Source organism: Lepidochelys kempii, chromosome 19 (genome assembly GCF_965140265.1).
Source record: "Lepidochelys kempii isolate rLepKem1 chromosome 19, rLepKem1.hap2, whole genome shotgun sequence".
NCBI lineage: Eukaryota > Metazoa > Chordata > Testudines > Cheloniidae > Lepidochelys > Lepidochelys kempii.
Window position 1 is genome coordinate 3377007 of NC_133274.1, and position 72089 is coordinate 3449095.

General features: G+C 45.0%; 1 protein-coding gene across 1 annotated transcript; it reads left to right on the forward strand.

Annotated features, from left to right (window-relative positions):
- Positions 1-3339: 3339 nt before the first annotated feature.
- CLSPN (claspin) lies at positions 3340-30870 on the forward strand. Its single transcript, XM_073317508.1, has 25 exons — positions 3340-3542; positions 5385-5520; positions 7249-7718; positions 8159-8323; positions 8710-8799; positions 9055-9127; positions 12067-12175; positions 13699-14264; positions 15405-15596; positions 16857-17035; positions 18250-18452; positions 18915-18979; positions 19663-19868; positions 20441-20601; positions 21876-22102; positions 22377-22494; positions 23894-23978; positions 24323-24423; positions 24984-25148; positions 25269-25390; positions 27299-27435; positions 27973-28081; positions 28755-28837; positions 29023-29184; positions 29523-30870. The coding sequence occupies exons 1-25, from the start codon at positions 3531-3533 to the stop codon at positions 29637-29639; spliced, it is 4053 nt and encodes a 1350-aa protein (XP_073173609.1). The 5' UTR covers positions 3340-3530; the 3' UTR covers positions 29640-30870.
- The last annotated feature ends 41219 nt before the right edge of the window (positions 30871-72089 follow it).

Below are 72089 nucleotides of genomic sequence, written 5' to 3' on the forward strand. Positions count from 1 at the left end.
GAGAGATGGATCAATAATAATCATGGGATGTCACTCAGAATTTGGCTGGCAAGTGATTGCTTGGGAATTGGGTGGTGTCGTTAATAGTTTGGTCATTAAACACTTGGGATGCATTTTGTGTTGTATTCTACATTAATTTACATTGTAAGGCTTCAATCCTGCAAACATTTATGCCCATGAGTATCTTTACTCACATAAGTAGACTCGTTAAACTCAGTGGACTACTCACATGTGTAAAAGTTACATAGGTGTGTATATGTTTTGGAGGTTTGATGCATAAACAAATTGCAATCCCAGATTAAGATATAAGGGATATCAGGATTCATTGCTTCTAAGGTAAGCATCTAATAATTACAATAGTAATTAGTGCTGCTTCTTTTCAATGTGATCTGATAAAGTATAGCATATGTAAACTAGAGTGAAGAAACCTGGTGTTTTGGCTGTAAAGTGACATCCCCTGGATATATGTAGCAGTCTTAAATTTGACTCCATGCCAAGATAAGGTGATACCAAAAATTAAGTCTTAAACCTCTCATTCTTCTGCATCCAGGTAAGAATATACAATATGTTTATTCAGGAAAAACATCAATACAGGTAGGGAGAGAGAGGCTAAAATAAGTGGTTAGAAATTAATCTTAATAGTTTAACAAAATTTCTGAGACTAAAAGAATAAAGTACTAGATAGAAAACAGTATTTGAATAAAGCTTAACCCCTGTATTGATTATGACCACAAATCAGGACTTCTTTGATCCCTTTTAAGTCACTAGCATAGCTACTAGGCTGTTCACATGGCTTTCTGTTGGACTCCTCATTTTCCTGTTGAAGCAAGGGTTTGCTTATTTGCTTGGAAATCTTATTTTTGTAAGTGTACATTTCTCCATAGCGTTGCAGTGGTATTTTACCCTTAAAGGTGAAGACGTTCAATTTTGTATGACCATCCTGATCCAGACTGTTTTTTCCTCTACAGTGATACGGATGGAGTAGCTATTATTTATTTATTTTGTTGGAGAGATCTGTGACAACTTTATAGTGGGGGTGTATTCATAGAATTCCATCTGCCTAGATCCCAGCCAGTTATACCTGGCCTGGAGCACAAATACCAACTTTGGCCTCAATTCTACAAGCTGTAGGTAGGCAGAAATCAATGTGGGTTCATGTGGATACAGAGATACTGCCATACATAGATCATTGCTAGATTGTGGCCTTGCTGAGGATGTTTTTTACTTATCAGGATAAAGATACCTGGTGAGTTAGATTTTGTTGTTTGAAATTCAACACAGCTAGGCACTGTCTATCTGTTTAAAACATTATGTCCTTCAGGGCAAATTTATATATATATATATATATATATATATAAAATTTTATATATACTATCATTTCAGAAGCATGGCTCGTTTGGTAAACTACACTCTGGTGTAGGCTATGGCTGTTTGTTTTCTTTCCTTCTTCCTTCCTTGTTTAGTAATTCTCTCTCTGTTTGGTTTAAAAAAAACATACTTAGCTAACTTCCCTCTTACAGGGCTGTCAACTTTCTGAACAAGTGAAGGCAAGCATTCAACACTATTAGTAAAACTTCATAATAGTATATGCCAGCATCCTTTTACTACCAGGCCAAATATGGAATTTGTGTTGATAAACTTTGCATCCAGCGATCAAGCTTCTTGAAATGCAGAATTCTGTGGGGATCTTGGGCTATTTAATAACAGAAGCCAACTGGTAATGTTTCCTGGGTAGCAAGGAAGCAGTTGTGCTTCACTTATGTTGGAATTATACCTGGTTTACTCTCTGAGGGTGAAGATCACTCCTGTGCCATGGGGCACAACAGTCTGTGTATGCACCATATAAGTCCCAATTTGAGGTGAAATTGTTATACCACATTCTCTTCTATCACTATGAACCTCTAACTCATTTTAGGTTATTACTAAGTTACAGCATCTTTTGAGAACATTAATCAACACCTTTAGCAGCTGTTCTAATACAAGAATATTTTCATGATTAGATGGTTTCGGGGATTCTTAATTACACCTAGAGACTTTCACCACCTAAATAACTAGTTCCAGTGGAAATCAGGCTTATTTCTATAACAGTTTACATCCATATAGCATCTTGATGTTCACTGTTATTAGCTCTTCTTCCCCGCTAAGAGAACCTACTTTCCTTCATTTCTCTTGCCTATGTATTTATAGAACCTTTTTCTTATTGCCCTTTATGCCCCTTGCTAGGTACAACTCGTTTTGTGCCTCAGCCTAATTTTATCCCAGTATGCTTGTGCTGTTCTTTTGTACTGCTCCTTAGCAATTTGTCCATGTTTCCACTTTTTGTAGGATTCCTGTTTTTGATTTTTAGATCACTAAGGAATTCCTGATGGAGCCATATAGGCCTCTTACTATTCTTGCTCTTTTCTTCCCGGCGGAATAGTTTGCTGTGGTACCTCTACTATTCTCTCTTTTTGAGAAACTACCTGCACTCCTGAACTCCCTTTTCCATGAGATTTTCTGAGCTGTTAAAAGTTTGATCATTTTAAGTCCATTGTCCTTGCCCGCTTCTGCTGGGAATGCTGTTTTGCTAAGCACTGTACAAATATAGGCCTTGACCTTGCAACTCCAGTGGCTGATGGCTCTGCCCCAAAGAGCACCACTGCAAGCCTGGAGCCTCCCCGAGCACCCAGGAACTCAGAGGAGTAAAGCTAAACAATTTGATGTGCCAAGATAGCATGAAGTAACAATTGCTTTACATTCGTGGCAGGCGGCATGGGCAAGAAGGAATCTGCACCTGACTTCCTTAAGGGGCGCTGCCTTGCTTGGCTCCACGCCGTGGGTTTCTTTTATGACACGGGGCTGGGGAGGAAGGGAAGAGCGCCCCAGCACTAGAAATGCCATTACAATGGGGCCATTAACAGTGGAAGATGCCCCCTGGCCATGCCTACCCACCCTGGGGAAACTGAGGCAGTAGGCCCAAACCAGAGCACCAAGCCACGCCCCCTAGCACGCACTGGGCCACCACCTGTCTATCCCCTTTGGCCAGAGCCAGGCCACCCATGAGGGGGGTGCCCCGCCCCTTGAAGTACCAGAGAGGCGCGGCCCTGACTGGCGCCATAGCCCCGCGCTATGTATTCTGCGGCTAGAGCGGCGCAGGCTGGGTGGGACTGGGCACCTCTATCCCCGCAGAGCAGACGAGGCGATGGGGGAGGGGAATTGACAGCGCTGAGGCGCCAATGGCATACTGGCGGGGCGGGGACATCCTGGGCAGAGCGGATTGCGATTGGGCCAAAGAGCAGGAGGGCGGGCGAAGCTCGCTAGTCGTTCAATGGGACGCTGAGTGGGCGTGGTGACGGGGGGCAGAACGAGCTGTGATTGGTCCGAGGTGGGGTGGGGGAGCGGAGCCTGCTCAGGCAGAGCGCGAAGACTCGAAGGGGCCTCAATCGCTGGCTTGCCGTTGGCTTTAACGGCGGCGGCTGAAGCGAGCCGGGCGGGGACCTTGAGGGGTAGCCGCGCCGCGGGTCCCGCTCGCCACCGGACAGCAGGGGGCCATGGCGGCTGAGGTAAGCCCGTCCGGCCTGCATCGTCTGGCCGGCGCCGGGAGGGGATGCCGGGGTGCAGCGTCCTCCCACCCCACCCGCTCCCTCCCTCCCGGGGGACTGGGTCTCCCGCAGCTGGCGGGAACTACGACTCCCGCCATGCCCTGCGGCCACCGGGGAGGCGGTACCCCCCCCCGCACGGCGGCTTCAGGGGATACTACGGGTCCCAGCATGCACCGCGCCCATGTAAGGACTACACTACCCAGCGTGCCCTGCGGCACACGGAGCAAAGTGGCTTGCCCGAGCGCATGCTGGGAGTGTTTGGGGCCTGGCTCAGGGGTCGGAGCAGTTGCCCCCTTTCAGAGTCTGATTTGCCTTGTGTACCGCAAGTTTCACCTCACTTAAACTACTGGCTTACAAAATCAGGCCTAAAAATACAAACGTGTCCCAGCCACAGGGTCACTGAACAGTTGCTGACTTTCTCATTTAGCCAAACCATATAACTAGAAACTAAATCAATTGGAATATAAGTATTCTACTTACATATTTCAGCGTCTAGTTTACAGAGCCGTATGAACAAGTCATTGTCTGTATGAAATTTTAGTTTGTACTGACTTCGCTCGGGCTATTTATGTAGCCTGTTGTAAAAGTAGGCAAATACCTAGGTGAATTGATGTACCCACTGGGAGAGCTCTGCGTACCCCCAGAGGTATGCGCAACCCTGGTTGAGAATCACTGGCCTGGCTTTCCTCTCAGGGTGAGGGGTAAGGCATGCTGGGAGGCCTGGCCTGGCCAGGCCAGGTACGCGGTAAAGGTGTTGTTCACACTGGCCCATGCTGGGCATCTGATCTCCTAGTGGGATGGGAGTGCTGGTGTTGCCAGGACTGCGAGCCTGGTTAAATGACCATCATTCAGATTCCTGCACCCTTGCTCTACTGTTCTCTCTACCATCACTACCTGGGGTGGGCAATTGAATGCCTGAGTTATGTCAGTACAGATTCCTGTTAATTATGAGAGACGTGCCCACAGAACATAAGACCCACACACAGTACAAATGAAGACCCCAAACTATGAGATTTGGGGTGCACATATTGGTATGGCATCTGTTTTTAAATGTCATATACTGCATTTAGTCTGCAGCCCTGCTGTAAGGGCTTTCTCTATTACTATTTCTATGGCTATGCCTCCCTGGCTGCTCTTCCCTTGCCCCCCCGGCACTTTCTGTCAAGGACATGTTTTTTCCCATTTCCTTGGTACATTAAGAACTCTTACCTCATGCTCCATATTATCCCTCCATCATCATTTTGGTCAGATGCCAAAAGGATGTCCTTCTAAGAGATGCTTAGCTGGTCTGTCTTCTGTCATCTTAACTATGTGCTGTGCTGCTGAAGTTGCTGGGATTTCACTACATTTGTCCATTACACAGAATAATAATTAATAACCTATTGGGCTGTCACCTTCCTGGAATGATTTTAATTGCTCACACAATTTGGGATGGCTCTATTTTATGTCAAGTTACATAAAGTTAAAAGTGTTAATATGTCAGATGAAAGTTGCAAGTTTCTCATGGCTTTTAGTGTTGTCTCAGGCAGTGGTTACCAAGCAGTGTCTGGGTACGATGTTTGATTTTGCTTTGATACGTTCAATGAGTTCATCATTTAATCAACTTTATATAATAATAAAAGGTGCATACAACATAATCATGTTTCAGTTGAATGAACTGAATTCCTAAGAGGTTATAGGGATAACATTTCAATATATCTTGTGTAATCCAATTTGATGCATAGGGATGAAATTGAATTCAATGAGTCATCTCTGTTAAGCAGCTTATACTGTATTAACATTAATATTATTTTTGGTTTCTAGCTTAATTCAGAAGTAGAGGATCTGAAATCTGACTTGCAGAAAACCTTTGACAGTGATTCTGACAGTGGACAGGGCAGCTGTGAAACAAGCTCTCCAAGTCAATCCAACAAGGGAACTGCATCTCTTGGTGACATAGGTCTGTAATACTGTCAGGTCTCTCTTTTGAGTTTTAGTTTTAAAAATTGGGTATTGTACTTTGCATTTATAGGTGTTTCCTTTGCAGAAGGCTGAGAGAATGTGGTCTTGAACTATCTGCGCTTCAGAAGTCACACGTTTGGTTTGCTTACCCTTGATTATTTTTTCTATGTAACCTGCATAAGCTGCTTATTTTTCCTCTATGTATACAGACTTTAATTCTGAGATTTTTACATTTTAAAAAAACAACTTCAGAGCAATCACTAACAACATACATTGTACATTCATAAGTGTTTTTCTAAATATTATAGAAGAAAATATCTCATAATAGTCATTTGCAGTCTGACACCACTTGGCTTGCTAACATACCAATCCAAAACAACATACAGCACTTATGCATGATGTAGTGTAGGAAAATCACACCAATACCGTATTAATAATCAAAATACATGAACATATAAAAATATGTCTGGTCTGAATTCAAAGTGCCCTTTTGGTTGCTCAGGGTAAAGGTAGAGATGTGATGATGGTAGAAGGGCCGTAGTTGGGATTGAAGAGGGGAAATGCTGAGTGGGGTATTGAATATCTTAACTCTTTGTTTCCTTCTTTTTTTATCAGCAAAGCAGATTTAACAGCATTAACTCTAATGGCTTAGCGTGTGATGTTTCTCCTACATTTACACCAACCCAATCTGGCCAAATTTTTAAAGGCTGTTGTGGGTCTGTAGATGTTCCATTTGAAAAGTGTTGAATTTTTTGATGCTGCAAGAAGAATGCTCAGAGCTCGGTTGAGAAGTGTAACAGTATTTTTTTTATAAGGAAAGCTTTCTCTTTTTAAGATAACACTGTCCTAATGATAGTTTCCTATTAAAGTTAAAGCTCAGTGATGTTTCCTGTACCTGGTATGTTGGAAAAGTAAATGAGAGGATAAGAGGATTCTGAATGCACACTTGTTCCATGTCTAGCAGATGAACCAGTTCTTTCCTGATACCACACTCTCAAATTTTAAATATTTCAATAAGTATTATAAACTTACTACCTTTTGACCTGAGCTCATTAGTAGTTTTATGACATTCTGGACTGCAGGCTTTTTTAAATATAAAAAAGCTAAACAAATATTGCATTTCAATAATATTCATACAAAACGTAATTAAAGTGCAGCTAAGGTTTCTGCTGAACAACATTGCATTTTTCTCCCTGCACCATTCTGAAATATGGAACATCAGAACTCTGACCTCAAACAATAGAAAACCGGGAAATGCTCAGTTAAGGTCCCCCACATATCCTTGACAAGAAATTTAATGTTGCAAGAAAAAATAAAACACAAACTTACAAAACCTGTTAAGGTTTAAATATTTGCAAGATTGGGGTCATAATGTGTCTATTATAATTCACTTAGTATATTACTATTTGCTATATATGTTTGTTTTTATATATAAGAAATACTTTAGTCTCAAGGAAAGACACAAAGTCATTTTGAGATGGTTCTAAGCTTCTTTAAGGGTGGATAATTACATATATTATGCTACTGTGAGGGAAATGGGTTTTCAAAGCACAGATTAAATTTGATTTGCTATGCTGTACTAAACTTCCATTGGTATTCATGAGACTTCAGGGGATAATAAATGTCTCCGAGAAAAGTGTCTGGCATGGTGCACAAACTGATCATTTGGCAATTAACATATCTTTTTAAAAAACGTGTGCTATAGAGTGTAATGTATTTCCACCAGATTCAGATGAGGAGATCTTTGTGAGTAAAAAATCAAAAAGCAAGAACGTGCTTCAGGACAGTGAGAGTGAAGGGGAAGCAGAAAGCATTTTTCTTGAGAAGACTGACATTGTGGATGGCGATGTGGAAAACGGGGAGGAAAATAAGAACATTTTTGCCCCGAAGAACAAAAAATCTCATCGGATTTGCCAAGCTCTGCGGGACAGTGATGAAAGTGACACAGGTGACCCATTGCATCCTGAAAACCTTGAAATAGATGTGAAGTCCGAATTGACTAAGGATGAGTTGGGCTCACAAATGAGGAAACCTATAAAGATGTCAGTGAAATCTCGGAAAAAATACAAAAAACATAAAAGTGATTTTGAGAAAGAAACAGACAAAGTGATAGGCAAATCAAGAAGGAAGACAGAAAAAGAGAGAAAAATACAGGCTATTAGACAGCTGAAGAAGGAAAAGAAACACAAACAGGAGGTATAAAAATTTACTTGCAAACATTTCTGGTCTTTTCAGTTGTTAAATTCCAGCATTTGGTGGTGGTCCGAAGCTTCCAACACAATATGTGAGTCCACACCACAACAGTAAGTTGGACATCCACATATGGGGGCCCCAAGTTCTGGACAGGGTTTTTCTCTGAGCCATTGGTGGGTTTTATGTAATTCTTCCTTGTGTATGCTGATTGCATCAGTAGAGAACCTGCCTCCATAAATTAGCATATCTAATTTTGGAATGCTATAAAGTCAACATGATTGGCCTACAGAATTTGAAAGATTTTTGTTTTGGAGATGATGTAATGATGGGATGGTTGGTTTTTTTTGTTTTGTTTAATGACCCTAAAATCATGAAGATATGTTTCAAATATTTTGAAATAAACTTGTAAATTAATATAGTTCTTTCCTCCTTATGCTTACCAGAAGGATGGTGGTGAAAGATACCATTTTAATGATAGTGGGTGTCTTCTTGCTGACAAAGAACTCTTTGAGAATGATTTAGAGGAGGAAAATGATCCCCTTCTTGAAGATGAAGAGTCACTAGAATCAATAAGAGCTGCTGTGAAAGACAAAATGAAAAAACATAAGGTAACATACTTTAAGGTTATAATATTCTTGTAGAAGGTATTGTACCTGAGTATGTAACACAAACTTTTGGTGACACTGGGGTGCTTCCGCTTCTCCCCGCTATCACGTTGCTCGCTAGAGGTGAAGGGATATTAGCACCTTCTCTGAAGAGCATTGTTACAGAAAATTCCAAAAATAGTATTGCAACAGAGGCTGTAAAGGCACTTAACGAAGTTGCAGTAAAACAGGACAATAGTTGGCATCAGTTTATGAAAATGTTTGCTGATCCTATTTCAAGGTTGATGGCACAGAAAATAATTGTACAAAGTTATTTTGTTGCAGCTTCTTTGCCCTTGAAAGCTTCCATTTGTTTTGAAATTTAATAGACTTCTTTTTACCAATTATAGAGTAAAGGTCTGTTTTCTGAGAGTGAAGACTACAAATGTGTATTTGATGATGAGAATGAGGAACCTACATTAAAAGGACCCAAAAGAAAGGTGGAATATTTCATTATGCATATCTGTTCCTTTTTAAATCTCAGTAGTTCATTCTAACTTTATTTGAAGGCTTCTCTATGTTGCTCCTCGAAGTAGCTTCTTCTGTTTGATTTGGGTCTTGTTTTTTTAAACTCTTCTCCAACTGTTGTACTTTCTTCTGTTTTCTTGCTGTTTGAAAGAAGAAAACTAGTAATATAGATACACTTCTGCATTTCAGTCCTGTGGCTTCAAGGGTCTTTCTTTTCTCTGTTTAAGGAGCGGAAGGCAGCAAGATTAAGTAAAGAAGCCATTAAACGACTGCATAGTGAGACCCAGCGACTTGTTAGAGGTAAAACCTAAACTCTTTGGTGTAAGGGTGAACATAAGAACAGCCATACTGGGTCAGATCAAAGGCCCAGCTAGCCCAGTATCTTGTCTTCCGACAATGGCCAATGCCAGGTACCCCAGAGGGAATGACCAGAACAGGGAATCATCAAGTGATCCATGCCCTGTTGCCCATTCCCAGCTTCTGGCAAACAGAGGCTAGGAACACCATCCCTGACCATCCTGGCTAATAGCCATTGATGGACCTATCCTACATGAACTTACCGAATTCTGTTTTGAACCCTGTTATAGTCTTGGCCTTCACAACATCCTTTGTAAAGGAGCTCCACAGGTTGACTGTGCGTTGTGTGAAAACATACTTCCTTTTGTTTGTTTTAAACCTGCTGCCTATTCATTTCGTTTGGTGACCCCTAGCTCTTGTGTTATGAGAAGGAGTAAATAACACTTCCTGATTTACTTTCTCCCCATCAGTTATGATTTTATAGACCTCTATCATATCCCCCCTTGTCGTCTCTTTTCCAAGCTGAAAAGTCCCAGTCTCATTAATCTCTCCTCATATGGAAGCTCTTCCATATCCCTAATAATTTTTGTTGCCCTTTTTTTAAACTTTTCCTATTCCAATATATCTTTTTTGAGATGGGGTGACCACATCTGCGTGCAGTATTCAAGACGTGGTCATACTATGGATTTATATAGAGGCAATATGATATTTTCTGTCATCTTATCTATCCTTTTCTTAATGATTCCCAACATTCTGTTTGCTTTTTTGACTGCCGCTGCACATTGAGTGGATGTTTTCAGAGAACTATCCACAATGACTCCAAGATCTTTCGTGAGTGGGAACAGCTCATTTAGACCCCATCATTTTATATGTATAGTTGAGATTCTGTTTTGCAATGTGCATTACTTTGCATTATTCAACACTGAATTTCATCTGCCATTTTGTTGCCCAGTCACCCAGTTTTGTGAGATCCTTTTGTAGCTCTTCGCAGTATGCTTGGGACTTAACTATTTTGAGTAGTTTTGTATCATCTGCAAATTTTGCCACCTCACTGTTTATCCCTTTTTCCAGATCATTTATGAATATATTGAATAGGACTGGTCCCAGTACAGGCCCCTGGGGGATACCACTATTTACCTCTCTCCATTCTAAAAACTGACCATTTATTCCTACCCTTTGTTTCCTATCTTTTAACCAGTTACCAGTCCATGAGAGGACCTTCCCTCTTATCCCATGACAGCTTACTTTGCTTAAGAGCCTTTGAGAGATCTTGTCAAAGGCTTTCTGAAAATCTAAGTGCACTATATCCACTGGATTCCCCTTGTCCACTTGCTTGTTGACCCCCCTCAAAGAATTTTAGTAGATTGGTGAGGCATGATTTCCATTTACAAAAACCATGACTCTTCCCCAACAAATTATGTTTCTCTGTGTCTGACAATTTTGTTCTTTACTATAGTTTCAACCAGTTTGCTTGGTACTGAAGTTAGGCTTACAAGCCTGTAATTGCCGAGATCACCTCTGGAGCCCTTTTTAAAAATTGGTGTCACATTAGCTATCCTCCAGTCATTTGGTACAGAAGCTGATTTAAATGATAGGTTACAGATTACAGTTAGTAGTTCTGCAATTTCACATTTGAGTTCCTTCAGAACTCTTGGGTGAATACCATATAGTCCTGGTGACTTATTACTGTTCAGTTTATCAATTTTCTCCAAAACTTCCTCTGACACCTCAACCTGGGACAATTCCTCAGATGTGTCACCTAAAAGGAATGGCTCAGATTTGGGAATTTCCCTCACATCCTCAGCCATGAAGACCAATGCAAACAATTCATTTAGTTTCTCCACAATGGTTGTTTAGCAGGCTTCCTGCTTCTGATGTACTTAAAAAAAATTTTGCTATAACTTTTTGAGTCTTTGGTTAACTGTTCTTCAAATTCCTTTTTGACCTTCCTAATTATATTTTTACGCTTCATTCGCCAGAGTTTATGCTCCTTTCTGTTTTCCTCACTAGGATTTAACTTCCACTTTTTAAAGGATGCCTTTTTGTCTCACTTCTTTTCCTTTGTTGTTTAGCTATAGTGGCACTTTTTTGGTTTTCTTACTATGTTTTTTAATTTGGGGTATACCTTTAAGTTGAGCCTCTGTTATGGTGTCTTTAAAAACTTTCCGTGCAGCTTGCAGGGATTTCACTTTTGGCACGGTACCTTTTAATTTCTGTTTAACTAAATTCCTCATTTTTGTGTAGTCCCCCTTTCTGAAATTAAATGCTACAGTGTTGGGCTGCTGTGGTGTTTTCCCCGCCATGGGGATATTTACATTTAATTATATTATGGTCACTATTACCAAGTGGTCCAGCTATATTCACCTCTTGGAACAGATCCTGTGCTGCATTCAGGACTAAATTAAGAATTGCCTCTCCTCTTGTGGGGGTGTGTGAGAGCTATTAAGATATCTTTAGGAAAGCAGCAGAAACTCCTTAGAGGCCAGATTCTGTTGTTGCTTAACCTGAAGTATTCAGGATCTAAAGTGGATAGGCTGCACTATTCTGTCAAAAATCTTGTTCAAGGATGGTCTCTCGGTGCAAGCAAGATTCCTGATTGGAGCTTAAAACTTGCCTTTACGCAGCTGTGGAAAGTCACTTGGAGTCTTTTTTTAAAAGTTATAGCTGGGCTACATATAACTGACTCGGTGTGACTTGGGTACTTAGTTGCAACAGATTTTAGAATTGGTCTTATAATTCTGTTCTTGATAGTACAATCTGCTTTCTTATGAAAGCACCTGTGCGTGCTGCAGTCCTTGCTCTTCATGACAGTAGAGCTCTGCTATTCATCTCTGCTCTGATATTTTAGCTGGACAATACTTTTCCCAAGAGCAATTGGATTTAAAAAAATACATGTTGTTTTTGATGTACAATTTAAATGATTTTTTCCCCCCTTTTGGCAGAATCATCTCTGTCTCTCCCGTATCATATGCCTGAGACCAAAACCATCCATGAGTTCTTCAAGCGTAGACCTCGACCAACATTGCAGGGAAATGCAATGGCATTGCTAAAGTAAGGACCAAGCTTATCTCATAGTCTTTCTTTCCTAAATCAGGGCTCTCAATCTTCCTGAAGCTGATGTGGTCTATGTTATGAAAAAGCTATCTAATATATAGCCTCCCTTCTTATTTGCAACTGCATAGGCCTCCCACCTTTCCTTGGTAATCCCATACTGCTTCTATGGCAACTAAAGTCATTGCCTCTCTAGGAAAGTAATACTAGAGAAGTATTTTATTATGTTTTTAACGATCTTTTTAATGCAGTTTAACAGCTGGAAACAAGAAGTATCACCATGTGACTAGCCAACTCTCCACAGACCAGCAGCAAGGGTGTTGATTGATCATCAGTGGGACACAGATCACAGTCTGAAAACCATTGTTCTAAGTGGCAAACCTGCTAGTTTAGTAACTAGTATGTAATAGCAGGGCACATCTGTTTTCCCCTGAATAGATTTATTTACCAGCTAGTCTCTGATAGGAGTGAAATGAAAATCTTCGGTTAAATTGTACTTGCTATACAGAAGTAAAATTTGAAAGGAACATGCTCATCTAAATTCTTGTGACAGTGTCCCATTCTCCTCTCCAAATTCAAACCATTGCTCCACACTCCATGCTCAATTTAATACCAAATCCTATTTTAGAAGGTGTGTTGTACACTGAAATAAAGAGTATTCAGGGTGCAGCTAGGGAACTTTTTTCCTTTTAATTAAAAAGAAAAAAATGAAATCCAGAGAATCCTGCATGAATTTGCATTAATGGCTGAGATTTTAAATGCCCAAATGTCAGGCTATTTACTGTTCTGTTTCCTAGAATCTCCCTAACCTGATGTTCTATGCAAATGCAATTATTAGTAATTTGTGTTACTGAATAGAGTATTATACATTGGCATAAAAAATTATAGTGTACAGTAATATTAGATAATTGGTATTTGTAATGTGATATGGCTTCTGAGCATCTAAGATCTGAATTACAATATTGCATTACTACAGTTGACTTCAAGTGAATATGTTAAGTAAGCAGGGCTGATTGAGCACCCCAGAATAACCCTGGTTACCCCCCTCTCTCCCATACCTCTTCCCATCATGAGTTTAGAGAAAGTTTGGATTAGGATACAAATTTTGTGCTTGGGTCCTCTTTTTTTGTTTTAAATAGTGTAGACAAATTGTACTCTACATGGCTACAAAATCGCTGAGGAATTAACTTAATCCAAGTTGTGATAACGTAATTCACTTATCAGTTGACTTTGCACCCTTTAGAGTGAACCTATTGTAACTCCTTGTAGTAAAAATGTACCAGATTAATTTTTTTCCATTTTTAAAATGGAATTTGAAATGAGGATAGGCTTAAAATAAGCAGCAGTTATGAATGATGATGATCTCCCCACTCCCTCCAAAACTGATTTTTTCAAGGACAATAAATAGAACACGGTTTTGTTGCCTTGGTTTGATTTAGGCTTTTCTCACATTTAACAGTAGTCATTTTAAGGACTGATGTACTATGTTTTGGTTGGTGACTTTCTTTTTCTGTTCTTGACAGGTCCACTAAATATCAACTCTGTCTAAATGAAGAATTTACAGCCACTAAGAACTCAGCTGTAAATTGCAGCAATAATCAGACTGAAGAGGCTGATCAGCCAGAAGCTAGGGAACTGGAAATGGGGTTTAGTAAGGATACTGGTATTACCATTGTGGACAAACCTTCCCCTGATTTAGTGGAGAACCTGATAGAAAACTGTGCTGAGAAGCACAGAGAGGATGGTGCCTCTGATATTTGTGAGAGACTCACAACTGCTGATAATTCAGCAGAACAGCAGCAGACTAGCCTACTCAACAATGAATGCAGTGAACAAATGGAGAGTGAAATTCCCTTGGCATCTGAAGAATGTGCCTATGTACAAAGAGAGGACCAGTCACAAAAAATAGAGGTGGAACATGAAGAATCTGTTCAACAGGTGGTACCAGTGGTGGGGATTCAACCTGAAAAAGTAAGGAAGTCTAAACTGGATAAACTTCGGGAGCTGGGAGTGGATCTATCCATCAAGCCAAGACTTTGCTCTGATAGTGATTCCTTTATTATCCTTGATGAACCTGAATCAAACAAAGGTACAATATTACCTGTTGCAATCTACTTGATTTGACAAGCTAAGCAGGGTTAAGTCAGAACTTAGATGGGAGAACTCTGAGGAACAACTTTCTTTTGAGGAGAACTAATGTCACAGCATAGTGCTGGCTATGCTGGTGGCTGTACTGTCTTTCAGATGAGATTTAAAAACAAATCTTGATCCTTTGTGATTGTTAAAGATCTCTTGGATCTGTCAAGAGGAAGAGTTTAATAATGTTTTGCATAGTTCAATTCTCCCTGCAGTTCGAGTTAAATAAGGTGGTATTCGCTTTCTGTACTAAGCAGGAAGGACAACTTTTTCAACTTGGGCTGCCTAAAATTAGGCCTTTAAATCTTTTTTTATTCAGGTATCTGAATAAGAAACCTGACTTTCAGAGATGATGATGAGCATGAGTACTTTCTGATTATCTCATTAGAAGTCATGCTGCACAGCAAATGAAAATCAGGTCACACTCTTATTTAGCACTCTAAGGATATAGGTGTCTAGCTTTAGGCACCCATGTTTGAAAATTTCAGCTGTTTCAGTGTGGATAGGTGGTTCCATATCAGTTTAAGTTTGCATTATACTTTGAGGTCCTATAATATAATTCTAGTAAGTTTCCATTTATACCTACATACATTTATTGATAGCATTCAGTCTGTTCTTTAAATTACACAGAAACATGGTCTGTGCCATGAAATGACTCCTCCACTATCAACCTGGATTTAAATATATATGTCAGCCTGATCATATGGGGGAAGGGTCTGTTAATGAAATGGAATGTTGATATCCAACTCTCCAGTGAATAATTAGTTGTGGGGTTTTTTTTAAGGTTTTCAACTGGCATTTGATCATGTGCCCAAATATTAAAGTAAGCCATCCTAAGTGCATGGTTGAGCAAAGTTATCCAGAGATGGGCCACTGTTGTTAATGTTGTTTTTCAAATCAAATAATGTTGACCCCTCTTACACATTGGATGCTGAAGTGCTTAAAACTTACTTACTCTAGAAACGTATGTTACACCTGTATGTATAAAAAAAATTTAGGCACTTTTTATTTATTTTTTTTTTTGTTGCCTCAAATTAACTTGATTTTAGCAGGAATTTTTCTTCTGACCTTAAATATAATTTTTTTTTTTAAGAACTGGAAGCTCTGAAAGCGCGTTTCTTGAAGCATACACTTCACACAGCCAAGTCAAAAACGGAACGGACTGTGAACTTGAGCATCATTCGTAGAGAGACCACTGCTGAGGGAAAAGAGGAGCTAAAAGCAGCTGTGGTGCCGGTGTCTTTGGCTGCAGAAAATCTAGATGATACAGTCCATGCAAAGCCAGGTATGTTTGGGGTGAGGGTCATAGCTGTTGAGTTGGAAAACAAGTATATTTTCTTGCTAAGACTCTTCTATAATATCTAATATCCTACATCTTTACTGGAAGCCCAGGCTTCAACTGGAGTTTACTTTCACCAAAATACAAGTATAAGATAATTCAGTATGCCCTCTGGGTCATCTTGTTTCACCTGCGTCTGCCTGGTTAATTATAAGCTTCCCTGGGCAAGAATGGTCTTAGGATGTTTCATGCAAAGTGCTGAACACATTGACAATTAAAACTACATGCTTGCTTCAGTGTCACAATGAGCTGCAATCAATTGATAAAGTAAGTGTGAAGAAAAACACTCAGATTCTCTAACTGGTTGATCATGGTCAATAGAACATAAGGGCGTTTAATCTGTGATTCTCTTTGCAATTGCAACCATATTCCCTCCCCCACCCCCCCAAAAAAAATCTAAAATACAAATGAAAGTTACTGCTTCCATAATTAACAGGCATTGTTCCAGTTAGCTATATTGTTTCTAACCAGGTTAGTATGTTAGAAACTTGAAAAGGTAACTCTTGAACTGTGTTAGCTATTAAAGAGGATGTTGCCCTGTGCCATAATTTAGCCATTTGCCCTCTGGAATCTCTCTCCCCCTGCCCCACAATTTCATATAAAACATATTTATCCTTAATATCTACAGTACATCAATCTACATAAAATCTGTAGATTAACCCTCTTGTGGTATTCATAATTAATAGCACTTTCATCCCTGTTGCAATTCTTAATACAGGCTGTTTGTGTATCGGATCATTTTATTTGCATGTATTGAAAATGATAAATATATAGGAAACTTAATCTGAATCACCTATAATATTTAAATGTTAGAGGTAGGTAATTTGGCTTGTTCTATGACATGCATGCTTTCTAGCTGTTGGTGAAGTATTTCATTTGCCCAGGGCAACTGGAAGTCACTGCTTCGATAGGAAGCAAGGGAAAGAAGAACCCTTTGCTAGCTCATGGGACTGTGCCAGTGGCATTTGTTGATAATGAGGAATCTTCCTGATAATTCATGAAGTTGTGTTACCTCTCTAAATGGTGTTTAGAAGAGCTACATCTCTTAGCCTAAACAATCAGCAGATCAAGTCAGAAAACCTTTATTTAAAAAAAAAAAAAAAAAAAGCACAAATGCCTTTAATCTTCTTTCTGTGTGTGAAGTTACATTAAATTATCTGCTTGAGGCTTCATTGTAATGTATCTAATATATTCATTTCTGTCCAGGTGAAAAGCTACAAGTGCTGAAGGCTAAACTACAGGAGGCCATGAAACTCCGCAGGATTGAGGAACGCCAGAAGCGGCAAGCACTGCTTAAACTGGATAATGAGGACATGTTTGAGGAGGAGGAAGAAGAGGAGGAAGAAATGACAGACGAGTCTGAGGAAGAGGAGTGCAACCCAGAGGTCTATACACAACATTTTTACATAACTTTGTCAATGTCTAATGTCGGCTGACTCCTCATAGTTAACAGGGAAATGAGATAAATTAGAGTTTTGTGCAATATTTATATTGCACAATTTGCCAAATGGAGACCATTCTTTGACACTAAAAAATACTGTAATTAGAATGTTGAAGATTCCATGTGCTCACAGACCAGTATCCAATCAATCTTTTTTTAATACCAGTCTCTTCCTGACTGTTCAGTGACACTAGCATAGAGGTCCCCAAACTGTGTGCCGAGGACCGTTCGGGGGGGTGGGGAGGGAGCGCCACCCAGCTCTGCTCCTGGCCCCAGTTGGCGGCCCCAGTTAGCAGCCCTGCACCTCTGGCTGGGGCTCCGTTCCTACCCCAGCCTCTACCCCTTACCCCCGTCTGCCTCCCCTGCCTCCCAGCCACGGCCCTGCTCCCGGCCTTGGCTGGGGAGGGTGGAGTGGGGGGCACAGACAAGGGTAAGCGGGGACATGACCCTGAAAAGGAGACCACTGCACTAGCATCGGGTTATTAAGTGATCTTTACCAGTCCATATGCTAGTTCAGGCTGAGCTAAAACACTTGAAATATATGAATAGTCAGAAACTTTTAAAATTATTACAGCATTTTAGTAGCTGATTGACTGACTGTCTTAGCAACTTAAACCTTTTTTCTGCTTAGAGTAAATGTTCGTTCGTTTTGCCATACGAGTTCAAATAAGTCCCCTCTCAGTTTAGGTATGCTACCTCCAGGGTTGGCCAATATCTGATCCTTCACACAGGTGAAGCCCATCCAACTGTCTCACCTAGCCAAGTAAACAAAAAGCCTATATATATATTTTTTAAAATTGTTCCATTTTGAGTGATGCCAGTATTTTCAGCTTCTGGCTGCAAGAAGTTTGATTCCAACAGGATGGATGAAGACTTAAGTGAGATCCCTTGGCTGATCTCAGAGATGCAGTAATGTCAGACTTGGAGGCTAGACATTCTTTTTCAAACAGTAATTAAGGGGTCAAAATGACTTGGTTATTCTAAGCCCCTTCAGAGCAGGCATTGGAGTAGAGAAGTCCAGGAGTTGGAAACATCCTTCAATTCTCCCCTCAATAATTCCATGTTAGAACTGGCCATATAAAAGTATGCAGTTTAAGTAGATGGTCAAAATAATAATTCCTGCTGTCTCATTACATGGATATGTGTTGGGTTTTTTAGACTGTAGAGTTCCTTCTTGGTGAGGCTGAGGAAGATGATGAGGAGCTGGAAGAGAAGGGTATTGAAGATGGCGATAAAGAAACTGACAAAGAATCAGTTGATGAGGAAAGGGTGGACAAGTCTGTGCATTGTGACTCTGTTCCCAAACCTTCCTCAACGGAGTCTACATTGATGCTGTTTAAGGACAACTCCTCCAAAATGGGGTAAATAAACCGGTCTTTAGAAATGGTGAGCCCAGCCCCAACTATGTTTTAATTTGATTAACATACACATGAGACATTTTGATTTGAAAACTAGTGAATTCATGTGTGTGTGTTAAATATAAGGATGCCTGCTGTCTGTCTCCCCATTTGTGGTAATTTTTAGGAGTGTTTTTATTGCAATAGTCACATGTAAAAATAATAGTTTGCGTGTGACAGTGACACTGTGATAGCAGTGATACTTCGAGTTAGTTTCCCAGACCTGAAGAAGAGCTCTGTAGGCTCAAAAGCTTCTCTCTCACCAAGAGACGTTGGTCCAATAAAAGATATTACCTTACTCAGCTTGTCTCAGTGCATTCCACTTGCGTTACCTTGTCTATAAAAGACCAGACCTGAGAGTTAATGCACACAAAACAAAATGTGGTCAAAATACTTTTTTTGGTTTGTTTTTGTCATTAATTGCAGATACTCTCTTCCTGATGAAAAAGCTGAGTTGGAGGAAGCTCCAGGCAAAAGACCTAGCAAGTTAGGTAAAGTGAAACTGCTGTTTAAAGCAAGCATTTTTCTTTGGGATTTTCAGTTCTGGCACATAAGTGATTTGCACATTTCTGTATCTAGGTTACCATTGGTGTGTCTCTCCTATCACATGTTTGCACTGGGGCTGTGAAATGTTGCTTTGCTACTTTTACTAAGAACTTAAAAAACCACAGGGTCCCTCTTTGTGGTGAGGACTGGAGTAGGACTCCTAATCAAAACTTCTTGCATCAAATTGTAAGCCAAAATATTCAGGATGTGGGTTGGATTTCAATGGTAAAATGTCATTTGATTAGGTATTTTAGGGAAACTGCTGATGCCAATTCATTGTGAATTATTGAGGCAAGTGACTCTTGCTGATGGAGCCAATGTAACTCTTCACATTTCTTGGTTTGTCTGCACGCATAGTACAGAAAGAAAAGGAGGACTTGTGGCACCTTAGAGACTAACAAATTTATTTGAGCATGAGGTTTTGTGGGCTACTGCTCACTTCATCGGATGCACCGATGTAGCTGTAGCTCACGAAAGCTCATGCTCAAATAAATTTGTTAGTCTCTAAGGTGCCACAAGTCCTCCTTTTCTTTTTGCAGATACAGACTAACACGGCTGCTACTGTGAAACCTGTCCTAGTACAGAGGCATTCCTAAAACTCATCTAAAATAGCTGCTTTCTTCCTTAGAAGATGACGATTCATTTTCACTGCCAACTTCAGCAAAAGAGAACAGCCACAACAGCAGCTTTGAGTTGATTGGCTCCATGATTCCATCATACCAGCCTTGTAACAAACAGATGGCACGTGGGGCCAATTTTCTATCTGCAGTAGGAGGTTTCAGGTCTTCATCTCCAGCTTTGTTCAAAGCAAGCTTTATCAGCTCTGCTTCCAAGGTAAGACTCCTCCCTGACCTCTTCTACCTTCATTGCACTCCCCTAACAACTTCATATGTTCTGTGACTTAAGGCCAAAGCCAAGTTTCCTTTTAATCAAGAATGTAAGCGTAGAAGGTAGCCAGTTTCCCCTCTGTGGTTAATTGGGATTTAATCAATGCAGAATCTCTGTCTTGACTGATACGAATTTTTTAAATACTGTATGTATCTATTGGAACAAATCAGGGTGATGTATTAAATACACAAATCCAAATTCTAAAAATGCAAAAAGTATTGGAGGAAACCCATTGCTGAGTAATCTGTTTTTGGTAACTTTTTATGAACTATATAAAAATATTCCCATGGCCTATACAACATCTCACACTAGTGCATTTTTAACTGGGTAGCAGGACAGTCATGAATACTTGTTAACCTTCTTCTTCTTCTTCTTCTTCTGTATTTTCATCTGTTTAAAATGGCACAACCATTAACCTTTTTGATTCCAACTTGTAGGACTGTGAAAAGATTAAGTGTTTATATTCTAGTTCATTATCAGATCTTGTTAATTTTATTTTAATTTTTTTCCCTGACTAGAGTTCAGGAAAGATGTCTGAGCCCTCTCTTCCCATAGAGGATTCCCAGGATCTGTACAACGCCTCTCCTGAGCCCAAGAGTTTATTTCCAGGAGCAGGAGAGTCTCAGTTTCAGTTTTCTCTGGAAGATGATACTCAGAGCCAACTGCTTGATGCAGATGGGTAGGTTACTGATATTCATCCTTCTGAGTGGCATTCTGTGTGTGTTAACAGCAGTAGCACAGATTTTTGTGAGGTTCTTACTCCCTTAGGCTACATGAAAAGGCACGCCATTTAAATGGCTCTGTTGGTCTTTTTTGTTATGTTGGCTTTACGCAGTGTGATTGGCCCAATGATAACCTCTTTCTTAGTGTTGGAAACTGGAGTGGCTAGTATATTGAATCCCGAAGGTGCCAATGCATGTGTCTGTCCCTCACAAATTTTTAGTTGGTCTTTTGCAATTTTTTTTTAATCCCTCTTTAAAAAACCCTCCACAAATCTGAAGTAGGTCTAGATTTTAATTAATTTTTTATCTTCTGGGTTTCAGTACAGTATTCGTTCGCTGAAACAGTGGTTAAGATCAGAAAACCATGTAATAACTAAAACCTTCTTAATCAGCTGATCTGTTGACCTCTGTTAACTTTACTGACTAAACATATTTGAATGCATTTTACTCTTGCTAGCCAATGCAGAGCCATTGCAGCTTTGGCAGAGCAAGGTGGATTTTATTCCGCATCATACATCACCAGAACAGCCAAACTGCATTGGCAGAACCATTGCTACTGGCAGTGTGAGTTGGAAAACACAACTGGATCCTCTTATTCCAGATTGAGTTTGAAAGACTGGCAGTTAGAGAAGCCATCTACCTACTTAAATCAAGCAAAGCTGATCTAGAATCAATGAGAGACAAACGTGGAACTCCCACAATGTCATGCTTAGTATTGCTATAACTGAGTGTTTAAGACTCTTTTGGGAGTTCTGCTTTGTCTCTCTAGACAAGTCCTCCGCACAGGTGGAAAGGCAAAATTCTCCAATATGTGGTGGTTATTTAAACTGTAGTTGCCAACTTCTAAATCAGGGCTCTCCAAACTCAAATCACCACGAGGGCCACATGAGGACTAGTACATTAACCCGAGGGCCACATCACTGACATCTTTTCATACAAAGATAACAAAAGTCCCCCACCTCTGCCCCTGGCCCCACCACTGCCCCGCCTCTTCTCCGCCTCCTCCCCTGTGCATGCCGTGTCCCCACTCCTTCCCCCACTCCCCCTGGAAAGTCCTAAGTGCTGCCAAACAGCTGTTTGGCAGTGGGAAGCGCTGGGAGGTAGGCAGAGAAGTGGGGACACGGCATGCTTGAGGGGGGTCGGGGGGTGAGGGGAGCTACGGCAGGCCGCAGGAAATAACTCCACAGGCCGCATGTTTGAAACCCCTGCTCTAAATAAAATTTACTTTCAGGTTCTTGAATGTTGGACACCACAGGAATAAGTACCAGTCCTCAAAGCATCGGCTGTCTCTGGCTAGTATGGATGAAAATGCAATGGATGCCAACATGGATGAGTTGTTGGACTTGTGTTCTGGGCAGTTCAACAGTCAGACTGAGCACATGCCAAATGCTAATACTGGCAAAAAACAAAACATGGAAGAACTGCTCAATCTCTGTTCAGGGAAATTCATCTCTCCAAGTAAGTTCCGAGTTCTGTTCCCAGTGACCTTGATTTGTGACTTTTGGGGGCAAATCTGAGTTTTAAAAAAAAAGTCTTGTACTAACTAATCGTTCAGTGCTGGCCACGCCTAAGGAATTGTGATAGTGTACTTGGAACCCTAAGAGTTTAGAGTGCTTTAACTGTTTGGAATTGTTCTAGGCATATGTTGACGATCCTTTCCAAGACATTCAATGATGTTCCAAAGGCAAAAGGGAAGCTGTGTAATGATTTCTCTGTTGGTTTCTTTCTGTAGCAACATCTCCAACCTGGGCATCTTCAGCATCATCCTCTAAGCCAGAAAAAGAGAGTGACGCAGATGATCCAATGGCAGAAGCACTAGCTCTTTGTTCAGGCTCCTTCCCAACTGACAGGTCAGCATTACAGGAGTTCTTGTTCTGCATGGCGATCATGGTCTGACTGCATTTCTGATGTGTCTCCCTCTGGCTCAACAGGAGTTTAAAATGCTATTGACACAAACGTGGTTTGCCTTGGAGGTGAAGGAGTTGAGTATCTCAATGCTCTGTAGTAAGAGGAGGCCCTGAAACATAAACTCTTGTATCAGAGGCCCAGTCTGAGGCCTCAAGCCTGAACCAAAGTACTTCCAGGCAGTTTTAAGCAAAGCTGGGCTGTGAGCCAGAGGCAGGTCCCACTCACAGAAGTTGGCAAGAAAAGGTTAGAAGCATGTGCACACACACACACAAGTGCTAATGAGAGGAACTTGCACCAAGACGGCATCAGAACGCTCCACAGACATAACAAGGAACAGGCAGGTGCATCTTAAAGACAGGGTCAAAAGGACAACGTGATGGATAGATTTGTTTTAAGTATGATGAGTAATCTGTTCTGCAACTGTATAAAAGTAGGTCCAGGAGCGCGCATATTTGCCCAGCCTAGAGGGCAGCAGAGTGTCCTGCCAGTGACTGAGCTGTGTCCATTGCCAGGGAGCACAAATTCGTAGTATGACCTGTAGAGTCTATAGGGAACTATCACTGTGCTTCGTTTGACAATAAACCTGGCTCAGGTTCCTTTGTACCTTACTCGAGTCTGTGGGTTTTGGGGGTTCTCTCGGGGGTCTGCTGTGTTAGCTATCTGTGCAGAGTCGGGGCAGCACACGGAGGGAACATGCACGCAGCCGGCTGTTACCATCATCGAATAAGAGCAGAGCACCACACCGGTAGCTATTGACAACATGCTCAACAGTTCTTTCTTTGACCAGTGATACGTGAGAGTTGAGAGGCTCCTAAGGCATTGTCGTTCCCGATGTCCATTGTGAGGAAAAAGAGTCTCTACTGCTATTGATGGTGGAGGCGGAAAGTGGGAAGAAAATTTTGATCAAATCAAAGCACAGGATTGGGAACTTCTCGGCTTGTGTTCCTAGTTCTGCAGCTGAATGCAGGAACTGTGGGCAAGTCATTTATCTTCTGCACCTTCGTTTTCTTCCTTATTAAAATTGGACTGATTTACATGCACTTAACAAGGATGTTATTGTTTAAAGAGTGCCAAACATACTCCCAAGAGGCATTCCATTTTACTGAAGGGGAAACTAACACAAAAGATAATGACTTGCCAACGTTACTCACACTAATGCTAATGGGGAATTAAGCACCTAAAGCTCCATGCTACAGTGTTGGGAGACTGCAATGTTTCAGATGCTATCCTGGATAATTGCTTGTCACTAGCTCATCCAGCAGTTAAAACCCTGTTTCAATCCATTTCATATCCATTGCTGGAGATCAGCTGTAAGTGTGTGATGTGGTTTGATTTTTATAGGGAAGGGGAAGATGATGAGGAGCAGGAGGAAGAATTTGGCAATTTTCAGCTCGCAACAGATGACCATGCCTTTGATAGCGAGGAGGTGAGTATTGACGGAATGCAGTGATAACTTCAGAGCTCTGCCCGTAAGCATTCAGGTTATTTTCTCAGTTATCTGTCCATTTGTGCACAGATCTAAACTTCCAGCATAGATTGCTGAAACCGCTGAAGAGCAGTATTTGGGTCAGTGTAAGAAGTGATGATTTAGAATTCTGATGTACTAGGTAAAATATCTTGGTTTTGTGGGCATTTTGAGAAAAATCCAGGAGGTTTTAGTCTGTTTTTGTTTTTAGCCATTGAAAAACAGAGGCAGTTGCAGTTATAGGGAGTAAACGCTCTACGGAATGTCTTAGGAATTTCTGAAAACGGTTCCTTGTTGACTGATAGGATGAAAAAAGTGACGGAGATGAGAGAAGCGAAGATGAAGCAGAAGTTAGTGATGATGAAGAGGAGCTATTGAGACAAAGACAGGGCTTAAAGAAAAAATTGTGAGTAAATCTTTCTCCCTATCTGACCTGCGAGAAAAGCAGAACCACGTCACTAGAAATTTAGTTTTTAGTTAAGAGTCAGAGTTGAAAGAGCTTTTCAGGAGCTAGTAATCTTTAAATATAAAAAGCAAGAGATCAGGATAAAAGTAACAATGACTTTTTTTTTGTTTTTGATGAAATAGTACTTCTCTTAATATTGCTTGTGACTTAAGCTCTTTCCGTGAGCGCTGTAGTACGCATTTTGCAAGTGAAATGATCTTTGGGTTTTTTTTTCTTAGAAGGCAGTTGTCATCTTGTCAGATGGTCAACTGGCAAGAAAGCTCAGAACTAGAATAATAGTGGGCACTGCAGGACCGAGGTGAAGTAAACTGGCAGACTTTCCATACGTTCATATGCTCTTAAACTTGAATAACTTAATCAAATTGAAAATGAAAACTGAATAATAGCATCTCTAATTTAGCATACACAGTAGTTCCAGAAAGACTTCGCTCTTGCTTTCAAAGATTCACGCGATGCAGCTAAACGTTCTAACTTTAACTCGTTTGGAAACTCTCTTCTAGAAAACTGCAGGATTTCTTGGAAGATGAGGCAGAGCTGTCTGGGAGTGAAGTAGGAAGTGAGGATGAATATGATGGTGAAGAGCTGGATGAATATGAAGAAGAGATTCTTGATGAAGAACTCCCTCCTGAAGTGGAACTACAGGATCAAATTAACAAAATACACATGTCAGTAGCAATCCTAGTATACTTATACAGTACAGCAAATGCACATCTAAAGTTATAATCGGTTATAATCTGGAATTGCAAAACTAACCTAGGCTTCTCTCCTTTGGACAATAACATTAGGAAGGCGATGCTTGATGATGACAAGCGTCAGTTACGCTTGTACCAAGAAAGATACCTTGCTGATGGAGACCTGCACAGTGATGGTCCTGGGAGAATGAGAAAATTCAAATGGAAAAACATAGGTATAATGTTGGCATATTAATCTCCTATTGTAGAGCAAAAAATACAGTGTGGGAGATCAGGGGAGGAAAATGCTTTAGCAAGTACTTTAATATGAGGCTTATGGTTGTAAGATCTACTGATCCCTAGTTTATTGTTTTAATACACACATATTGTTTGTAACTGGGAGTGGGGGACTTGCTTGGACTTCTCTTGCCTGGTTTCAGACCACAGTAGAACCTTGGCTTGAAAAGTCTGAAGAAACCATTTAAAGCCATTTTTGGATCACATGCTAGTCAAAACAGAACACTCCTGGGGAATCAATAACTTCAAGCTAATATAAAGAAATAACTTTAAAAAAAAATAGTAACTGTTAAAAGATTCTCTCAGTCTTAAGTGGTTTTAAGTCCCACCATCTAACTAAAATAGAATATAGATGCTGTCTATTGCTCTTCTGCAGGCTAAGTCCAGGAAAAAGTAAACAGAAAGCTGATGGGCATGACTTTTGAATCTTTTAGTTAAGGTGTATATAATGATCCCCATTATAGGTTGTCTGCAGGACTTGAACCTGGAACTTTCAGCACAGGCCACTACCACTTGAGGAGGTATAGGAGCATCTCCAATCACTTTTTGTCAGCAGAAGGTTCTTACTCTATATGTGTAGCCACTAGAGGGGGATACAACAGATCCAGTTTGTTACACACAAATAGTTTATATTTTTAGCAAGACTTCATATATTGCTGTTCTGGACTCCCCTAGGACAATACTATTGTGACAAGATACAGTCTATATTTTCCCCCAGTAGCTTTCCTTTAAGGAGTCACTTACTTTTTTTTTCCAGATGTGAAGTGAAGAATTCACTGCCTCTTGCTGGATTTTGTAACTCTTCTACTCTGTTCTGAAACATCCCTGTTATCTCTGCATTTTGGCACAAACCTATTAAACAGACTCTTAGTATTGACAGCCATTGCCCATTTGCTTGGGAGCAGGAGGAATGGTTAGTTGGGCAAAAGAGAGAATCCTACAGACATTCTGATTGTATATTTCCTGTAGAAACGAGCAATACTCAAATTGTTCTTGATGGCTTGGTTTTAGGGTTTATTCCTGGGTACAGCATAGCACGCTTAATTTGCTGGGGCAAGATCTCTTGTGTAACGACTGTGCCTCTGGTACAAGACTTGTTTATTCATAAGTCAGTCTCCAGCCTGTACCATTATGTGCAGTGTATACAAACTGTGTGCACAGGGAATGTTTCTGCTAATTTTGATGTCAGTAAGGAATAAGCAGTAGACTGTGGCAACTGTAAATGTATGGTAATCTTAATTTAGTAGCCAAGAGTAAATGAACATTATCTTGTATGTTTAAACAAGAATGTGGTTTACATCTACATGAGCATTTTGCAGACAAAATTTGTGTTGCTGAAGTACCCTGCTTTAGTTCTTTACATTGTTTAAAGCTGTTAATCTTGTTGAATGATGCTTTCTAAAACGCCTTACAGGAAACATTTCCACTGGATATTTCGTCACTGTTTTGCTAAATGCTTTGGTTCCATCTGTGTCATCCATTTAAATGAGAGGAAGCATTCTGCATGTAATTCACTTCAGAGATTCATTGCCAGGAGTTGTTTAGGAGAAGAGAATTCTGGGCAGAAAGGATTTCGTTGCAGCTTAACTAGTTCTAATAACTTGCGTGTGTGGGTTGGATTTTTTTGTTTTGTTTTTTTTGTCTTTATTGTTTCTGAAATTCTTACTGATCTCCAGTGGGGAGAGACCTAAACTCTGTGTGTCCACTTACTACATTCTTAAACAAAACCTGTGTACTTTGTGGAACCTTTTTGGAAGTATAGGTTTCTTTTTAGTGGACAGGAAAGTTCATCTGCATTCCTCATGCCTCTCTATGATTGGGAGAACTAACTGTCTCTTCTTTTCTAGATGATGCTTCCCAGATGGACTTATTTCTCAGAGACTCCGATGATGATGATGATGATGAGAATGAAGAACAGCTTGATGAGACAGAGACAAAATGGAGAAAGGAGCGATTTGAACGAGAGCAGTGGCTCCGTGAGCAGGTATTGTGTTAATCTGCAGAAAGGCTGACTGCTTAATACTTCTGTACACCATTAACAAAGTATGATGGACTGTTGGCAGAGCTCTCGGTTTTGTTGATCCTGTTAGTTAAAAACCATATCAATTATAGTTTTCACTTCTCCCTTGTATAGCACCTTTTGCTTTCCCTCCTGTGATCTTGGCAAGCAGTTTCCCCGTCTTGAGGTCATGCACTGAGTTCGTGGCAGAGCCAGAAATCCTGTTTCCTGCTCCAGAATCCTAATTCCATGGCCTATAAATTTCCAGGTCAAGTTGCTTTAATTAACGTAAGGTCTGAGGAATGAAATCTAGTTGGTATCTTGAAGCTTCGACTGTTGTAATAGATAAAAAGATGCTGATGAATGACCTGAAAAACTGCAGGAAACTTTAAATGCTGGTTTATATTGGCCTTGTATCCTAAAACTGATGTAGTAAAGAGAGTTAGTATGTTCAAGTCACTGAATGAAATGTCCATTGTTTATTTATGAATTAGCAGTCTAAAAAACATCTATTTTTATCAGACAGAGAAAGGAAAAAATGAAGGGGAGGAGGAGGAAGAAGAAATTGGTGAAAATAGTCAGTTCATGAAACTAGCAAAGAAGGTGACTGCTAAGTCCTTGCAGAAGAAAGGTAAGTTTGCTTCACACTGAAGTGGCATCCAAGAAGAAAGAGAACCTTGACTAGCTACTGACTGTTCCAAGCACTAGTGAAAGTTGCTTTTAGACTAGAGATCTCCACTCATTCCCCCCCATGCCAGTGCAGGATGGGCTCCAAGTTCGTTAGAGCTTTGACTTGTCTGGCTCTAAGAGATGTAGCTGCAACCTTGATGGCCAACAGACATTTTTCTTTGCTAAAATATTTCTTTTCCATTAATTTTTTTTTTAAAAAGTTAGTGTGGCAGTATGTCCCTGTGCTCTGTCGTCTTCCTCTTTTGGTCCCTGACTCATAAAGACTTTTTGAGTATAGTGACAGTCAGCAGAGCACACCACTTCCAAGAGGCCAAGCTGCTTAAGGAAAAATTGCACAATGTGGTTTAAATCAAATAATCTAGTCAATTTTTAACTTGCACATGGCAAAAATGTGATTCTGAGACTGCATAGCTACTTCAGAAATAAACAAGTTCCCTGCCAGTGATAAAGACTTCATTGCCATTGTTGTTGTTGGTCAGTTTAAAACTGACTGCAGCATTTCTTGGAACAGGATTGCTGTCCTTTGTGAGTATTTCTGTCTGGTACAAAAAGGTTTTTTTCCTAATGATACTCCGGAATTGAATTTATTTTCTGTGTTTTTCCTCCCCCCTCAGCCAACCCTGTAGCAGCTGTACAGGAAACAAAATCACTACCAAGAAATCCCTTTGAAACATTCAGACCTACCAATGACCTTCAGGTTGGTACCTGCATGGCATGAACTTGGATGTGTATTTTCATGTTGCATCTACAGAATGCATTTAAAAATAGAGATATAGAAGGGTTTTGGGGAGCGTGGGTGCAGTGTGGTTGTCTCTAAGGAACTGTAGTGTATTAAAATTATTCATGCAATGTGTTAATGTAAAATTCATTGGTTGTCTTCAGCTAAAGAATGGATCACTTCTGAACAGACCTAAAGCTGTCCTTCAGAAGCTTGCAGCCATGTCAGACCTTAATCCAAATGCTCCCCGAAACTCACGAAACTTCGTCTTCCACACGCTTTCCCCAGTCAGGAGCGAAGAGGCAAAGGAGAAATCAAAACCGCAGGTACAGATTTGTGGGATATGCCAGTAGTGTCAATTTGCATATGTTGCCATGTTAAAGAATGTGCAGGGGCAGAATCCTGACAGGCAGATGGGGACAGCTACACTTTGTTTCAAATGTGACCTTGTAATTTATAGCTTGTCATTTACTACATGCACAATGTAGTAAGAGCTGTTTGTGTGCATTGCCTGAAATAGGGGACAAACTAGAAAACCAAGTGGAATATTTGGGATTCGGATGAGCATATGTGCTCTCATTGGACAGTGGTGATGAGAAACCTTGTTGTAACTGTCCTGAATAATCACAGATTTGTATTGCCAATATATCATGCTTTCTTATAGGTGGTGAAAAGAGGTCCTACAGAGATGGTAGCACCTTCACCCAAACGGCCCAGGACTGATGATTCTGCAACACCAGGGAACCAGAGCCGAAGCATATTCCGATACTTGGAGAGCTGAATGTTTGTTTGGGGACAGTAATTGCATCATGTCTCGTTGCTAGTGACAGTATATGCTTTGTAAATCTCTAGCTTCAAGCACCAATGGAAAACTGTTTCTCCTTTGCCTGGATTCTTCTGACCTGTGTCAGTGCTGCCAGATAAGTCTTTGTATACCCCACAAGGTCTTTCCCAGTATTCCAGGACAACCAGCAAAACCTAAAGTCCATGCTTTGGATGGGCAGAGACTGAGTTAATACTTCGTGCCAAAGCATTACTGAAATTACACTATAGGATGCAGATCTTTTGAAGTACGACTCCTCAAATGTTTTGACTCAGTCCCACTTCCTCCTACAATTCTGTTAGTGAAGTAGTCTGTTTTTAGGGTAACTGTACCACCTCTGTATTGTGGAGAACTGATCTATAAAGGACCGAGGGCTGCATCATTGGGAGGTGTGGTGTCCATAATAGCAATGGTTTGCATACACTGTTTACAATTGGAGTATTAAGGTATTGCTATCTTCCTTTTATACCTACTGCTTTCTCTAATGCTGACCATGTACAGACTTGATATCCCAAAAGGTTAGGGTTTACATTTTAAATACTTTTTTTTTATTTTTATAAAGTTAACCCTTCTTTTATAGAACAGCAGTGTAGCTTTTCTTCTTCTTCTCCCCCCGCCCCCCATTACCTTTTACAGCCAAACTTCACATACACATCAGCATATCGTGTCTACATGTATGTGAAGAGGTTCTTTTACACAAATGAAGACTTATTTTTTTTTAATTGCCTGTTGCTTTGTTTTGGACCAAGGTGCCATCTTCCATGAGAATTCATCCTTTGTAGTGCAGACAGAAATGTAAGGCCTTCTTTAGATAGAAGAAACAAGATTTTATACTAGCAAAGAACCACTGTTCCCAATTATTCTAAAGTCTGAGGCAGGAACAGAAACTTGGAAGACCAGTAAGAGTGTACAACGTGCACCTGGCTATATTGTGAATGTGTGAAGCTAAAACTTATTCATTGTAACATACAGGCTAATTCTTAAAGACTCCACATGTTCCTAAGGCTTGATTTGAAATGCTCAAGATGCTGACCTGATCACAGAAGAATCCTGAGTTGTACATTTTGTAATTTCATAAGCACACTTTGGTGTGTTGGTGGTGTAAAATATTTTAATGTATATTGTGTTTATAAGGAACTATGGTACTGTTGGAGTGCAATTTTACAATAAATGTGTGGGTTTTTTTTAATTTTTGTAGAAGTTTAAAATTTAATTTACAAAATCTCATGCGGCTGTGTGCAAGTATTTCAAAGAATATATTTATCTACCAAGCTTGCTTTCTCTGTCACCGTTGCCACACTAGAGGGCCCTATTATGGGCTAGTACAAAGAGGCACTACTTAAGTAAAAGGTGTCTTTTACTCCATGTAAGGTCTTTTTCACAGGGGTTATATTTGCATATACATTCTTGGACTTGAGAATAAATTTCCTTAACTTCCTTTTTTAATAGTTTGGTTTTGTTAGTTTCTAAACAAAACTACTTTTATTGCTGGCTAAAAATATGCATGAACTGCTACACTTTGCCAGATTTGAACTGGCGACCTAGAGGTGAAACTGGCTACGTCTGTGCTTGGAGCTGGGGGTGTGATTCCCAGCTCGAGTAGACCTCCTCATGTCCGTTCCCCTGGAACTAGCGTGCTAAAATAGCATTGCCACAGTAGCCTGGGCTAGCTGCAGCAACACTGGGGTCTGGGTGGGTTTGTACTCCTAGAAGTAGCCAGTGCCTCTTTACCAGATATCTCTGCTATTCAGTCTCTCTTGGTGCACTTTTTCTCCCATTAAATATATTCAAATACATATTTGCACCTCCTTACTTCGTTTTACTCGGTAGGCTGAGCTGTTACTATCAGTCAAACTCCTCATCGCTAGCTCTGCACACATGGTAACTTGGCTTCCGACTTGTTCAGACATAGCCCTTTGCAAGTAGGCTGTGTGGCTGCCGTAAACTTAGGCAAATCTCCAGTTATTTATGGTGTGGCAGGAGCATTGCACCAACCCAATAGGGTAGCAGAGAGCGACTGAACAGTGAATGTGCTAATAAGGTAAGAAGTGTTGTACTCAATGACTTGAGCTATAAAATGCCTCTTCCTATTGCTTTGAGAAAAGGAAGGCACATTAAATCAAACTTCAAGGTGTTCATAATTCCCTGAACATTACGTTAATGTAACACAGATTAGCACAAACAGTCTCTGTGTAGAGTGGTTGTAATTGGGTTTAGTGCAGGGGTTTTCAAACCCCTTCAGGGGGTCACAAGGTTATTATATGGGGGGGGTCACGAGCTATCAGCCTCCACCCCCAAATCCTGCTTTGCCTCCAGCATTTATAAGTATTAAATACAAAAAAAAAAGTGTGTTTTAATTTATAAGGGGGGGGGGAGGTCGCACTCAGGTTTGCTGTGTGAAAGCGACTACCGGTGCAAAAGTTTGAGAAACTGGTTTAGTGCTTGCTGTGATAGTGAGACCATGCGCTGTCTCTCTCCTCTCCCCCCCCCCCCCCGCCCCGCCTCTCCTCCGAAAGGTAAGGGGTGTGTCTTGGCTATTGGCAAGTTATGATGTATTAACTGTTTACCTTAGGAATGTAATATAGCACATCTCTTACTCATCTATATTAAAACAATAGCATCTGACAGGGAATGTTTCCTATATGCTTCCATAGAACAATCCTGTCTTGTATTTTTTTTTTTTAATTGTTTGCCATGCTGAAACCCCCCCCCCCCCCAATCAGGATTGAAGCCATGTGGTGCTAGGTGAAGTATAGACACAGTGTATCTGTATTTTTGGTTTGTTTGTTTTTATTTCCAGTCTTGACTATCCTTTGTGTGAATGCTTCTAAGATTCTTGGTTGAAAGGTGCTACAGAAGTGCAAAGTGAGGCTGAGAAAAGTAGTTTTCTTCTAAGAAAACTTTCTAATATAGTACCCATTGCTAGCCTGCTGACTGTATGAAACAGATCATCAAACACTTGTGCCCTGTGTGTAATTCTGCTGTATCCACAAAGCGTGCATTAGGTTGGACAATCCAGAGTACTCCTAGCACATTTCTTGGTAATTCCATGGTCTCTGTATCTGGATTTTTGGGATTTCAGCCATCAAGTTTGACTACTGCTTCTCTGCAGAGAGAATGTAAAAGATGAGTTTTTATGAGGGACTTAAAAGAAAAGAGGATGGAGTCGCTACTCCCTAGGTTGTTCTCTGGTTCTTGGAATTATATTATTGTGCAAACTAAGCTAATTCAGCACAGACTTGCCTACAGGAAAACAACCAGAGGACTCAAAATAATTGATTCTTACTTTGTTTTTAAACATGTGGCTGTTTCTAACCATAGAAAACTATTTTGAATTTTGCAGCTTATGAGAAGCTACAGTACTGTTTCCCTAAAGGCTCTGCTAACAGTTCCAGCCCCTAGAGAACAGCAAGGGAATGATCAGGCAAGAGGAGAGAGGCTAGTTTCTTCTTAGAATTGTGTCTCTGACTTGAAAAGGAAATGCAATTTAATCATGATAGTCTTCCATCATGGAATCCTAAAATATCCATTGTTCCCTAATTAGACTCAGGACTACTGTGGACGGATCTATGCTTCCAGGATTGGACTCCTGAGTCATCTCAGGACCTATCTGTAAATCTGGGGTAGAGATCATGCTCGAACTGAGGGATCACCAATGATGATGAGACTCAGGTTTGCCACTGTGTTGGATGGCTCTTAAGTCTACCACCACCTCCTAGGTGAGGTAAAGTACCCAGAGAAGGCTCACCCTGTCCGTCTGCCGTGGTTCTGATAGATCTGAGTAGAGGCCAATGGGATGACCTAGCATAAGAGTGGTACCTAGCTCTCCTTTAAGCCTAGAACTGTTATCCAGGGGTGACTATTCATGGCATGCTCGGTAGGTGTCTCCTAAATGGAAAAACACTATCTGGCCTGAAGAGCTTTATGACAAAAATAGAAAAGAAAAAAAATAATAACTTCTGAAGCTTTGGGGAGTGAAAAAAAACACTTTGCTTCCCACAGCAAAGGTGCAGGAGTTCAGGCGATTACTAAATGCTGCCATTAATCTTCTCATGATCATAACACATTAAGTAACTACATGAGCCAGTCAATTTAGTTTAAATAACAGAACTTGACACTGTGGATGATAGAACGGTTGGGCCTGTAGCAACCAGCCATTCAAATCCCACAAGTTTTAGCAGCCTGCTGTCATTCCATGATAGGTAAAACCAGAGTTCTTTTGTGGGTTATTCTCTGGTGCCATGGAAATCCGTGAGACTGCTGGCAGTAAAGAGAAATATGTCTTCACAGGCTGGGGTCTAGGTTATTATCCTGGTGGAATTTTTGGTGGGGGAGGAAGAAGTAACCAGCTCAAAGATTTGCTCCCTCTCTAGGATTTATGTTAAGAGGAACGGGGTGGGTGGGTGGGCGGGCGTGTATGTGTGGGTGGGGGCTATGTTAACCTGTGGAGAGGAATGGTCGGTGTTAAAGGAAGGAAACTAAATTGCATCAGGTGTGTAGCTTACTTATAGGAATGTATTATGCCCTTATTTCATGGGCAGTAGGGAGCGTGATAGATGATATCTATGATTGCTCATAGGGGCAAGCAATAATCTCTGCCTCCCTCTGTTAACCACTCATGCTCCCCATGGTCGGGGAGTGATTTGTGAGGTTTACACCCAGTCGGGCAAATTCTTGGCCTAACACTAGGAGCTTTGTTGTCTCACGCTCTGATGACCACTAAGCAGGCTGTGGAATGCTTTTATAGAGAGTAAGTGCCAGAGGTGGGAACCCTCCAATTTGCAGGCTTGCTGCCATCCTCAGGCATGTAAAACTAGGGCATGTCGGTCAGAAACCCTCCGTCAGTACACGTGGTGTGGTAGTGGACAGGGTCAGAGTCAGTCTCTGCCGTAGTCAGATGCTAAGCCACATGAAGCTGATGCTAAAGTTAAACCATGTGGAGCTGCTGCATTTGGACCATCTCTGGCCGCCTGCAGTATGTGTGTAAAATGTTCCAGTAGTCACCAGCTGCGAATATACATTATGGGCTAAATTTGGCTTTGCCACGCTAGTGTAAATCCAGACGAATTCCGTCCACTAACCACTATTCCAGATTTACATAGGTACAACTGAGCAGCTACTAGCCCTGTGCTCAATGCTTATTCATTTATATGAGAGTCGTGCCTAGAGGCTCCACTCAGGAATCGAGGCCCCACTCAGGAACCAGGGCCCCATTGTGCTAGGTGCTGTGCATGCAAGAAAGGGCAAAGAGTCAATACCCCCAAAAGCTTCCACTATTAGTTTATAACACCATGCGGGAGGCGAATGAAACAAACAGATGAGTGGGGGAAATGGGGCAGGATGGGGTAACAATGAAAGTTAGGAGCTATACCTGGTAAGCAGCTGGCCACAGCCAGCTCAGATCATGCAGCAGGTTTTGTAGGCATCATGGCAGAGGTACGTCTTAGGGAGGATAAAGCTGTGGGGGAGGTGGAGGGCCTGTGTGGATGTGATGCAGCAGAAGCCAGACTGATTCCACAGCTCAAAATAGATTTTTAAACAACAATGTGCACAAAGCAGAGCTCTCTTTGTGGCTTTATATTAGGCAGTGCAGCTAGAGAACCCTTAATGCTACACTTCATTAAGTCACATCTAATGTATCATGCCTTCCCTTTAATTTTAAGATACCATAATTATTGCTGATTTTTAAACTCTTGTTTAGATCAATTTGTCCTAATTACCTCTGACTGTGTTATGGGCAAATATGGAACAGAGTGAAAGGGAAAAAAACACAAACACGTAATTCATTTTACTTTTTTTTTTGAAGGAATTAAAGTCATTAGTATTTAGCCTCTTGCAGAGTTAGTGGGAGCCCGAGAAAGAAAGGGGCAGGCAAGAACCTTTCCCGAGGTCACCAAAAGCTGTGTCCAATGCCTATTGCAGTCAATAGGAGTCTTTCCGCTGACTCGAACAGGCTTTGAATCAGGACCTATGTGAACAGCTAATTGTTAACAATGCTCTGGAGTTCTCATTTGAGTATTTTCTGCCTTACTGATTAGGAGCTTCCATGATAATCGGCCTGCTATCAAATCAATCTTTCAGTAGATGAAGAAAGAAAAGGAGGACTTGTGGCACCTTGGAGACTAACACATTTATTTGATGAAGGGAACTGTAGCTCACAAAAGCTTATGCTCAAATAAATATGTTAGTCTCTAAGGTGCCACAAGTACTCCTTTTCTTTTTGCGGATACAGACTAACACAGCTGCTACTCTGGAAACCAGTAGATGAAGAGGAATTTTCAGCAACAGGGCAATGCACCTTTGATTATAGTTTGTCACTTACTTCACTTCCCATCCTGAGTCAGTGCATGTGCAATTGGCCTGAAAATGGTTTAAATGTGTGGAAACAGCCAATGACTGGACTTTGTGGTTTGCAAGTTACAGGTGCTTTCTGCAAAAACAGTGTTGGTTCACTCTTACCTCTATTGCCCACCTGATTGTGTCTTGTCATGTCTAACCTGAAGTACCTGCCCCAGGGAGCTTACATTTGACCAGCACCTAGCACAATGGGGACCCAGTTCGAGCTATAAGCATTTATGCTATACAGTACATTCCCTATCCTACTCTATCAGAGAAGGGTAAGGATATAGTAATATACTGTATTTATTAATTGCCTTTGGTTGAATGATCTCAAAGCACTTCACAATCTAATTAGGCTTCACAATTAGCAGCTAATTAGATCTTCACAATCTAATTAGACTCCTCTGAGTCAGTGAATTACCATCTCCTCCTAAACAGGTACCCAGACCCCTTGTCCCATTGCCGTCAATTATCGGCGCTGTTACTTGTCCCTTGTAGCTCGGACACATCCTGAGGCTGCACAGAGGTGGGAAGGTGACTCTTTAGTCTTTCCTCGCGGGGTGAGTAAGTGGGAGGGTGTTGGCAAAGCTCCCTGTAAAGCTGGGAAGTGAGGCACTGGGGGAGACTGAGCAGTAGCATCCCATGTTCCAGGTGGCACATTGCTCTCCGGGGTTGAAGAATCCCACTCTTAGCCCCAGTCTGTCTTCCTTTGTCACTTTCCATTACTATTGATCTTTGTCATCTGCGCCCATCCATCTCACCACTCCCACCTCCCTGCTTCTGTTGCTGATGTACTAATCCCTCCGGGCTCCACCCCGCCTCCGTCTCTCACGTTAACTCAGCCTCCTCGGCTCATTTTGAGGTATTGATCCATTTCTCTCCTCCCGGCGCTGGGATGATGCGGGGAGAGAGAGAGAGACTCCCCCGCTTTCCCGGTTACAGCAAGCGCCATCTCTAGTCCGGACAAGCCAGCTGAATTTTCTGAGCTAAGCAAGACAGAAGGTGGGACTAGTGGTGGGGAAGCAGGACTCCTGGGTTCTGTTCCCAGCTCTGGGAGGAGAGTGATGTCTAATGGTCAGAATAGGGGACTGTAAGTCAGGACTCCAGGGTTCTCTTCTCAGCTCTGCCACTGATTCACTGTGTAAAGTTGGGTAATTCACTTCACAGCTCAATCTGGAAAATGGACACAAACCTCTATAAACATTATTAACTAACTAAGGGGCAGAGTACCCTGGTGAGGCAAAGTGCTTGTCAGGAAGACAGCAAAACAAGGGTGATGTCTTGCTGGCTGTCAGGTCCTATGGGGAGGGTGTGTTGGAAAAGCATAACCAGAGGGTTAATTCTCAGTCGGGGTAGAGAGCTATTGATTATTCCAGGCAGAACTGAGGAGAGCTAGAAATCGGAGAATAGCATCTCTACTAGTGCAACTCCGCCCAGGCCTGCAGAGTTCAGTGGAAAGCCTGAACTTGCAGGATAGTTGTGGGTCTGGATGGGGGAACAAACACGCTCACACAGTAGCTCCATTTCCCAATGGCTTTAGCCCGTTCTCCCATTCCTTGCTTTCACATGAGTATTTTTAAAGTGGGGCATTGAACTGGTGATAAATTGATGGGTGGGATCGTATGATAGGTCTGCCTGAGGTGGAAGGGAGCTGGGCTCAGCAGTTCCTGGGGGTCACTTGTGGTTCATGTCTTTTATTCCTAAAATCTTTTGCTTCATGGCTTCTACTGATCATCTGCAGGAATCAGTGGTATTTCTCTTCTCCTTCCACCCCACGGTGATGTATTCCGAATATGGCAGGGGATTTTGTCTCTCTCTTCTGAAGCATCAGAAATGGCCTTGGCTGGAGGCGGGACATTGGTCGGGGTGGCCGGTGGTGCTGAGAATTCTCTCTCTCGCACTTCGCTGGCTGGTTAAATTGCTCACGTGCTCGGGGTAACACTGATCACCACGTTTGGGGTTGGGAAGGAATTTCCGCCCAGGTCAGATTAAAGTCCTTTAATCTGGTAAAGTGCTTTGCAGAAAAGGCAGGGGGGTGTTCACCATCTTTTGCAGCATGGGGCGCAGGTCACTGGCCAGGATTATCTGGGTATATCTCACTAAATCCAGTGCCCGAGGCCCTGGCAGGGAACTGGACACCTTCGTCCCTGCCTCCCACCTATTCTCTGCCTGGGCACACAATAGCTTAGTCTCCTGTGGGCTGTGATTCTTTGGTCTAGTTTCAGTTGCTAGCTTTAGTGCGGGTGCTGCATGGTGTTAGTGGCCTATGCTATGCAGGGGTTCAGACTAGATGATCTGGTGGTTCCTTCTGGCCTTAATGACACCGAACTTTGATGCCATAGAGTTTAACACTGTCCAGGGACAGGCCTTCCAGGACGGACTGAGGGGCAGATACTAAGGGACGTTAAGACTGCGGTGTCTCCTGAGCTCCGGCAGTTCTGCGCGAATCCAGTAAAGTAGGACAATACCAGATCTTTGTGAGACGGAAGGTGGTTTAGACCCCAGCTGGCTGGGACTGGCCCGGAGAGAAATCACAGCAGAAAGGTGCAGCAGCTGCACCTGAAATAATCTGCTTAGCTTATTGCTTCCCACCTCTAATCACATGGTGATGCAGTGTCAAATCGTTAGAACAGGGAGGACTGGGAGTCAGGACTCCTAGGGATTGTTCCTGGCTATGGTGGGGAACGTGGTGTAGTGGTTAGAGCAGGGGGGGCCTCTTCAGAACACCTGGGATGTATTGCCAGCTCTGCCATGGTCTTGCTGTGTGACCTTGGCCTGCACTTTTCTGTGCCTCAGTTTCCCTCTCCATAAAGAGGGAAATAATACCTCCCAGGTATGCGGTGCCACTCATGAATGTTTCTGCAAAGCACTTTGGATAACAGGAGCGATAAAAGTGACCATTGTTATTCTGCTGGCCAGCTCATGGGAAATCATATTATGGCAAAGAAATTAAAGAGCTTTGAAGCAGAGGGAAGCAATGGTCTTTGGTCCGTGTTAAAGGTTAACATTGCAGACACGTTTATAATCATAGCTTTCACCACTGCACGGCTCCTCAGGGGGCTCAAGGCAGTCACTGAATTATGTTTTTCTTTTTCTTTTTTTTCCCTTTCTTTTTCCAACAGACCGAAAGGGGGAGAGAAAAAAAACTATTTGTTTGTCTTGTCTAATTTAATTTACGTTATTTATCAAAGAGACAGGTTATTTGGGAAACCAGATGGACCCAGGCTACAATCATCTGTATTTTCAAAATGTGAAAAATTATATCAAAGTGGACACGTGAAAAGAAGAGAGTGTGTGTGTGTGGGGGGGTTGCATGTGAGAGGGAGGGGGTACGCGTGAAGCACATGTGAGCTTCTTGAACCTCACCTGCCCTGGATCCTTAATCACATGCCCAAACCTGGCTATGGGGGTTAAAGACAAAAAGACCCCCTCAGGAGTTAATGGGAGTAGGGGTGGGAGCAGTGTCTTCTAAAACAGCCATGTCACAATTATTTAGCTTCTCTGGTTTTCAACCATCTCATTAGCTGGCACATCCCCTCTCTGGGAGTGACGGATGGGGGCACATCTTCAGAGCCATGAACTATGTACTGAGTGCATTTGTTTTTGGAACCGAGCAGATGACTAACTCAGCATCAGTCTCTTTTCCTTCAGGTCCTTTGTTAACAGAAATGCAATGAGGAAAATAAAGAAGCAGAAACAGATGAGGGGAAAAGTCTCTTCTTCTTCTTCTACTTCGGTTTTGTTTTTAGCTGAAAGCAAGCAGATAATTTAATTTTCTCCCTTGTCATAAAGAAGAAGATGGCTGGCTTAGAAGGCTGCCATGCGTCTTTCCGTAGTTACTTCTTGCTTCTCTCCTCTTCAGAGCCATGGTTCTGGCTCCCTATTCTTTTTTCCTTTGTTAGAGTGAAACAGGGCTGGATTCGGGCAAGCCGAGACCCTGTGCGCATCAGGACCCGGGCCTGCAGTAGCTCCACCCCACACTTGCTGTGGTTGCAGCAGAGAGTCCCCCTCACTTTACACCCCTTCGAGTTATTGTTCCAGGCTCTCAGCAGACTCAGGCAGACATTGCTGAGATTCTGATGTAAGCAACTGGCTCCAGAAGCCGGGCCTGGAGTGCCTATGTCATAAGCTGCCAGAAATGGAGCTCAAGCTAGCTCAGGGTGGGATGCCCCTCTCCCGACCACTAGGCTCATCCCCTTTTTTCCTCAGCTTCCACTCTAGGGCTGATGTACGAAAATTGTTATGAAGCACTGAGGGAGAAACACACACAAATGTTCCTAGGATTTACTGGCTGGAGACTGTTCCACAAAGGCAGCTTTCCCTGACCATTGCCTGCTGCTGTCCTCCTCTGCCCTGATACTTGCCTTGGCTTGCTGTCATTTCTCATTGTGCTATCGATCAAAGCCAGAGCCAGACTTTGCCTGTTCTTTTTCGGGGTGTGCAGTTATGGGGAGAGGGGCACATACATAGCTTGTTACCTCATTGTGTTTGGCAGACTGGCAGCCCAGGGGAAGCCGGGGGCTGTTCTGTCCCTAGTGTCCTGGGGTGCCTGGCTCTGATGGGGGTGGTGGGGGAGCCAGGTGGAGCAGGGCACTTTGCTCTGCACTGACCTGCAGAGCCAGAAAGGCTGTAGCAGTGGGTGTGCCGAGGGAACGGGGAACTGACACGGAGAACTGGACGGGCGAGCTAACAGCAGCTTGCGTCTCGGTGAGTAGCTGCTATTTGGGCCCAGTGCTGGGGTGCTGAGCAAGGTGAGTGCGGCCCCTTGAGTTTCATTTCAATAAGGGTTTAAATGGCGACTGATGTCATCCCACCCTGTTGCTCCCATGAGATTTGGTGAAATGCCACAGGGCAACCTGAGCACCATTGGGTGCAGGATCTGGCTGGAGGCTCTGAAATGATTGGGTTTGGGTCAAATTCAGCAAACAATTTTGGCCAGAAACACCCTTCCCTCCCTCAGAAACAAAGACTTTGGTTTGTTCCACATCAACGTTTTTAAAATGTTTGTTTTTTCATTCCAGCCCCCAACTGACCGATTGGTGATTCACCAGCTCTCTCCTGGGACCCAGAAACACTGGCAGGGTGAGTTTAATGGAAGTGGAGCAGCTGCTGTGCATATGAAGGGAGCTCAGTGTGCTGGACGGATAGTGCCTGGTGAGTAGGAAATCAGAAGATTAAAGGCTCCTAAAGCCTGGGCCAGCCCCTCCTTGGCCCTGGACATCCCAGATGATGTCTTTATTTCAACCAGATATGCTGCAGAAACTTGTCCGGAGGCATAATAGTTAGGGTCCTACTAAATTAATGGCCATGAAAAACGTGTCACGGACCGTGAAATCTGGTGTCCCACCGTGAAATCTGGTCTTTGGTGTGCTTTTACCCTGTACTGTATAGACTTCACAGGGGAGACCGGTGTTTCTCAAGTTGGGGGTCCTGACCCAAAAGGAAATTGCGGAGGGGTCACAAGGTTATTTTAGGGGGTCGTGGTATTGCCACGCTTACTTCTGCGCTGCTGCCTTCGGAGCTGGGTGGGCGGAGCGCGGCGGCCGCTGACTGAGGGCCCAGCTCTGCAGGGAGCGGCGCAGAAGGAAGGGTGGCAATCCCAGACCGTGCTGTCCTCACTGCTGCGGAGCTGCAGGCGGGGGCTCTGCCTTCAGAGCTGGGCCCCCGGCCAGCAGCGGCCGCTCTCCAGCTGCCCAGCTCTGAAGGCAGCGCAGCTGCAAGTAAGGGTAGCAGTACCCCCCCCCAGCCCCTACGATAACCTTGCGATCCTGTCTACCCCCCTGCACACACAGCTCCTTTTTGTGTCAGAACCCTACAGTCACAACACTGTGACGTTTCAGATTTAAATACAGCCTAAATCCTGATCTGAGCAGTTTCACGGGGCCTCGGCTCAGTCCAATGCTGTCTTAGCCCACACCCAACCTTTGCGCTGTCAAAGCTCCTGTATGCAGCTTTCCTTGCTGCGTTGTCTGCCGGCATCTGGTGCAACAGCACAGTCTTCTCTCCCAGGGCCTGCTCCTCAGTTAAACAGGCTCACCTGTGCCTGGAACATGTATTTGTTCTGAGCCCGTTGAAAAGAAAAAGATACAGAGCCCCAAAATCTGATCGAGCTGTGTTTATTCCAAGGCGTTGTCTCCTCTAGGCACAGACCGTGCAATCTATGGTGCATCCTGCCACATGAGGATGCCTAGCCTGGGTCTGGAGAGTAGCTATCCCCCCTCCTATTCCTATGACTATGAAATTTTTTGGCCTCCTAGCCATCCAAGGGCCATTTAGCCAACCACATTAATCTGCCAGTGACAGACCTTAGGGATGCTCCATCCATCTCAGCTCAGTGCTGGAGTCGTGATGAAGTTAACACTGTGTCAAAAGGGCCCCCAACATCTCCCTTACTCCCACGCTTTATAAATGATCTGAAAGCAAGTGGGAAAATTGAAATTTAACGGAGACCTTCCCCCCGAAGCCCCGGACCAAGCCAGGACGAGGAAATCACTCACTGAAGCCCACCTGTCACATTAGGAGAGATGGTTTATAAAAGACACCAGGGACTTAGCAGTGAGAATAGCAATCCTGGGTCTTGAATGAGTCAGATGGGGTGCGTTTCCAGGGAACCTTTGCTAAATGTTGAGCAGACCGGAGCCTGTGGCAGGCTCCTTGGCACATCCCTGGCACCCAGTTCCTGCAGGCTGTTAAATCGAAACTGCAGGTACCTCTCCTCCTGCCCCCTTAAAAAAGCACAGGAGTTGGACTTTGTGAAGTATTGGGAAAGTAGCACATTGAAGCAGGTAAATTGCAGGAAGATGCGAGGCATGAACTGACCCCTGGGTCTTTTGCTTATGTTGTTAAGTGTTTGCATTACAAGTGAAGTATAGTACAGTGGTGACGACAGGCCACATTGTGCAGGGTGCTGTACAAACACAGAGTGAAAGACAGCCCCCTGTCCCCAAAAGCTCCCAGTCTAAATAGACAAGACACTCACCAGGTGAGAGCCAGTGAATATTATTCTCCTGTCTTTACTACTGCATTAACCATAGATGTTCTCTTTAGAGATGGGCTTTAACTAGACCCTTTATGGGGTCTCCCTGAATTTTGACAACAGATCCCAGGCCTCAATTTCCAGTAGCTTTGACTTTGCGGAATAGAACAATATTTGTTTGCAAAATAAACAAACAGATCCAGTGGGTAATAAATATGAACTGTTCTACCGCTCTGGGCCATTAGGGTCAAGCATACTGGCTGAATTATGTGGCAAAAGGTTCATTGCGTATTACTGTCTGTGGGTAGAGTTAGTTATAATTCTGTGAGCACAGTAGTGTGGCCAGAGTCTGGGTCCTCGGGGTCGTTATTTTCTCTTGTATCATTCAGAGCCCCAATTAACAACCAAACCCAGCTACGTTTGCCCAGATTGGAGACATCTGAACCAGCTGTAAGACAAGAAAATGACATAAAAGTTTGCAGCACCCAACAGGAAACCCCCCCAAATCTTATAACTTTGCAAGAGATGGATTTTACTTTTAGCCAAGACTTTTCTTCCACCTCAAGGCTGTTTGACTGCACCATGCAGAGTGGTTTCTCTTGCTGTATTCCACTGAGCTTCAATATTTGATGATGTTCCCTCCATGCAGGCTGGTGGAGGAAGGTTCAGTCTGGGGGGGATGTGAGGGGGTGTATTTTCCTTTGGAGGGGAATATGGCTAGACATTTATGAATGTCCCAGTGCATGGCTGGAGCGCCTCGGGCACCCAAAACTGAGGCTACAGTGCTCTATGGTTCTTGTTTCTTGGAGGGGATGAGGGATGGGATGTTCAGAAGTTCTCAGCATTGACCCAGTGTTCCCACTGGTGTTGGGGACAGATGGGGGTAGCGTCACTTCACTGAACTACGCTATGGCTAGTCATAGATTTGAAGGCCAGAAGGACCACTGTGATCCTCTAATCTGACCCTCTGGACAGCACAGGCCAGAGAACTGCCCCAGCATAATTCCTAGAGCGGATCTTTTAGAAAAACAGCCAATCTTGATGTAGAAGTTAACAGGCCTGGAGAACCCTTAGTAGATTTTTCCAATGGTTAATCATCTTCACTGTTAAAATTGTACACCTGATTTCCACTCTGAATTGGTCTAGTTTCAACTTCCAGCTGCTGGATCATGTTATACCTTTCTCCGCTAGATTGAAGAGCCCATTATTAACTCTCTCTTCCCCATATAAGTACTTCTAGACTGTACTCAGATCACCCCTTATCCGTCTCTTTGTTAAGCAGATTGAGCTCCTTCAGTCTGTCACTATAAGGCAGGTTTTTTAATCCTTTAATTGTTTTCATGGTTCCCCCTTCCCAGGACCATAGGGGGCTATGGGAAGCAGAGCATGAGTTAGAGCAGCTGTCAGGCTGCTGTAATTTATACCGAGGGCCAAGCAGGCCCCTGAATACAGGGAGCATGAAGGTGCCTTAAGGACAGCTTTGCCCCCACCCTCCACCCCTGCCCAAGCACGGGGACAGGGTAACTGAGCAACTGATGGGTTGAGAGCCATTGAGCCTTTGTGATTTGCATGCCAGGCCCAGCTAGCACTGCAGACAGAACAGACCCCAGAGACTGAACTTCCCTCTGGCCCACAGTGCTCATCCTCCCATGAGGGATGTTGGCCAAGGACAGGCTCAGCTAACTGCTACCCATTGGTTCTGTGGATAAGGAGGGAATTTTCAAGCCCCCTGTGCTCCACGTGTCCAGAATGAAACCTATGCAGGGAAACAAGTTTGCTGCAGTGACTGCAATGAACCAGGACTCATTCTGCCGCCCCAGGGAAAGTGCCAGGTGATTGCCTGGTACCGAGAAATGCAAAGGGTGTGGTCACACTAGTGATGTACACAGGGCTGTGGTGTTAATGCAGGATTCCTAGGGTTTGTGCATAGTGAAAAGCATATTTCAGTAGCACAGATGTCCTCAAAACAGTGATCTGGCAGCACAGATAGTTTCCGAACCTGCATGCTGTGGCCACAAGATGGTGCCGTTGTAACGTTAACCTCCTCCAGCCTCAGCCAACGGTGCAGTGTGAGAGCCTGGGACAAAGCTTAGTTTGCCACATTTAGGACGTTGGCAAAGCAGAAAAATACAGACCTAACTGAGCTAGTGGAGGTGAGGAAGCAGAGGGGCAGGGAGGACATAAGAAGACATAAGGAAGTACTACTTCACACAACGCACAGATAACCTGTGGAACTCATTGCCATAGGATGTTGTGAAGGCCAAAAGTCTAACTTGGTTCAAAAAAAAATTGGATAGGTCCATCAATGACTATTAGTCAAGATAGTCAGGGGTTCAACTGGGTGTCCCTAAACCACCAAATGCCAGAAGCTGGGACAGGACAACTGGGGATGGATTACTGAAAATTGCTCTGTCCTATTCATTCCTTCTGAAGCTTCTGGCACCGGCCACTGTCCGACAACAGGATACTGAACTTGATGAACCATTGACTGTGGCTGTTCTTACATTATCATTTCATGAGCTCTACCATTCAGTCGAGTGCTGTATAAACACCAGGCATGTCTGATAAAACAGACGGTCCGGGGGGAAGTCAGTGAAAACTTTTGCAGAACATTTTCACTGTTTTTCATTGAAATTTTAAAATGTTTCAGGCGGCTCTGTTCAGCCGCAAAGGATATGATGCAGCTGCTGCCAGGTGCTTATAAGCCAGTTCAGACATGGACAAAACACACAGTGCAACGGATGTTGGGATGGGCTGGAAGCAATTAAAGGATGTAGCAAAAGGAGTATTTTGAAGAGGGATCTGAAAGTACAGACTCATAGAAATGAGAGGTGGGAAAACCAGCCACGTGTGTCCATTCCAGTGCCTTCAGCCAGTTCAGGATGGTTAATTTCCTACAGGCTATTTGCTCATGCTTTGTGCAATTCAGTTCTATTATGACAAATTAAAGGTTTTATTTGTTTTTTGCTGGTTTTAATAATTACACCACATGCACTGGAATATCAGAACTTTGAAAAGCTGCAGTCAATGCACAGAAGGCGATCAACCCAGTCTGTGCCACACTGGAGGAAAACAGACACTCAGCAAGGTAACTGACAAACCCCAGGGCAGATCATTGTCATCTGAACAGTGCGAATATTTAGTAACCAATAACAAAATTAGCCTCTATCTGGGAGCTGATCACAAGTTATTTACTACTCGGACTTACTTGGGAGAATTTTCATCTTGGATTTTCACACTCTCTGGCTTGCTTGCAGGCAGTTTGCTGAGAGTGTTCAGGGCAGGATATTCCAAATTCTAGATGAGGCGTTTGGCTGGATATGTCACATGGTATTGTTTGTTTTTTGTGTTCCCTGACTGGATGAGCCCAAAAGCACTTCCAAAAGGAGCACGTAGGCATGCAAAATTAAAATCTGCTTCCTGGGTGACATTCACCCGTGTCCAAAGGGCCCTCCCAAGGAGATCCCATTTAAGTCCCATTCACACCTACTGGACCAGATCTGGCTTAACGCCTGTCTAAAGCAGGTAAGGTGTTCCAGACATGGCGGTCGCAGCTAGTTGCAACCAGGAAATCAATCAGTCAGTCAGTCTGTTTTCATAATTCTACAAGCACCTGAAATTTGTTTGTGGTTTGGTCAGAAAATATGATTTCTCTCTCTCTGTCTTTACAACCTAATGATCCTGCATCATTTACAATTGTGCCTCTTCATCTTTGACCTCCTGATCTGATCCTACTCACATGTGGGTGCAGGTGAATGTATGGCAATGCGTGCAGGCAGGTGTGTCTGTCTAGCCAGGTGTTTGCTCATGTGGGAGGGCCTGTGTGTGTATGTGGAGCAATGTGAACAGTGTGTGTGTTTTTATTTACATGTGTGTGTAAGCAGGTGGCAAGTGCCTGCGTGCCTCTATAAGTAAAATAGTTTCATTGTATCTTTGAGCTCAGACATTCCCCTTCCTGACTCTCCCCCCAATATTCTTTGAGCCAGGAGAGACAAAACAAGGGCTGGTTAAGCAGCCAGAAAGGATCAGGGAGGCTGGATGGCTCAGGGGATGGCTCTTGGGACACATTTCATCTAAGTGATGGGCTGGAAGGTGGCCCAAGTCAGCAGTGACCACAGTGGGGTTAGGGTCTGGTGGATGCGGCATCGTCCATATGAGCAGAGTGGGCGGTTTTAGTCAGCTCCCCATCTCTGCTGGCAGGAGCCAGCCCCCAGACGAGCAGTCCCAGCTCAAGGATCACGCAAACTCTGGAAAGTGAACCCCCTTCTCGCTGGCTGGTTGTTCCAGGTCAGGAGTGAAGCACACTGTCGGGCAGGGAGGATGGGCCCAGCATGCCTCGGCTGTTCCCACGCTGTACGTGCTCTGTATGGAGTCACTGGCTTTCTGTTCAAAGCAAATGGATCCAGATGCCCAGGTTGTGCCTGACCTGCCTCCCTGAGAATGCTGTGAGCCACGGGCTGCACCTTCTGCAGCCACCCTCAGGCTTGCACAAACAAAGAGCTCAGGGACTTAATGATTTACATTTGCTGTCATGGTCCAATTGTCAAAATCCAGTGTGGGTGAGATGCGCTGGGCTCATCTCCTGGGACCACCATTAGCTCGATCCCTTGGAACCTGTGGAAGATCAGACTGGACTGACCAGAGCCTTCTTTTGGAGAGCTCCTTCTGTCTTTATGCCCCAGCTGCCAGCAAATGCGACCGCTCAGAGGGTGGGTTAATTCTAAAGCGCAGAGGGATTGACAAACCCCTTGTAACAATGGAGACAATTCAGGAAGCCATGTGTCACTCAGGGGCCTTGTTCATTCTTGGGTGCTTTCTGCAGATGCTGGTTCAGGCAGGCTCAGAGTCTCAGTCCAAGCTGGGCCAGAGCAGTACAGATATGAAAAGTCAGGGGCCCTGTATTCCAGTCCCTGCTCTGCCACAAACCTCCTGTCAGCCCGTGTGACCTTTGGCAAGTCACTTAGTGTCTCTGTGCCCCCATCTGAATTTCCCTACTACGAAGGGCTGTAGGGAGGATCCCAGTGAAGATTATGAGATGCCCAGACACCGTGATAATGGGGGTCAGACAAATACCCACAATAGATATTAGTTTATGGGATATCTTGCACATTATTCTGAAGCAGCCAATACTGGGGACTTCTCTGAAGAACCCTCTAGTCTGAGCTCTCACTTTCTCTACCTATCTACAATTATCAGTATCCATCTTTAGTGTTCCAGCCTAAGCTATCAGTCTTCCACTCCCAAGCAAAGAACAGTCCCGTCTGCTTACCACACTTCTCCTGTGCAGCATGAAGAGCAAGAATCTATGTTCCAAGGGATGCAGCAGCAGTCGGCAATTTATGTATGAGTCAATTATTTATATCGGGGGCCCTCTTCTACTTCATTCTGGGAGATGATATTTCTGAATGCAAATGGCCCTACTGTGGACGTATTGTAAACCTGAGCACATATGCTGTGTGTTCTGAATGATGACAGCCTCCATCTGGACACGGGTGCTATAAGGCAGGGGATGAAAGTAAGAGAAATTGAATGAATTACTCAGAGGGAAAATTTAAGCTAGGAGGGAGGTGGACCCCACGGGAAGGAACGGGTCTTTTCCTTCTCTAATGACAGTGTTTCTGTTTTACCGTAGTAGGAGATAAAATGGTGGTAGGTATGGCTGCGAACTTCTCCAGCCTGGTGAAGTCCAGTTCGGAGGGTTCCTGAGAAACTCCACCCCTCGCCAACACTCCGGCGAGGATATTAAGTGCCAACACGCTCACCCACTCCAAACCCACATCTGAAGCTTTACGTGATCGGAGCTAGCTCTCATTGGCTGATGCTGCCAGGCCCATGTGCTAAGAGACAGCCATCCCCTGCCTATGGAATACTTGCCCTGCTACGGAACATGCTGGACTTGTTCTGGGGATAAACTGAGGACTCCTTTATATTTAACACCAACATGGAGATTCTGCAGCTGGGACAGCTGGATGGAGGCCCTGCACACCAACTGCTCCCACTGGCTGTGACCCCACCAACTGGGGAGGACAGGTAAGTGCCAAGCAATGGCCCCCGCAACAAGTAACTTACTTACCATCCTGCTGGGCCCTGGCACTAACAGGAAGGAAGTCAGCCTGCACCAACCTGGGGTTCGTAGTTTGTACTCATGTGTTCGCTTCTCCCATGCCCTGCAGCTCTCCCAATGCACTTCATGGAGCACCTCGCACAAGAGGGTCCTGGGCCATGCTTGGACTCCAACACAAATAAATAATAATAAGGTCTTTTCTCACTTCCAACACGTTCCCTGCTACGCCCATCCTGGTCTCCACAAAGCCCTGCTGGTGAAGGTCACTCCCAGCCAGCAGCCCCCTCCTATTCCAGTCCTGGGCCCCCTCCCACCGAAGTCCTGCTCAGACCCCCTTAGCTCTGCAGTGCCCCTCATTCCTGGCCCCGATCGTCCCGCCCCGAGCCTCTCGAACGGAGGCTGCTGGTCATGCTGAAACATGTTGGTTTTGTGAGGTGGACAAATGAGAACTCTCAAGCCTGTTTTTGCTCTTGGTTTTTGTCAGGAGTGGAGCTGAGGTCTCTGGAGGTGTCCGGTTAATGCGCTGAGCTCCATCCTGGTAGGGTAAAGAGCACTGCCTGTTCCCCAGCGACGGGCTTCTCAGCGTCAGCTCCCGCTCACCTGACCTGGGCTCTGTGCTCGGCTTCATCACCTCCCTCAAGTCAGCTAGCGCCTAAGGGCCCAGTTCCAAAGGCAGAAGTCTGTGGTACCGGAATAGCCTGTACCTACGGGCAAAGGGCAGATAGTGCTTCAAGCATTCCTTCCAATGGGGCGTAAAGCCAACATCCGGACGACTTGTCGTCAGTGAGATCTCCTAGCACTTCCCTCTGGAGGCAGAGTGTCCTGGCCCAAGCCTAACCCCGGTCACTACGTTCAGCCTTCTTCAAATTTCCCCTTGCGGTTTCAATCTGGGACAGCATTGCACATTTCCAGCCTTAAGCTGCTGTTCTGCATGGCTGGTAAAGAGGTGTCTTGTCCTGCCCCAGAGGAGGTCGCAGCTCAGCAGTGGGTGAATTGGGTGCCTCTGTTTTTCCCTTTCTGTCTTACAGGGGTCCTGTGCTAAATGGCTGCAAAGCCGTTTGAGTCCCGCCAAGTGAATGGCCCTAGGAGAAGGGCGAAAGTATGAGCAATAACGATTTGTTATTTGAATGAGGTAGCTTGGTGATTACCCACGAACCAGTGCTCCCTGTAAAGGAGACAGGTTCTGTTGCCTGAGCACTCTGCAGCAGGGTGGGGGAGGAGAAGACCCAAGCTGCCACCTCCTGTGAAAGCAGCCACCTTCGCCTGCTCTGGGGAAGTGGCGCGTCTCCACATCCCACCCGCCCAGGACTCTCCTGCACTCTCACCCGTCGTTCCTGCCTGTAAAACCCAGCGCACAAGAAAACAGCTGCGATTAATTAAAAGGAATCACAGACCCTTATCGGGAACATCTGGCCACATCCCCGGGGCGGGGGCTCCGCACGAACGTACCGCTTCTCTTCCATCCCCACTTCCCCCAGTGCCACATTTTCTGCGTTACAATAGGGGACAGCTCAGCTTGCCAGAAACCCCTGGGGTTGGCTAGGATGTGGCTAAGGGCCGTCTCTCTGGGAGCCCAATGGGGGGTTGGCTGATAAAGTCGGATAGAAATGATTCCGTGACGCACGGCTCCAATGCTCCCTTTGTGACGGGCTCAGGCCTGGGGGGATCTGATTTGGGGAGCTACTGCCCCCCAGGGAGGGTGGTTCAGGCTGACCCACCATGGAGCAGGAGAGACCTGGGCTTCCAATGAGCTCGGCCAGCATTACTCAGGATCCCTGTCTTCCCAGGGCCTGGTATGCTCCTAGCTCAGGGAGCAATTCCACCCCACACCTAACCCTCTGTTTCTGTGTTGTGCCCTCTCCGGCACAGCCCTTTCTAAACTGCTGAGCTCTGCACGGCGAGTCACTAGCAGAGCTGGGGAGAGAACCCAGGAGTCCTGACGCCCACGTCCCCTGCTCTAACCACTAGACCCCACTCCCCTCCCAGAGCAGGGATAGAACCCAGGTCTGACTCTGAGTGCCTTGCTCTAACTGTTAAAGCCCTGTAAGTCCCCCCCCGCCCCGTAATGATGAGCACAGGACTGCATGGCATTTGGGGGGGCTGGGGGGGATTGAGCGGCCCTGGCTGCTTATTCCCCTCCTGAGGTTCCGGTCCACACCCTCCATGAGTGGAGCCGCGGCGCCCCCCTCTGTGAGCCATGGCAGTGCAGGCTGGAACCTCTCCATGCTGTGTAAAATTCCAGCAGACATGGTTAATATAGCCTCATTGCTGTGAAAAAAGCATAATTAATCGTCGAGGCAAGGAGCTAAAGCCGCGTCCTCAGCTGCTTGCGATATTAATAGGTGGTATTTCCACATTCCTATTTTACATTCAGCCTGAAGGGGGACTTTGAAAAACCCCAACCTTTCCTAATTAAATACCAGATTAGAAAAATGGCTTTCCCTTCCTGCCTCCACTCCATTACTGAGAGGGCAGGCGTGATACAGCCTGCAACTCCCGGACCAGGGCATCCCAGGCCCTGGGCTGACCCATCCCTTCCTGCACCAGGGAAGGCTGGGGCTGAGAGACAAGAACTAATTCCCTGGTCTCACCACCGGATCCACAGCAAACCTGAGCGCAAGGTTTGGCCAAGGAGGGTCTGTTGTCTCTCCTGGCGCAAAGAATATTGGGTGGGGAGGGAAGAGTCAGGAAGGGGAAAGTCTGATCTCAAAAATACCACTACATAAATACATAAAACTATTTTACTTAAAGAGGCACGCAGGCACTTGCCACCTGCTTACACACCCATGCAAATACACACGCACACATTGTTCACATTTCTCCACATACACACACAGGCCCTCCCCCATGAGCAAACACATGGCTAGACAGACATGCCCGCCTGCATGCATTGCCATACATTCGCCTGCACCCACACATGGGCCTGCACACACACCCCTATAGACACACACACGCCAGCAGCACCAGCCCGGCCGGGCGTGGGGGCCCGCAGAAGTCGAAAGCCTGGCTAAGGCAGGGGGACGGGGGTGAGGAGGAGGGGGAGAAAACAGGTTAAAGGTCCTGAATGCCCCTCTGGGGACAAGCTCTCCTTCTCTGATGGAACATTTCACCTCAGTGAGCTGTGAAGAGGCCCTGGGCGTTGGCCACAGCAGCTGTCAATCAGGCCCTCCCTGGGATTAATAGGCCTGTCAATCACCCCCTCTCTGCTGCCATTGTGTCTCCTTAGCCACACAAGCTGGGCCTGTCAGAGATTTTTTGTGAAGCTCTCGCTCTGCAATGCACGGTTGTCGCCAGTTATTTTAACCTTCTTAACACTCCCAGGCTGCACTACACCTCAACACGGAACAGGGCAATCGCTTCAGCAGACGTCAGTTCTTCTTTACCGCAGACAGGAAGACCAATAAAATGCAACAATATTGAGATCCAACAGGCTTCCCTGGGTGGTAACGGTGACAGGAAGGCTGTAATTTCTATGATTTAAATGCTCCAAGTAGTTCACCGATTCGCACATCCTCTCTGTTTTTTGGGAAATGTTGTCTAGTAGTTAGAGCTGAGGACTGGGAGTCTAGACACATGCCTGCCACTTACTTGCTGTGTGGCCTTCAGTGAGTCACTTAACTTTTCTGTGTTTCTGTTTACTCTGCTGCAAAATGAGCAGGGTATTGTTATGGAGTCACCAGATGGAGTTACACTTAGTCTTCCAAATTCTTACTGTGCAGGCAAATGCTCAGTCTTGGGAAGACTTCCAGAACTGTTCTATACGTGTCAAACAAAAACAAATTAAACTTACAACCTACTCCGAACGCACATAACTGATTTCCCCTGCAATGGAGGACCTCGGACATTTGCTACCAAGAAGCGGAGTGCCAATGCTGGCATCAGATTGGGACACTGGGGCCAGAAGAGAGAACAATAAGTACCAGACTTCCAGGGTCATTAGTGTTCATTGACACCCTCTGATGGGAGGCATTCTAGTAATGTCAAGTATTCCTGCTACAGCCGACTATTACAGCAATAGCCAGATGGGCTCTTCATTATCCCATGGAGAGACTTCTGGTCCTGAAGACTTTCCCGTATCCTGCCCAGAGAAGACAAGAGGCATCCTTGGCTATAGATAACACTTGACCATAACCCACAGATATTAAGTAGTGGGGTGCACACTTCCTAGATTCACAATAATGGAAGCCAAATTAGCAGACAGCTCAGAACAAACACAACATATAAAAATATGATCACATAATATAAAGAGGATAATTAAAGCAACAGTCGATTAAAACTGACATGTGTTCCCCATTGTGCTTTCTGTGAGGGCTGTGGTCTTGGAATATCAATCCATGAGCAGGTCCTCATGGGAGAATGATATCACAGCCTGATCTGGCCTTATTATGGTAGCCTTAGCTCCATGATCTTGCTTGCTCTGTGTGTGTGTGTTCTTTGGGAAATGTATTACATGAGCCAAAAAGTATGATAATACATCTGGCAGGAACAGTGCCTTCTCTCCCGCTCCGTGGGGTGACAGCAAAGCTCTGTATGAGCGCACAGAAACATCCCTACAAGCCTTAGCCCCAGAGAGTTGGCCAATTTATTTCTCTTATATTGACAAAAATGAGGATGAAAAGCTTTGATGGGGCAACAGAGTTGGCCAAGGCATCAGAACATCTGCAAAGGACAAAATTAGGAATGGACAAACTGGATTAGATCATAATCATCTGGCAGCAAGGTCCTGAACTCTTTTTTCAGGTTTGAAATAGTTGGGATGACTTTTCTTTTAGTCTTCATTTTTCATCCTGGGTGTTGTCTGTGACTCTTTCCAAATGCCTGTGAGCAGAACCATTTGGCTGGCATTTCTGATGTGAGCAGAAGCTGGGCGTGACAATTCCTGGCCCTAGTGACCACTCCAGCCCAGGTCTAGCTGGACTGTGGGTCTGATCCAATATGGCAATTTGTATGTTCCAAAGTTATTTGCCCCTTTGGTTCCTGCTATGTTGTCCCACGTGACTGAGGCCTCCTTAAATCGAAGCACTGAACCTCATTAGCAAGGTCCATAACTGAGCTTTAAGGACCATGTCTGCATTGCATCAGCCAGCCCACAAAATGTCTTAACGCCCAAAACCGCCTCCCCGTAGGATTCTCTGGAGTGGAGTCTTTTCTTTCGTTGTTCTAAAGACCTGGACAGGACTCTGAGGAGAAGCATGTTCCAGTCCTGTCCTGATGCCATGGGCTATCTCCACTGGGAAATGATGCTTACGCCTTGACTAAGGAACTTCCGTTGTGCAGACTGCCTTGGTTCGCCAGTGCACAGTAACCCAGGCAGAGGGAATTAAGATTCCCTGAGGAATTAAACACAAATACCATCCAACAGCAGTTACCGACTGGCACATTGTTCTCTACCTGGCGCAGGCACTGGAGTTAATGCAGCCAGTAGACTTGCCACTGACCAGGAAGTCAATGCACTTGCTGCTGTAATAAATGATCGTTAAGGACTTTTCTCTCCGCCTTCCTGCACAAGGGACACTTTAAGCTGGCTGCAAAGGGCTGCGTGTGGCTGGAACAGGGATGTCCCTCTGTCCTCTTTTGGGAAGCTTGTATGTACAGCACCCCGGAGATCCCAGAATCCATCTTTAGGCTGCATGACTTAGACTCATGGAGCGACAGAGACTAGATCAAACGCATCTCAAAGGTAAGAAGCGAGGGGACTTCCCAGAGATGGTGTGGCTGGAAGGCTTTGGGTGGGATCTGGGAACAAATGGGGAAAGGTTGTAGTAGCATCGGAAAGCTAATTCTCTCCGTGTGTGTGTGTAACTAGAGTGTCTGTATGTGTGTATGTTTTTGGCCGGCATGTGTGAGTGCACATGCATGTGTGAACATGTGCATTGTGCATGTCTGCATGTGCCATGTATCTAGCCATAGCTATAGATAGGTTGGACGGACTCATTTGGCCTGGTTCTGAATCCACTCAAACATGGCAGGGTTCAAACCCTTGACTCGCAGTCTAATGGCACTGGGTTCACACTCTGCCCATGAGGTGCTGGGCACCTGCTGGTTATCCCCAGTCCCGGCCCCGGGCAGCCTGCTCTTTCCCATAAGAGGGAACATGCCCCTTTCTCTGCTGTGTTCTCTCTTCCCCACCACCCACATCTCTCCCCTTTTCTGGGCTCTGATCTTCTCTCTCTCTCTGAAGCCTCCTGCTCTCCCTCTGCTCTACCCCATCCTGCCTTCCCAGGGCTGGGAAAACTGGTGTTTTCCCTGGAGAGACCAGGGAACATGCCAAGGGCAGGGGTAGGTGAGAGTGGAGTCCAGCAACCCCACCCTGTCTCCTGGGCTCTCCCATTAGCTTGTCACCGAAACAGGCTTCCTGGGCTCTTGTTAAAATTTTCCACCCATCAGGCTTCCTGGTGCAATGCAATGAATTTCAGTCTGGAGCCAATGCACGATTCGCCAGACGGGTCCAGGGCGCAGTTAGTTATGGACTATTTAAAGCACAGACCCATGAACTTTTATAACCTCATTGTTTCCTTCAGGGTTGTTTGTAAACCCTGTTGCGTGTTGAGCCGCCTCTTCCCCCACCCAAACCCCTCTCAACTATACAGAGCAGCCCCTGTATTCTCCCTGAGGAGCCCCCCGCCCCAGAAAGCACCCCAGGCATCAGCCTTCCCATCCTGTGTCCATCTGCCCCCCTTTGAATAGAGAGGCCCATGCAGAGCTCCCCTTCCCGAGTTGTTGGGTCTCTCTGAGGCACGTTGGAGACTTGCTGCCTCCTGTGCGTGGACTTGAATACCCCCGAGATGGAGAGCAGGCATGTCTCCCATTTGCCCGGTCAGTCGCTCTCTGGCTGAAGGGGGACCAGCCGCCCAGTATCTCTGCTTTACTTGGGGGCTTTTCTTCCCACTGGCTTGTGGCCACACTAGGAGCAAACGCAATCCTAGCCACATGCTGCCTTCCTTTAAGGCCTGCCAAGTTCTAGCTGATGAGCTCAGGCATGTATCAGGTTAAGCCTCTGAACTGCCCTTTGGCAGATTGGTCTGGATTACTCCTTGCATTTTCTAGGGGGGAGAAACTGAGGCTCAGTGACCTGCCCGAGGTCACACAAAGAATGAGTGGCAGATCCGGGGATAGGACCCAGGATACCCTCTCTCCCGTGCTTCAGCTACCAGACCAGTCTCCCTCCGACAGATTGGTGACTGAGTCCGACCCGAGGCATCATGGGAATGTTCAAACCTCCTGGACTGTGCTCTGGCCAGAGGGCGACAAGATTGCATTAGGCAAGGAGGCTGTATTGGCCAGGTATCTCAGCAAAGGGACACGTCTCACTGAGAGTTCCTCCTCTTGCGCACTCTTATCGGTGCATGCTGATAAGAAATGCCACAGCCAGCTAGCTAGGCCACCCCCTTCCGTCTCTTTTTCTACAGCTGTCTTCACGCGAAGAGAGGTGAGGCTTGGGTTCTGGGTTCCGTGGGCCGAGGCAGCTGGGAAGGAGGAAGGAGGCAGAGTAACTGCTGGCCAATTGCCTGTTGGCGCGGGATAGGCCGCTTACTTGGCAGGAGGATGAGTTCATCTGGTGGGTGGGGATGGGGTGAGGAGAGGCTGGTCATCTCAGTGGAGCCCCCAATGTTTCAGGGGTGCTAAGCCCCATTCGCCTCTCTCCAGCCTTGCCCAGAAGGCTGGTGTCCTGGCTCCTCGGTTCCCATGAAGCTCCAGCGTCCCTGCGCCGTGCTCTGTGGTTGACCCTGGAGGTGCCTCTGCTGCTCCGGCTCTCTGTGCGCGCACACGTCCTGAGAGCGGGAAGGCGCCTCTTTCAACATCTGCGTTTGTTTGTCTTTCATTTCCACTCACGTCCCCCTTTTATCCTTCCATCTGTGTGGGGCTAAATATAGGGCCTCAGCCTGACTTGAGCAGCTCTGCTTAAGCTTCTAGAGACTTCAATGAAATCCCATTTGTGGCCTTTCTTTTTCCCAGGCTGGACAGGACGGGAAGGAACTGATTTGTGTCTCGCCTGCCCAAACTGCGGCCTGCTTTTCAGTTCCGTAGCTCAGCTCAGCCCTGGTGCTGGGGCCAGGGATGACTCTACCCCCACAGGCTGTTACTTAGGGCAGCAGAACCAACGTCAGAGTACGTCTGGCTGCATGCAGAGCGGAGGACGGACATTTTATGGGTGTCTGAAGTGGGATGGACGCTTGTGGGAAGCCTGAGGGTGTGTATGGGAGCTTTGGCAATGAGCCCCAAAGGACCGAGACCCAGTCAGATCCTCGCATCTTCATTGTGTTTACTGCAGGAGGAAGGTCCCAGCAGGTCCAGTGTCACCAAAACCTCAGGATGCCTGGGCCCATGTATTTTTATTGCTGACAAACATGGTCTTGTCTGGTCAACTGCTAGTGTGACTGGGTGTGGGATGGATTCCTTGAGGAAATGTGTGTAGGGGCTTTAATAAATATAGCCGGCCTGATTCTCCTCTCACACCAGTGTAGATCAGGAGTAACTCCCGTGAAACTGGTCTTAGAGGAGGGCCGGACTCAGAGACCCTTCCCAAGAGCTGGGCAGCAATTTCTTTTTCAAGCTGAGGTTCCTGAAGACCCCCACACTGCTGGCTAATGAAGAACCCTCTCAGATCGCATGCAGGTCATACATGGGAGGACATGGCCGTCACTTGCATTACCCTCAACAATTCCACCTGAACCTGGACAACCCCACGTTTCTGAGAGGTTCCAAACTCAACGCCTGATCCTGCCTTCCCCGGAGTGCTCACAACACACACACGTCAGTGCATGAGTCAAACCCTTCCCCACACTGTGTGGAGACTAATCTCGAGTGACATCCAACAGATGTCACAGGGGAAGGGGCTTCATTCCTCGTCAGAGGGGCAAGAGCAGAGACCAGCCTACCCACCCTTCTGCTGCCTGAAACCACAGGGATGCAACACCCAGACCCCTGTAGGAGACAGAGAAGGAAGTGGCTGGTGTCTTCTCCTCTCCATTGGACAGATTAGTCTCCTCAGATGCATCCTCAGGGAGGAAATGTGTGAAGGGGAAAAAAATATTCCAACACCTGGCCAGCTGGTGACCGAAATTCAAGAAATGAGCAAATTCAACTCATTGAGGAACAAATTGTCCCTATTTGAACAGAGCTTTGTGGTGCATCTTGCTGTTTGGGTTAACTCTACCCATGGCCTTTTGTTTCTATAACTTGTCTACAGATATTTGGAACGTGGTGAATGTCCCAAATGGAAACAGATGCTTAGACGGGTATCAGGGGGTGTTGGGACGAGTGTGGGGGATGGAACTTTTAAAGTGGCATGTGGGTGCGAGAATCAAGAGAATCAGTGAGATCTCCTGGTCTGCAAAGGAATTAGAGACATTTAGATATGACTCTGGATCAGAAGTTTAGGGAGTGGATCTGGGCTGTTGGTTCAGGCCCATCTTCAGAAATACTCTTGCAAGAGGCGTAGTGGATGCCTTGTCACTTGAAACAAAATTAGACAGCACACCACCAGGGACTAGAAGGCAGCTAGCTCTCTGCACTGCCTCCAGGTGGGCTTTGTGGGCCCTCATAAATCCTTTCCCTCTCTCATACCAGCAACAGTCTTATAGGCTCATCACTGCATCTGGCACACAACAAGCAGCGGGCACATGCTTCTTCTCTCCAGTCCCTCTAATTGACTTTGCACTGCAGTGCAACATGTCTCCTTGGGTCATATTGTCCCAGAAGATCTTAGTTTTGAAGGGCGAAGTATCTGGTTTGCAGTGTCAGTTATCAGAGCAGCTATGGCTGTATCAAAAGGCTGAAACCGATTAATGCATTTCAGGGAACGCTTTGGGCAGAACCATAGGAATTGCCACAGCACATCCTGCAGCCAATACAGTACCTAATGCATCAACAGAGGGTAAAATGAACCACAATGATCTCTTGTGGCATAGAGTTCTGCAGGTTGCTTTAGGAAATATTGTTTCCTGTTACAGTGAAATCTGTCTTAAGTTACTGCTCAAGGGGCCAACAAACATGAATGTCACAGCAGACGTGTGCCCAATGAATGTGGAGTGGGACTGTGCTTACTATATATGGGGTTACTTTGTGGCGGTCACTAAAGCAGGAAAATAGGTGTGGTCTCTTGTACCAGTGTGGTTGTGTTTCTTTTAAACTCCCCCTACCTCCCTGCAGTGCATTCACCCCCCAGAGGGCACTTGTCTCCTTTGCAGAGATCTCCCCACTTTCACGCTGAGAAACAGCTTGACTAATACGATCACAAGACCGGACAGTGTTTATTTATAGAGCGACCAAACCCCAGGACAGACTCCTAGTGTTTTTTGCTCGGGGCAGCTCCCAGTTGCGTCCCGGGATCTGCATTTTCCAATAGTGCCAAAATAAAATTGAGCTGTAACTCAGGGGGATGGCAAAGGAGCTCAGAAGCCATTTCCCCTTCAATCTTCTCAGTCCAGGAACAGACTCCTCAGCAATGCAGCAGAGAAGTGGTGGCCCGCTGTTAGTAGGCACCATCAGCATCGGACCCAAAGCCTAACATTTGTCGATGTCACAAGCAGATCAACAAATATCTCATTAAACTAGGAGAGGCCCAGGGCATTGACCTACCTTCAGACAAAGCCAGTTTATTATTTATTATTTCAGACCCTTGTTACATGAACAAGGCCAGTTTGATACAGACACACATGTGAGCTTGGTTGAGATGACAGGGGAATAGGGCCACGGAAACTAGAGTTGGACCCAAAGAGGGCACTATTTAGCTGACTCTTTGGCCCCCTACGTACATGAGGGGCTTTGGATAAAATGGGGCCTGGAGTAGAACCAGCCCCTCTTTGGAATTTGCTTTGCAACCCAAAGAATGGATCAGCCAGGTTTTTCAAAATCAAGGGCACCCTCAAGTTTTGCCTCATGCAATATAAAAATTGGCACCAATTATCTGGCTTCTCTCCCAAGTCTTGGAATCTGGATTCAAGCTGGGCTCTAGTTTTGCATAATCGAATGTGCCTGGGTCTTGCCCACCCTAAGAGTGACACTCACAACCACAACTCACAACCACAGTCCCCAAAGGGACGGTCAGACAGCATGGGGACTGTTTGCAAGATATGCTCCTCTGCGATGCACTTTGCTGATGCACACATGGGTTTTAGCCCATGAAAGCTTATGCCCAAATAAATTTGTTAGTCTTTAAGGTGCCACAAGGACTCCTCGTTGTTTTTACAGTGGTGTTTCTTTTTCCTCTATTTAAACTCTGACCATGTACTGTCTGCTTTTCACCCACTCAAACACGGCTCTATTCCCCACGGCTGCGTCTTCTTGTTTCAGTCCAATTATTTCATAGAATTATAGGACTGGAAGGGACCTTGAGAGGTCTCCTAGTCCAGTCCCCTGCACTCAAGGAAGAACTAAGTATTATCTAGACCATCCCTGACAGGTGTTTGTCCAACCTGCTCTTAAAAATCTCCAATGACGGAGATTCCACAACCTCCCTGGGCGATTTATTCCAGTGCTTAACCACCCTGAAAGTTAGGAAGTTTTTCCTAATGTCCAACCTAAACTGCCCTTGCTGCAATTTAAGCCAATTGCTTCTTGTCCTGTCCTCAGAGATTAAGGAGAACAATTTTTTTCCCTCCTCCTTGTAACAACCTTGAAACTTGAAAACTGTTCTCATGTCCCCGCTCAATCTTTTCCTCTCCAGACTAAACAAACCCAATTTTTTCAATCTTCCCTCACAGGTCATGTTTTCTAGACCTTTAATTATTTTTGTTGCTCTTCTCTGGACTTTCTCCAATTTGTCCACATCTTTCCTGAAATGTGGTGCCCAGAACTGGACACAATACTCCAGTTGAGGCCTAATCAGTGCCGAGTAGAGCAGAAGAATTACTTCTTTGTGTCTTGCTTACAACACTCCTGCTAATACAGCCCAGAATGATGTTTGCTTTTTTTTTGCAGCTGTGTTACGGGTCTGCTTTGAGTTGATTCTTTCCCCTCGTCCCCGCTCAGAGAAAGCTTTTTTCATGTTTACATGGGGCACAGTTGCGAAAGGAGATCAAGCCAACACTCCATGCACCCAGCACTTGATCACAGCTTCCAACACATTCCCAGTCACCACTTCTGCCTCCTCTCCTGTTGCCTGGTGGAAGGGTGGCTCAGGGGTCCAAGATTCAACTCTTCACACGCCCAGGAGACCTGAAAGCAGATTCTAACCCCCAGGAGGGTCAATGTAGTCCTTCTTCCTTCCGAGCTGGTCACTTGAATGCTACGTTTGCTGTGTACTGAGGGGAGCGTCTCTGGGCTCAGGAAGCTGATGTTCACTAACAGCTCCAGCACTTTCCCTTGCTGGCGGCTCTACTCCTGTAGGGCCATCTCTGCTGTACAACTGCTTCCCTGTAGGACCCAACTGCTCACTCCCCCCACTCCTTTACTGTCACCGCCCATAATAGCCACAGATCGCAAAGCTAGACGAAGCAAAAGGAGGTCAGGAGCCTTGGAAAAGAAGTTCCTGCTCTCCAGGTAATACGGGGCATAGACAAGCGTGAGCCCTTCAAAGGGACCTCGGGTCTCCTGGCTTGGTAGCACAGTCATGAATGAGTCTGTCCTCATCACACCCCTTGGGCGACTTGTTTAAGGTCAGAGCTGGGACCTGCCAGAGCTTTGACCACCCTTCCTCCCCGTGGGCTGCAGCTACATGTGCAGGCTGGGCATTGCGATGTATCTTCTACATCACTTCTGCATCTCTACCAAGGAGTGTCCCAGACTGGGACAGCAAATCCGAACTCTCCCCTCCACGTTAGGAGATGTCCCGGTCTGGAGCCCAGTCCACATCCAAGCTTGTTGGCCTAAGTCACTATCCATATCGGGCTGCCCCAGAACACCAGACCCCGGTACTCCTGCACCTTGGGGATGTTTGGATTCTGGTCCCACCACCTTCTGCCAGGCTCACCTTTTTGCCGGATGCTGTTTCACAGCCCTGAGCTCGCTCACGGGCAGGGTTCAATTCAGTCAATCTCTATTATGGCTCCTTGACTCATAACAATCCCAGGAGCATTTTGTTGATCAGTGTCCAAAGAAAATGAACGCTGATGGCATTAAGTCGCTGCGCCATCAGGGTGCTCTGCAATGTATTCCTCCCCTCCTGCTTCTCCTGCCACGATGAATAAATCATTGTTTTATTAAAAGGAAGCAGCTGTTTTGGTTTTTTTTGATACCCCATCCATAGCCACACAACCCTTATTGGCACATGCTCTGACTCCAAAACCCCCATTGGCAACCTCTGAAGCATAGCAATTGATACACCGAGCTCCCCAAATCCTATTGAGGCCTCGCCGTTCTGCACGAGCAGCCTCTGAACAGCTAATTCACTACTCTTTTTGTCCATGGGGTTAAGTGGTTAAGTGTGTGTGGATCCCATAAAAGGCCTTTACTCCATGAAAAGCTATATTTATATTGTAATCACCAAAGAACGATTTAGACGGTCAATAGCCGGTATAGAAAAGGCCGCGATTGTTGTGGTTTTGCTCTGTGGGCCCCCCGCCCCGAGTCTGCTCCTCCTTCTGAAGAGGAAGGGGGATTACGTCCCACAAAGCCAGCTGCCGATGTTGGAGATGGGGGAGGCCCATCTTTGCGTGAGTAGCTTTAACTGCTCAAGTTCACTCACAATCCTTTGTGTCTGCAGTTTATTGGTTGATTCCTCCAAGAGGACTTGCAGTGGATACAAACAGCTCCTGAAAAGCAACCCGGGCAGCTAATCTAAAGCATTGCCAAGGCAGGTCACTAGGAGTTTCATGCAAACTTTATAAAGCATTTATTGGCTGTGTACATCTTGTTAGGAGCTTTACATGCACTGGGTTCTGCGTGTGGATCTGTTTCTTACTAATGACCGAATAAGCATTTATCTGCATGTACCCTGTCTTCAGATTTTTGTCTGGAGAGCTCCTACATGATTATTACTTACAGCACATGACACTTTGCAAAGCAGAAGATGATATTCCGAGCTCTAGAGATTTTACAATTTCTGGGTCCTATCCTGCCAACTCTAAATGCTTCTCGGCACATAGAGCTGCACTGATTAAACTTAAGATGTAATTTAAACCAGGGGCAAGGGCTGTGTGGATGCTTCAATTTAAACCAGGTTTATTTCAATTCAGCTTACGCTGTTTAGGAACAGGTTTAAACTGCATCAAACTAAGCAACTCAAACTGAAATAAATCTGCAGGCTCTTGTGAGTAGCCTTCAGTTGCTTGCAGAATGAGATTGCAAGATGGGGTCCTTTCATATCTAGCATGTGAGGCTGATTTAAGGTTTGCATTCTGTGCTGGACAGGGAGCTGGGGAGCAGGGGATTCCTAGATTCCAAGGCCAGCTCAGACCATCTAGTCTGACCCCCTGGATAACACAAGCCACAGAATTTCCCCTAAATAATTCCTACAGCGGATCATTTAGAAAAACATCTTAATTTAAAAATTGTCGACGATGGAGACTCCACCGCAGCCCTTGGTAAATTATTCCAGTGCTTAATTACCCTCCGCGTTTAAAATGTAAGCCTTACTTCCAGTCTGGCAACTGGTGGAAAGAGCTGACAGCTCCGCTTAGTTCTGCCCCACAGGAAAGGGGCGGGGGCGGAAGTGGCTTTGCCCCTTACCTGACACATGAACAAAATGCAAAACTGTCACCATGCAATAAAGAGAAGCCAGTGGCAGGGGCGAACATTCATCTTCATTATGATCATCGCCGGTATTGTGGCACTTCTAATAATGTACAAACACATCCGCGCTATGGCTTTAAGAGTCAGGTAAGCCGGAACAGAGCCTGACATAGCTGGTTTTCTCCCCACTCCCCACCCCACACACTCAATGCTGCACCAGGGAAAACAGAACGGATTAAACCTATGGCTGTGGGCCAGGGCTCTGCAGGCTGGGAACGTGCAGTGAGCCCAGCCGTGGAGAAGAGACGTGATCCTTGCATTCAGAGGTGCTCCAGCGCTTCGTTCTGAAACCTGCCACTTTCATGGAGGAGCTCTTGCAGAGGGGCTTGTTGTCTGCCCTTGGCAAAATGCAGGCTCCCTGCTGGGACCCAGACAGAACAGGAGCTGCTGCTGAAGTAAGCAACTGCTGCTTATTAAAGTGGGAGAGAATTTGGTTTTCTAACTCTGGAGGCTGTGGCATCTCCACGGCAGGTCAAGCGATCTCTTTGGAGGGCACATAGGCTTATGGCATGACTTACTGGCTGACCTTGGGCAAGCCATATCATTGCTCTGAGCCTCAGTTTCCTCATCTGTCAAGAGGGAACAATGCCGATCTATCTTCCCCCACTGTGGGTAAGTGGGAAGGGGTGTGTGAAGTGGATTTCATTGACGCTTGTCAGGCCCTTTGCTAAAGGATGGGAGAAGAAATACCCACATTTCAGTACTGCTCTCGCTGTAGCAGGCCTCTAATAAAACGGACACCAGCACTTTGCTCTTATTAGTTCTGGCTGGGAAAGATTTGCCAAGGCCCTCATGGCAGTTGGGCACCATTCATTTTCAGGGGGAGGGAGGTGCCATTTGCGCATTTGAAATGCTCCCCCTACATTGATACATAGCTCCTCTGTCACCACCAGCGTGATCATAATTTCTCGAGAGCGGCTAAACGTCCTTTCTCTCTCCACCATGAGAACAACCAAGGGCTGAGAGGAAGGATGGTCCAGGTGACGGTCCAGGCATTGAACTAGGCTGACGGAGCTGTGGGTTTAATTCCTGGTTCTACCACTGACTTCCGTGGGACCTCAGGCAAGTCACTTAATGCCTCAGTTCCCCACCTCTAATGTGGGGGTCTTGATCTTTCCTTCAGCTGTTTGGATGATAAGGTCTTCAGGCCATGGAATGTCTTTTATGGTGTGTTTGTACAGCAGCTAATACATGGGGCCCCAATGCTGGTTGGGGCTTCTTGGTGCAACTGTAACTCAAACACTGGTCTCCCCCATGACAGATGGGAAGACGTGCTGTTATACTAGTAGGCTATATACATATTAGCCAGTCATTGGAGGTAATCACCACCACCTTAAAAACTCCAGCGATTTTCCCCGGCCTTCCTAGCCTAGCTCATTCGGCACTGGGCCACACACCCTCTTGCCAGGGTAACAACCCTCCATTACCCCATCATTACCTAATCTTCCTCATATCGAACAACTCCTTCTTCCTGTCTCTTAGTGTGAAGTGCTAACTAGAATTACATCACTTTAACAAGATTAATTGAGCACAGCAAAGAATGGCACTAGCGAAATTAATTCCTTGAGAGTAAAAAGAGGCCTTCCCTTTCCACCAAGAGCAATTTCCAACTAATCAATTAGATGATGTTCCAACTGATATCCTGCCATTAGGGAATGAGCCATCTCTCCCTGACATGGGTGTGAATATTCATAAGAATTGCACAATTCAACAAAAAAAACTAGAAGTTCTCTCCAGCTAGCATCTTATCCACCAAGATCTTGTCAGGGTGTGAAGCACAGAAAAGGGGACTTTGCCCCATCATAGGACTTTCCAAACCGGACAGAACCAGGGTCCATCGAGTTCAGTCTCCTGTCTCCAACATAGGCTGGCTACTGCTGCTTCCGAGCCAGGTGCAAGAAACCCAGCAATTATGGGAAAACCTGCTCTCAAGAAAAGTTTTCTCCTGACCCCTATTAGTAAGAGGTTGTTTTATGCTCTGAAGCATGGGGATTTAGAGCCCTCGCAGAACTCTTGTTTATTTTTGAATCCTTACTTTGGTACTCTGTCCTGCAGAAGAGCTCTGTAGAGCTCAAAAGCTTGTCTCCACCAACAGAAGTTGGTCCAATAAAAGATATTAACTCACCCACCTTGTCTCTATGATACTCTAGTCATCTATACCCAAATCTAATCCTTGTTTGAGTCCTGCTAAACTCTTGGTCTCAATTGTTGGTCTTTCCACTTTTAGGATAATAAATATATTTGGACCACTTGATGCATTTCATCCATGGATCTCAAAGCACTTGACAAAAGTGGATATTTTAGTCTTGTTTTCCAGGCAGGGGCAGAGAGAAAGATTGGGCTGTATTCACAGCTGGCATAAGCAGCATTTGTCCCTGAGGTCACTTAGCAAGTCAAGAGCAGGATCTCCGCACTGCCAGGCCTGTGTGCTAACAGCAGCTATCCCAAAGGACTTACTTTATATGACACCTTCCCACTGTTCCTTTTCTTGCTATCGCTATCCCTTCTCTGGCGGTAAGTTTCACCAGCTTACACTGCTCTGTTAATTGCAACACCGTTCATCTCACCCCTGAGTTCAGGTCTCTGGGGCTCGATTCACCCAACTGTAAAATGGGGATAAACCGGTTTTTCATCCATCGCGTTCTCAAGGCACCTATCGCCATGGTGTTAGTGATATGTACCTAGCCTGAGGGCCATCCCCTCGGCAGCACATGGGTGGGGCCAAACTATCCAGCAAAGCATTTAGAAGACGCTGTTGTAGTAACGCAGAGTGGTGCAGGAACAGGCTGTGGTCCAGCAAACCAGCAGCCATGAGTGAGACAATGAAACACCAGGAAGGGGAGAATGGGAAAAGCGTTGGCTCAGAGGAAAGGGAAGGCTCCATCCATGAGTGCGTTACGTGCTTCACCTTTTCACCTGGCAAAGATACAGCATCTGAAACAGGCCTGGACCGGTGCAGACTCTCCTGGTCCCCCTCCTCCCAAAGGAAAGAGGTCATTAGGCTGCTAATTGCCACTGACATTCCCTTGAGAACCTGACCTGTGCTCCAGAATACGGCCGGCTAACAGGCTAATTTATAATGAAATAATTTATGCTAAATACTCTCCGGGAGCTGTAATGGCTGGGGCTCTCCCTGCCGTTACCGCCTGCGTGCGAGTAAATGGCGTGAAAAGCCAGCAGGGAAAGGGCATCAGCTCCCCCTCTCACCGCGCCCCCGTTTTAACAGCTCCCAGCCTTGCTATCTCCTGCTCATCTGTGCCCTTGAAAGGGCAGGTCTTCTGTAGAGTCTCCCAGTGGTTAAGCTGATGGGTGGGCTACAGGAATAAGACCCCCTCTCCTCCTGCAGCACCTCTAGTGCCTTGTCACTCCCCAGGCCTTCACACTGGCTGCTGGAGACGCACCCCCCTGGGCAGATGGGTCGGGATCAGCTCCCCTTCCAATGGAGGAACTAAGACCCAGCGAGGTGACGCCATCCACACAGTGAGCTAGCGCCAAAGCCAACTGGTCCCTGCTCCTGGCGCTAGACCCCACGCTTCTCTCCTGTGTGTGTGTTCTTCCTTCGGGCAGGGCTGGGAACTGGGATGTTTTTGACCCATCCCTCAGCTCTTCATCTTGGTTCCCAAATTCGCTCCTTATGTGCTGGGTCCCCAGAGGGATGATTCTGGGGTGCGGGAAGGGAGCACACACAGCTGCCACTGTAACAAGACATTCAATAAGGGCAAAGCTTTACGGGGGAGAGGCAGATAGGGCTTCAGTCTGCCAATGAAACAGTCAGCTTCCCGGAAGAAGGAAGGGCTAGTGGCTAAGGCCCTCAGCTAGGCATCAAGAGATCTGGGTTCAAATCCATCTCTGCCACAATCTCCCTGGAAAGTCACTTAATCTCACTGTGCTCAGCTCCCCAGCTATAAAATGGGGATAACCACCCTTGCTTGGGCTATTGGGATTGCAAGATCTTTGGGGCAGTGAATGTCTCGTGCTCTGTGGAAGTGCAGTGGTTAACACAATGGGACCCCCATCTCGGACAGGGCCTCTACCTGCTATTCCAAAACAAATAAAGAATGTGAGAGCGGAACATTCCAGGGGCTATCTTGATGAAACTAAAAGGAAGAGCCACATTGGTTGAAAACATTGATACCAGCTGCCCCCTGCTGTCCTGTGCGGCAAGGAGAGACACAGCTGGAGCGGGACATCTTAGGGTCCTTGATGCCTCCTTGTTCTGCGTTCGCTGCGTCTGTTCTTGAGAATGGAAATTAAAATGTTTTTATAATTTATCAATTATACACTCTGACTTTTCTGATGATTAATGTGAGCTTTACGACAGAACAAATTTAAAAGCATTTTATTGTACCCTCTGGCCGTATGGAAATTGCAATGATAAGGCTGAACACTTTGGCTAAGCAGAGAAACCGATTTTCCTCATTGGGCAAAACACACAAACACCACGGCCTGATCTGCCTTCTTTGGAAAAATTTGTAATGAGAATTTTTCCTCCATTTGATTTAGCACTTAGGTGCCCATCCCCCTCCCAGCACCCAAGGGCGTTTCCCTGCAGCGTTCTCACCACTAGCTGTTCCCACAGTATGAACGGCCCTGCCCCAGAGCAGCAATGTACCTGTAGCTTACTGTTGCTAGCTATTTAAATAATAATGCGAATAGATACCTGCTACCTGAATACCGTGCTACGCATGTTTCCTCTGACTGTCACCGCGTCCCCGGAGAGGGACCCGAGGAAGGGCTGGGAAAAGAGATGAGGCACTTGCTAGGTTGACTCAGGTCATTCTTTCCTTTTGGGGACCAAAGCACCATGGGCCAAGCCCTGCATGCAGAGCAAAAGGTTTCAAAGGTTCAGGCTATCTGAGTTCATTTCTTCCCATTGGTCCCACTGTAGAGGCCAGGGAAAACCCAACCCCTACCCCTGCTCCCACTTCCTGTTTCCCTTGGGACAATGATACTGGTATTTGCATCATTCCTAAGAATTACAGGGAATTACAGGGAATTTCCTGGACATGGCAGCCGTATAAGATAAAGAAGCAACTTGGTCCCCACACCCAGTCTCCTTCACTCCAATCCAGTCCTCAGCTGCTTAATATTTGCTGTAATTAATTTCCTCCCACTGCCAGGCTCTCCTATGCACAATGGGTTCCCTTTGTCTGATCCTTCCCAAAGGGAATGTAACGTGTCTCTTCAAACTCTAATAAACCCTAGGAGGTTCCCAGTAGGCTCCATCAGACTCCATGGTCTGTTGGTTTAATCTGGAGGCCAGTAGCTCCAGGATCCAACACCACCATTGCTCTGTTCCAGTACGTAGTTGTCAACTGGAACCAGGAGAAAAGTTTCAGTCGGAATTTCCATGAGGAAGAGAGAGAACAAATGTTGCTGACTTTACCTTCAGTGATGGGCACGAAACAGATCTCCCATGTCTAAACACAGAGCCCCAACTCTGGGATGCATGGGGGGCTAAATCCAGATCTGAACCCAGAGGGGAATGCCATGGTTTGAGTCCCTTTCTATAACGGAATAAATTAATAACAATGCTCAGCTGTTCTAGAACACCATTCATCCATAGGTCTGTAAGAAGATGGGGAAGAGCCATCACCCCCGTTTTAGAGAGGACGGGACTAAGGCTCAGAAATACGAAGGTCAAGCAGTAACAGAACTGGGAACAGAATCCAGGCCTCTTGACTCCTCCCATATTCTGCTGACGGTACCACACTGCACCAAATCTGTCCCCTTTGCAACCGAACTTTGCAATCCAGCCTTGAGCCTGAATCGTCTGTTCACACCCCGGACCCCATTCCATAATGTGCAGAAGTGGAATTTAAACTCAAGACAGCCCTTAACTTTGGGTCCAGAACCCAAATGCTGCATTTCAGGCCCATATTCTCTTTGTGTAAGGGATCCATTGCAAACAAACATCCCATCCAACAGCTGGGCTTTTAATTCTTTTGGTTTGGCTCAGTCCTGGAGTTTTCAAAGGATCCCTAAGCAGCAAGCACTCCCACCCTCTGCACACATTGTTTAAATTAGTGTCTAAATGAAAGGATATTGTTGGTTCCTGTATGAAGATAATAACCTCTGGTAGCAGGGGGAATTTCACCCATGCAGAGAAAATTTACCAAACTATTTCAGTCCGGAGAGCCCTGGTTCTGTAGCCCTCTCACAGGGATCTGTTTCTCCATCGCCCAAACAAGCTAATGCAAACAAACTCATCAGGAAGTGGGAGTTTATCTTGGAATGTCGCTATAATTGCTAAAAGCCCTTGTTTCCTACATGGAAGATGTGCTACACTTCCCATTCCGAGTCTAGACCTATCGAGGCAAGCGTGTCAGGCCAGACCAAACCCGCTCAACCAGTCAAAGGGGCGAGGAGTGGCTGAGCTGGAGGCACGGGGCGCTGGCAAAGATTTAGATCAGCACTGCTAATTCTATCAATCCACCTTTTTATCCGAACACACAATCAACCTAGAGTTATTATCCTAATACATTAGGGGCCACCTAGGAACGTTTGGCTTGTCACTGTGGCTCCTTTGAACTTCAAATCGGAATGGAACCCAGGGCCTCCTTGAGCGAAATGGGAATCTCCATTAGTTGTTAGCAATGTAAATCCCGTGACACAAGGCTGAGCAGTTCTGATTCCATTCGGGAGAGGGCAGTTCTCTCTTTCTCTCTCTCTCTCTCTCTTTCTCTCTTCTCATTGAAAAATGAAACATTTTTTCAGCAAAATTTTTCAAATGAAATAAAAAACATTTCATTGGAAATTTCTTCTTTTGTGAAATGAAAAAAAAAAAAATCCTCCCAGCAAAGGAGTTCAAAGCAGAGAGAAAGATCAAAAACATATATTTTGGTAAAAAAAAAAATTGAAAATGAAAACTTTTCATGAAAATTTTCATTTACATCAAAAAGCTTCGTATTGTTAAAAAATGTTTTGATAAAAAAAATGAGTAGCTCTAACACGCACACAGACATAACCCCCCTCCCCCTCGTTACAATATAATAAAGCTGTCACATTCCTGTTTTCTGCCTTGAGAGGTCAATTAAAAAGCAGCCAACCTTTCCCAGGGAAACTTCGATAAACTCTCTGGGACCAGCCCTTGTCCACTGTCGCTGTGTGTTTCTCTCTTTTCAGTTTTGATTGACTAAGAATACTCTCATGGAAACAGGAAAGTTTTGCACGGCTGAGTGTAGCGTCAGTTTGGGAAATCGTCAGCAAGAGCTGGAGAGTGAAGAAATAAAAGATCCTAACTGGTGAAACTTGCCTGGATTGGGAGTTTGGTTATAAACCCCCACTGGCTGAACTCAGAATTTGCAAACCTTCCTGCAGCCATTGTCCCAAGTGTAAGAGTTTGGTGCCTTCAAGGAGTTCTGATCCGTAGCCAGGCTCAGCTTCACTGAGTTTTTTAAATTTGTGTATTTTTTGTGTGTATTTCTGAACCAGAAACTCCAAATAAAATTCAGGGTGTTAATCCCATTTGGATCAAAACCAGAAAAAAGGTTCAAATGAGTCACTGAAGGCCCAAACCACAGAGTGACTGCCTTGCTCTGCTTCTCCAGATTCCTCTATCTGGATTCGCCGGGAAAAATAACACATGATCCAAGAACTCAACTTTTGTGTGTTCCCTATGGGACAAACCAGACAACAAAGGCTAGTGCAGCTGCAAAATCAGTGGTCCCAATTCTAAACGTCCTAATCCTGGCAAATAAATATGCCTCTGTCTCTTGTTCAGCACACTGAGGTGGATTTATGGCCACCTGTCTGATATTATTTATTAACATAAAGTTGTTTTAAGAATCTGATTAATCTCTTGTGTTCTGATTGTAAAAGCGGTTTATTTCCGTCCTTGTAAAGCAAACTTGTAAAGAAGTTAAGTTACTGAGCTCTGAGAAGGGATGTAACAGCGCTCGGGCGGATAATGGCTTATAAACCAGCCCCACACTGCCTTTGAGAATTTAAAACCTACTTTTAAAACTCCAGGAGCTTTCCTGCCTCCTGCTAAGAAACAAGCTTAGTAATTTCCATTGACTTTCTTTGCCTGGTTACCGACATCAACCCACCGAACCTCAGAGTATTGTGTCCACACACAAAACAGGAAGAGCTTACTCTGGGCCTCTTGAACCATCTGTTCTGGAGGACAAGATAAGGGGCATACACCATGCGCGCTCCCAGAGTGCAGATCCCACTGACCTGCTGCTGCAGATTAAGGGCTCTAGAGAGCCCTAAGATTTCAGCTCGTGGATGAGGAGGGCAACATGGGGTCTGGACCGGGTAGTTGTGGAATAGCTAGATCCTGCTTGAAGCAATTCCAACCAGGAGAATAGAAGCTTGGGCAGACTCGGCGCATCAGTTACTTATCTCGGGG

Excerpts from the sequence above, each read along its gene's own strand:
- CLSPN (XM_073317508.1), top strand. Across the intron at positions 5,521-7,248 it reads TGCATCTCTTGGTGACATAG|ATTCAGATGAGGAGATCTTT; the intron begins GTCTGTAATACT and ends TATTTCCACCAG. Across the intron at positions 20,602-21,875 it reads CAACTGCTTGATGCAGATGG|GTTCTTGAATGTTGGACACC; the intron begins GTAGGTTACTGA and ends ATTTACTTTCAG.